The 72089-nt window shown below is 41.3% G+C and overlaps 2 long non-coding RNA genes across 2 annotated transcripts; both read left to right on the top strand.

The window, feature by feature from the left end:
• Window positions 1-41904: 41904 nt before the first annotated feature.
• Window positions 41905-42599, top strand: LOC115586388 (uncharacterized). The gene is made up of 3 exons (XR_003984873.1): window positions 41905-42027; window positions 42198-42205; window positions 42543-42599. It is a non-coding gene; the product is annotated as an uncharacterized LOC115586388 (long non-coding RNA).
• Window positions 42600-60918: 18319 nt separating this feature from the next.
• Window positions 60919-62873, top strand: LOC115587003 (uncharacterized). Its single transcript, XR_003984947.1, has 2 exons — window positions 60919-60953; window positions 61176-62873. It is a non-coding gene; the product is annotated as an uncharacterized LOC115587003 (long non-coding RNA).
• Window positions 62874-72089: the final 9216 nt, after the last annotated feature.

The following is a 72089-nucleotide window of genomic DNA, read 5'->3' as shown; positions in this document are numbered from 1 at the left end:
GACTCAACATTTTCCCCTCCCACATCCACATACATTACAAAGGTAGTCTTAATGTTGTCCGATTGAATTTTTGGAAATTACTGATGCGAACACGTTAAAAATGAATGAATAGGACTACTTCTTCAATTTGAGACTGCGCCGCTTAAGAAATGCCTCAGAGGATGGAACACATGCTGATCAGGGTGCCACGGACACTAGCGCTTCCTGTTGCACCTCCGTATGATGAAGATCCTCCTCCGTATTCGCCATCCCAACCTCAAGGTGAAGGTCGGACAAATGAGGGACTGCAAGTTGTTGTCGTAAACACTGGGTGCTGCCCTAACAAGTGTACCAACGAAGACCGTCTGATCCAGACAGGTATCGTTGTCTGTATCATGATCCTGATCGTGTCAGGGTTTATTCTTTACATGTTTTTCATGAAGGGGTAATTTTGTTCAAAATAAAAAATGTTAAAAAAGATCTCCATATCATGGTGCAAAAAGGCCCAATACAAACCCCCCGTTCTGTTCGCACCATACAAACCCCCCATACAAACAACCCCCCCGTTCTGTTTGTATAAATAAAATAAAAATAAAAACTGTGAAAAAATGAATGAATAGCTACTTCTCAGTTTCTTTTACAGTTGGCTGCGTTCAGTGGATGACAAGCCTGGCCTGAACAAGATGACACTGTGTCCCTGTCAGCTGTAGAGATGTCCTCTGCTTAAACTGCTGAAGAGCACTCATCTCCATTCGCCAACATTTCAGCTGTTGTGTGTGACCACAGTTATCTTTCCACTCAGTTTGGTGGTCTGGTGGAAAATGCCCTCGTCTACATAGCAGGATTTGTAGTCCGGCAGATTCTGTGAAAGCTCTCCTGTGATGTGTGCCATGCGAGCTCGGTCAGAGATGCTGTACCATCATTTGACGAGAGCTACCACCTTCTAGCCCTGAAAAACATTGGCGGCCTAGTGATTCCATCACAAGGCACAGTGAAGATTTGATTTTATTATCTTTCTTTAAAAAATCTTTTAATCTTTGTATATCAAAGTTGCTTTGTTCTTTGTTCTTATTTTCTCTGTTCTGTAAAGTGTCATTGAGGAGACACAGTTTGGCATCGACAACCATCTTTCCAACTTGTTGTCACTAGTTGTGTCTGTGTTTCTTCAGATAAGACTGCACCACATTGCCAAACTCACTTCCCTTGACCTGCAGAAAGGGAGCACGAGAAAGAAGCTCTGCAAAACAGTCCTCTTTCAGGGGTTTTAGCTCATGTAAAACTCTCATGAGCAACTTTGTACACGTGTAAATATGGTTTGGGGCGGGATATGTAATGTTCTTGAGTTAACTTGAGAATTTACATTTATATTACATTTGGTTCTCTCTCTGCTTTGTTATACAAGTCTGAAAAGCAAGATGAGAACGTGTAGAAACATTTCCAATTCCTTCCCCTCCCCATTTGTTATCCAGGCTTTGTTCTAGTCCCTCATGTTTGTCACTCTTTTGTATTCTGACAAACTTTTTGGTTTGCTAGCTATGTTATATTTGCTGTTAATGCTGGAATAGGTACATTTCCTGCTGTTTTGATGTGAATGTGCATCTGCCTGGTATAGAACAGCCTCGGAACAGTCTTTCTCTCTCTCTCTCTCTCTCTCACCTGACACACACATATATATATATATATCATACATCACATATATCATATATCAGAATATTCTATTACTGTTATTTCCACTATGAATATTAAAATACGCAGAACCATGTTTCCTATATCATAGCTACATGTATGACGTTTGCAGCAAAAAAAAAAAAAAAACGCGTGAAAATCAGTTTAGAATTCAGAGTTACAATTGATTAAATGCGCTGACACTTCATGCCAAACAGATTACACTGACCGGTCCAAGATGGCAGCCCCATGGCTCGTCAGGGCAAATAGGTAGTAGCGGGTGAGTGTTCTCTGCTCACAGAGTGGCCATTTTGTTAGCCAGAGGCTGTGTCCAAAATTCCATACTAACATGCTATTGAGTACACTGTAAGAAAAATCTGTGTATTAACAGTTGAATGATTGTACATTTTAACAGATATTGTCCATAAATGGGATTCACAGGTTTATTTCTGTAAATTCACATCCCGAATTGCATTATGGGATTTTGAACTCCCAACCAACCTCTCTCGGCGGTCATTGTTTGCAAGTGTCTGCATTTCATTTGTGGTAAGGAAAACATTTATTAATTAACAATACAGTATAAATAAATCAATAATAAAGCAACTGTTTTATTAACAGTAGGTCTAAAGGAGTTGGAAAAGTTATATTCTGGAATAGTCAAAATACGGCTCAGATATCACGTTAATGTTTGCTAGTACTAACGGTAGCTCGCATACTCTATTGTAAATTAAAACACTTGGTTTGATTATTTTAAATTTAGAAACTGAGAAATGAATTAATTGTTTGCAAGATTAGAAACAGCCGCTTTGTATATGAGCCTGTCTGTCGTGATAAAGATCGCTCGTCAGTTGGTCATCTGTGAGTTTACAGTATAATTTACGGTATTTTCTGTTAACCGCACGTGACGCATAACTCAACCCCCTCCTCACTCACTGTGCGTCTGTCAACGCAGGTCCGTCAAGGTCTCACTCGGCCCTCTTCACTTCACTTCAAGGTAAGCCAATAGATTGAACTTTCAAAGAGACTCTTTCTCGGTAAAATATTAAATACATAGGCTATTATATAAACATTAATGTTAGTAGATCAGAGTTCGCTTATGTATTTTACTATGGTCTCGCGACTAGCTAGCTACTCTAGCTTTAGCTAGGTTGGTCTGTTTGCTGCCTGTTGTCCCGTTGTTGACAGATTACGTTTTCTCTTTTTTTTTTTGACCTATTGACCGCGGAAATATGGCTTTATTTCACCGGAGCAGACGGGTAAGGAATGTGCAGCCTCAGCTAACGTTAAGTGAAATAACATAGCAGCCTTAAACAAGAAAAAAATACGTCAGTGTTGTAAAGGAACACTAACGTTGCCATATTTTCCGGACTATAAGTCGCGCTTTTTTTAGTAGTTTTGCTGGCCTAGCGACCTATATTTAGGAGCGACTTGTATATCAAAAATACGCTATGTCATCTATGACCACAAGAAGACGGCAGGGAGGCTTTTATTTCTAAATCCCTCCTCATTCAGTAGCTCATCTTCATCCTCGTCACACGCTGTTCTCTTGCTGCGCTGTCAGACCTGGGTCTCTGTCTCCATTGCGCCGTAGCGCTTCACTGCCATTCGAGTCAATTCAGAATATTTTCACAACGTGCGCTGGTCTGTCTCTGTCTCTGTCTCTGGACATGGAGCAGAGACCCAGGTCCGACAGTGCAAGGCTGTCCCTCTCTGAAGCAGAGGATGAGGTTAGCTTCACTCCCGTAAGTCTTAACAGACAGTCCACACAAGTTGAAGGAGTTTCTGATCAAATCCCCATCAGTTTGTTCCAGGACTGAGTTGTTTTTCTTTATCCTTTTTCCTTTTATTTAACCCAGTTTGTAGCGGGTTACTTAGTTCCGGCCTTTATTTGTTTGTGTACACAAAGCCCTGGCTATTATATGAGACCTGGCTATTAATTAAATGTCCCGTGTGCATGACCAGAGTCTTCACCTACATCCACAAACGGGAAAGGCATGAGTTCAGAGAGAAGTCTGAGGAAAGGGGCTGGGACTTTTGACTTGTATATTTTCAAAATGTAGCCTGCTAGTACCGTTTTTCCAGGATCGCCAACCCTACCTTTAAAAGAAGCTTGATGTGGTTCGACAGTATCTCTATAGAATCCAGTATGCACTGCACAAAGTATGGCCTATCAGTGTTTATTTACCCTATGACCATTCTGTCTTCACTTACAACAGGATGCCTTAGGAGAGCTGCCAAACACACCGTGTATCATCATAATGGGTAAGTATGTTTACAGTATAGGTGTTGTATAGGCTGTTTATTTCATTGCTCATCTTGAATACTTATATCAAAAAACTGAATGTGAATCACGTAATTTTAATTTTAATTGGTGAACTGCAATAACTGCATTTGGAAAAATTAATCTGAATAGCATAATTTTGAAACAGAATTCATTTGCTCTGAAACCTTATTCAGTTATGGCAATTCAAATTAGCTTCATGTCATTCAAATTAAGCAATATAAGTTTTTCAAATTCAGTTTATAGTGACATGCATTTCTGCACATAAAATGTGTGTTGTCTTTTTGTATTGTATTTTGCAGATGAACGACAGTACAAGCTGGCAGTGGATCAAGTTACTTTTAACAAGCACATTAGCTGTCGTCTGGTGGAGTTCAGCTGTATGTTCAGCCTCTTTTATGTACTTAACATAAAATATCTGAAGGAAGCAGCCCTGACACTAGAGTTCATCCAGAGGTATGTTTTGGCAATGCCCATTTTATCGTGTACTGTACTGTACTTAATGTTGCAATACCAAGTGACATGATACATTTTGTGTTTGCCACAGGAGCCTGCTGGGTATCAACCCCGAAAGAGGGTCGAAGGCTGAAAAAAAAGGTGCAAACAGTACAATGTCCCCCCCAAAACTGCTGCGATTCCTATCGGATCTGAATGACTTTAAGAATCCTTGAAAGATATGAAGGTCATTACACACTCTCCTTTGTTACTAACACACTCTCTCTCTCTTGTCTGTCTCACTCAAGTCTTTGGTCAAAAGTCCAAATCAAGTTTCAAGTCCCTTGAAAATTAAAGCCTCGTTGTGATGAGCCTTCCATCATCTGCTGCGATCTGGTCTGCTAAGAATACTGCACAGTTATATCTAAGAAATTCAAAGCATTTACTGTATACTGTAAATACTGTATGCTAAATAGATAAAGGAGTGATAATAGGCTAATACTATTATTATCACTCCTTTGTCTAAAGCATACAGTATTGATTAGTTGTTTACGATATGATCCCTTTAAACAGGCTATTGCAATGCCATATGAAGAAAACACACAATGCAAGCATTCCTGTAAACGGGATTTACCGTTTTTTACAATCTGGACCTTATTTCTAGCATAAAATACGATCATTTACCCACCCAGATAACTTTGGTGTCATTAAAAGTCGTTCCGACGAAATTAGATCCAGCCGAGAGCCGCGTATATCCTTATAATGGAGTCTACAGGGCAGCAGAATGCAGCCTCTAAATAACACATTATCTGCAGAGAAACTCGTTCATTTCACCAATATTTTGTTATGATACGCTAGTGCTATTCCCCTCTGAGTCCAGGGTTAGCTGTTATCAACATCCAGGGTCTGTAGGTTGACCTATTAACCTCTGACCTGTAGGGGTGTCACGATTCTCCAAATCCTCGATTCGATTACATTTTGATTCTAAGGTCACGGTTCGATTCGATTCTCGATTTTTACATTTATTTTTGCACAGGTTGCTATGCCATTTTTAGACTAGACTGTTATGCAATATAATATCTGACCTTTGTTCGCATTGTACCACACTATATTGTCAAATTTAAAACATTTATTAACAACATAATGTAACAATAACTTATATCTTCAGTCAATTGGAAACTTAAACAAAATAACCTGCCATCTAGTTTCTGCAGAGCTTACAAACTGTGGCTTTTTTGGCGACAACGCAAACGTTTTCAATATAACTCACTGGAAATCCAAAATACTTCCACACCTGAGACTTCAGTGAAAAAGGAGGGGGTTCAAGTTCTATCGATGGGTCTCCTGCGTCTGCAGTTGCCATTGTTGTAAGAGTGGCATAGCCCCTTTCAGGAATAGGGCGGTGCGTGAGGTGTGTGTGCGTAAGGTGTGAGTGGGCGAGCGAGAGTGAGAGAGCGTGCGTGCCTGACTGAATGGGAGAGGAAGGAGAAGCGAAAGGAGTAACAGTAGTAGCGACGGCAATAAAGTGTACAATATAGGCTGCAGTTTGGCTGTGAATAAAGGCGACGCCTCCTCCAGATACAGCAAAGCTCCCTGGTATTATTTCCCGACCAGCTTAACACCTGAAAGGGGTTCACCCCTAAGATAAACACAAACTTCGACTCTGGAGGAAATCATCTCCCTGTGCTTCCCGACCACGGTCTGGCAGCCGAACAGGAATGGTGTAACACCATGCTGTCGTTTGACTGGCTGTAGCTAATAGCTACTGGCTTAGCTAGTAGCTAGAGGTGCTTGACTCACAGCACTTCAACATGAGTGTTTTTTTTTCTGCTCGGCAAGCCGACCGGACGTGACGCGGGGGTGTGGCAGCATCGACAATCCCATTTTTTAATTAGAAGTTTGATATTGTGAATTAATTTTGGTCGATTTCGATTTATTCGAAATCGTGGCACCCTTACTGACCTGGATGATGTCATCTCTGAGCGCTGCACAGATCATTCTGATAATAATGATTCCACTTCGGCATTCGGGTCCATTTTTAGCGCAACTAGCCAGAGCTTTTGCAAGAGGAGCTCTGCTGTTCCTCTCTCTTTAGCCTGGTGTTTGGCTGCACTTTGTATAAATGATACAGCATATCAAGATCTAACCTCGAGTTTGCGACTCGAGTTCGAGTCGCAAACTCAAGTCCCCATCTCTGCATGCACACACACACACAAAGTGTCTGGAAGAGTCTGCCTCACAAGTAGTAGGGCTGCTTGATTATAGTAAAAATTATTTTCTTCTCTTCTCCTCCAGTTGGGTCCTGTGCTCCCAAGTATTTCCAGGTCTACCGAGCACACACATGATAGGAAACATCAACTGTGACGGTTTCAGGTCGGTTTCAGATAGAAGACTGTTGTTGTTAAAGACTCACTATCGCTTGTCGAGACCTAATGTCATCCAGCAAGTGCAGGAGTGCTTGCAGTTGACGGCATCTTTGCAGTTTACATTTTGTGTTTTTATGTACACTCTTCATGATTTTGCTCATTTGATGTTTAATGCAATTTAAATAACACAATTGTTTGTAGTATACCTTCATATATTTTGTATGACAGAGAATCAGGGCCAATCAGGTTGTTCTGCATTGAGCAAAGCCCAATGCAGAACACAATGGCAGCTTAACCACACCACAGAAAACTTCAGTATTAGAAATAGTTCAACTTAGTTGAACCTGTACAGATAAATTTAGGCCGTGATGACACCGGCAAGCAACAACACTTTCATTACGTTCCCAACCCAAGTGCTATGTCCTATACCTGCCAATGAGAAAATGCTACATGATATTGGAGATGGGCATGTCATCAAATCAATTATTTTATTTTTTTCCCTTAGTGTGGCCATAATACTGTTGTCTTAGTTTTGTGCTACAGTTGAAAGAAAGCAGTAATTTTAATGGGATCTGTAGTGTTCTCTTGACAGATGTACTGTTTAATAGTTATTTATCAGTGGGTACTTGTACCATAGATGTAGCATCTGGCAGGATGCAGACCTGTGTTTTTATGTGTTCGTATAGGCTGGCTTTTCAACCTCACTAATTTTCTACTCAGTAATGATGATTTAAGCCTCTGCTCATTTGTAAATGTTACAGTTTTACTGGTACATGTTTTCAAATTATCTTCAGTGTTAGTGTAGTACTGTTTTAAAATATTCAATCTATTGTAACTCTTTTACTGTTCAATTGCCATTCTTCAATTGACCTGTAAGTTTGTGGGCAGGCTTTTTTATGTGCACTGCTTCTGGATGATTTGGATGATGATTTATCTAAAAAATAAACCATTAAATAACTGATGGCTCCCAGTGTTTTTTTGTTGTTGTTTTTTATAGGGTAAAGACCATTTTATACTGGATAATGTCCTGTTTTTTTCACAGTAAATATTCAGTAAATTACTGAAATTAGATTTACAGAAAATGTTTTATTTCACTATAAAATGACCTGTTTTTCCACTATAAAAACACCATTAAATGACCACAAATATCTTGCTATTTCACAAGAGATAAACCATTAAATAACTGAAAATGTCCTATTATTTTGCCTGTAGTTTATTGTTAATTGACAGTAAAATTCTGTTTTTTAAGGCCGGTTAATTAATGGCAAAATTCCGTTTTTTAATTAATGGTCAAAGTCCTGTGTAATGAGCTGCCAGTTCTTTTACTGTTATTTTACGGAAACATTTCTGACAGTGTATGCTAAAACAGTATGTGAGATTTTTTAGTATGTCCGAAACCTTAGTATGAACCCAATAGTACGTGAGTTGCATACTATTTCTGGTAAATATTACAGTATGCAAGCACTGGACACTCCGCTGGCATAAAAATCCCACAATGCAATGCAGCGTTGACAACAACAACACAACAGACAAAGGCGGACAGCGACAAATAGGGATGTATACCGAGGACCGTTACTTTTTGATACCGGCACCTAATTGGGTCGGTACCAGGGTACCGTTAAGATTCTGGACAAACGGTACTGTTATCAGTACTTAAAAAAACAACAAAAAAAACCAAACTTTTTTTTAATGATTTTTTTGACATGGATGGTTTCTGAACGTCTACCCAACCGTAATGACTATGAACTTAACCGGGTGCCTCTGTCGCTGCTAACTGTACTCGCTTTGTTATAGCAATCAAACACACCGCACTCCTTTAGCTTCATACTATGCTCCAAGTGTTTGGTGATGTTGCTTACCACTAATTTCCCCTGCATACTGTCCGCTGCGTTACGGCTCCGATCTGGTTTTGCTCCGATCTATGAATTTGCTGGTAACCCCCACCCACCGGTTGTGGTTTGAGTCCCCTACGGCGCAGTACGATACACAGCTGGCATCACGAGGCAGAGGAGTTCTCGCGATAATCACTAGTGATGGCTCGTTCGTGAACGAATCAGTTCGAACGAACGACTCTTTAACGCGAACGAACTGACTTCATTCCCCGTTTCACTTCTCTCTCGTTCGTTCGTTCTCACAGACCAGTCGCTTGTTCACTGTTTAGTTATCAGAGTGGTGAGGAGGACTGAGAGCCAGCCAATCGTATGCTGGGTCTAGGACACTGTCATCGAATTTTAGCCAATGAGAAACAGGAATGCATGTTTCCATGAAAAAAACAAACAAACATTTAATTTCGTTCGTAGCTCTCGTTCTCTTTCGGTTACTGATTTCTCTTCTGTAATTCTCACTCAGTCACTCATTCTTGGCTAGCCAGCTTTAGCTGTTAGCTGCTAACTGTTGTGTTGTCTAAAAGTTCACATAATCATGAAGTTGCAGCTATGTATTTGCCATGAACTGCAGTGTTATGTTGACCGTTAGCATGATCGTTTGAGAACGAGGAGCTCTTGTTCTCTTCCGTTCACTGATTTCTCTCCTATCGTTCTCGTTCAGTCAGTCACTCGTTCTTGGCTAGCCAGCTTTAGCTGTTAGCTGCTAACTGTCATGTAGTCTAAAAGTACACATAATGATGAAGTTGCAGCTATGTATTGGTCATGAACTACAGTGTTATGTTGACCGTTAGCGCGATCGTTTGAGAACGAGGAGCTGAGAACTGTTTGTTACGTGAATCACCGCTGAACGACATTGTACCCGGAAGTGCGACTGAACGAACGAACGAACGAACTACATGAAAGAGTCATCCTGCCGAACTGACAGATGGGAACTGAATCTCGACAACGAACCTCTAATAATCACATGATCACTCACGACCGCAGTTACAGGTCTGTGTTATTAAAAACAACAACACGAAGTGTTCCCGACCGAAGGATCAGCAGAAGAGCTTGTGTTTGTCTCTTTTCTGAGATTTGTGTGCTGGTGTCAACACGGACTGTTTTATTTTTAAAAGTAACCAGATGTTGTTTGTTATTTCGGCACTTGACTTCCTGTCTGCTCCATGCAGAGCCGGCCCTCCCTATAAGCGAAATAAGCAGCTGCTTAGGGCCCCGCAGCCACTAGGGGGCCCCCAAAGTCTTTGCTCAATCATTTGTCTAACCGTCTCTGGCCTGGCAACGTGTAACCCTTGACCCAACTGGCAACAATGACCGTGACACGCATATGTAAACGTAAGCCCGTTGTCGGGTAACGAGCGCGCGCACCAGCCCCCCCCCCCACTGAGATTGCGATTAGCGAGGAGGTGAAAATTAGCCTTCGAGCGACAATGTCCAAAAGGATATATCCGTCAGGTGCAGAAAAGAGGAAAAAGAAGAAGGTCGAGGATGAAAAAAAACAAGGACAAGGTAAGGCTACCAGATGAACGTTAAGCCGGAAAAACATGTCGGTTTTTTAATGAGACACTTAAAATGTCGTTAACAGGTGCGTGTGTTAACTAGCTAGCTGCTACATGCAGGGTTCGTACACATTTTTCAAGGTCAAATTCAAGCACTTTTCAAGCAGTTTTAAGGGTCATTTTCAAATTTTTCCAGCACCTTATTGCTGGGGTAAAATACTGGGGTAATGCTGCGAACATCTAAAATCATGTTTCATAATAGCAAGAAGTTTAGAAGTTAAAGGAGAACACAAAGTTTTATCCAAAAAAAGGGAAGCCACTTGGCATTCTTCAGGAACACTCGCACCGAGACAATGAGAGACTGAGAGCACCCTGTAATTTTCTTTTTTGACATAGATTTTTATGTTTCAGAATGCAGTGTTGGGAGTAACGCGTTACAAAAGTAATGCAATTACTGTAATGCATTACTTTTTGCTGTAACACAGTAATTTAAGGCATTACAAAAACAAAAAAAGGTAATATTTTACTTTTTAGTACAAATCTCAGTAACGCGTGTTATAATGCATATAATGCTAGAGAACTATCGATCGAGGAGAAGATGACTGGAAGGATGTGAAGAACATTATAGTTAAGTGCATTTTGTGTGCAAAACCAAAAGATCTCTCTACCTCGCAAAATAGCACAAGTCATTTAACGAAGCATTTAGAGTGGTGTCACACTAACATTAAGCTAGTGACCAAAAGAAAGCAAACTGAGGATGAGAGCGGAAAAAAAAACATTCTCCTGTACTGCGATGCTTAAACCTCAAGAAGCGAGGAGACTGGTGGCAGAGTATGTTGTCAAAGACATGCTGCCACTTTCAACAGTGGATTCTCCGTCTTTTATAAAAATTGTGAGCAAGATCCCCGTCCAGGCTAGCAATGACAAGGTAAGCTATTATTGCCTCAACAGGTTAGTGCTGTTGGGCTACTGACTGTAATATAAATATAGCGACATAATGTCAGTCTGTGTTACATTAGTTTGTATCCAGATATAACATACAAAAACTTCTGTTAAACACAATAAACATTAGCTAAAGGGCCTTACAATGTATAGCCGGTCTTAACATAGAGGCATAGGTAGGCGGTTGCTTGGGGCCCCTCCACCAGCGGTCGTAGGGGGGGGGCCCCCCACCAACCTCCAGAAAAAAAAAAAAAGGAAAATAAGAAATGTATCATCTACACACTTCAAAAACGTGCTAATTTTTATTAATATGTAATTCATTCTTTAGAAAAACGTTTAAGTATTAGTTAAAATGTCAAATTCATGGGTATCTGTCCAACATACACCCCCTACTTTCACAATGAAATGGACTAGTCCGTGACGGACTGCAAAAGATGAACACAAACAAAAAACACTCCAGTCCAGTTGGTGGCGGCAGAGAGATAGAGTTAACAAGTTTCTCTCTATGGCGCTGGGTGGCGGTAATGCACCGTTTGCCAACCGCCAATAAACAACACAGAAGGAGAATAAGAAGAAGTAGAAGATGTAAACAAACAGACAAGGAGTAAAAGCTAAAATGAAACGAAACTACCCGAGCGGTTCGAATAAACGGAAAAAGGAAAAAGACGCGGAGAAATATATAGCAAAGCTGACAAACTATTTTACCACTGCTGTTACCGGGGATACAGTCAACAACGTCCAAACGGTTGGATATGCCGGCGCCGCAACAGCAGCAGCAGCAGCAGCTAACGTTAGCTGTGAAGTGTCTGGCGTTGACACAGACAAGGTGGAGGAGTTGTCCAGTGATGGCCATTTTGACAGCAATGATGGCGATGATGATGACAATGATGGGGTTCTGGTGAGTCAACCTAGTTCTGCCAGTTATAGCCCTAGCCCTAGCTGTGCTAATCCTGCTGCCACCAACCAAAGCACTCTAGACTTACTAACAGGTGACCCGGCTCTCTGGCCTAAGAAGCTCACGGCTGAGGAGCGATGTTCCAGTGTTCGCAAAGGTCCCATACAAATTAGTGTGGAATTCCCCAAAAATCAAGAGGGTCGGAGATTTACTACACTGCATGAAAAGTGGGATTTTCGTCAGTATGCGGCACTGTAGATTGACGTGGAATTTCCACCGAAAACTGCCGTGAATTGTCGGAAACTGACGTGGGCCTTGCTTGGCAGTTGTCCCTCCATGACCCCCCTCCCCCTGATTCTAGGGGAGGCTTTAACATGTAAATGAAAATGCTGTGAGCTATACAAATGCAAATCAGGGTAGCAGGGGGAGTTTTACCCCAGGTGACCCTTTTCTAAAAGATATTAACTTCATTTAAGAAAATCTCTAGTATAAATTGATGAGGTTCAGTATTGCCTAATTATAGACTCTTATATTTTAGCTTGAATTGATTAATTTAATGAAAGTATGCTAGATTAATTACTGTGTATGTCATTAGCAATGGCCAATGTTATGTAAAAAAGGTTATTTATTCTTGTTTTCTCTCTCTCTCTCTCCTGGGAACAAGTTAAAGATAAAACGCCAGTTGTTAAGAAGTTAAAATTTGCATAAAATATTTTGAGATAACTAAGATATTAAAATGTATTTCAGTAATATCATGGGTTCTGGATGTTTTAAAAGAAGTTGAAAAGTAATTCTTATTACGTGTGAGAGTTCATGACCTTTAAGAGTTTTACACTTCGGGGTCGACCGGAGCGTGAGTGACGAGGAAGAAGGAGCGGAAAGTTAATGGGGTGGAGCAGCTGACAGTGGACTGTGTGTGTCGTCAGTGTCGTGTTTTATCACTAACGGACTGTGAACTGTTGTCAGACGACGTGCTGTGAGTGTGTGAGTTGGACTCTCCATCGCAGTCAAAGTGTTTGTGTTTTATTGGACACGAAGCAAGTTCGGCTAAGCTAGCTAGCAGGAGCTAGGCTAGCAGTCCGGCCATTGTCGAGAGGAGGCCTGCGCTGACAGGAGGAGATTTGCCGCGTCGCCACGGAGAGTGTCACCGACGGACGGCACTTCGCTGCCGTAGAGGGACACGGAGGTTTATCGCTGCCAGCATTTTGTTTTGACAGACTAACCTCGCCTCACAACAAGGCCGTGACCTCCTGTTAGCTCGGAGCCACGTCTGCATGTCCAGATTTACATGATGCCGATAATGACGTCATTGTGTGTAAGTAACTGTTTTCTCCCTAGTTTAATTTTACTGTGACTTTAGTTTCTTTATTCATACCACTCTTTTTCATTGTTTTCCAGCTGCCTGTAAGACATTATTACATTAGATCCGTTTTTGGTCAATGTGACTATTATTCTATTAAATAATAGATGTGTTGTATCCGTACGCAGTGCATCACGCAGTACTGATCGTCTTTATTGATTGTTTTTACAGCTGCTGGAAGCGAGACAGAGTGCTAGCTAAGGATGAGGTGGACCTTTGGAAGTGCGCCGCCATGGACCTGATGTCTGAGGAGGAAGACGGCACAAGATGGCAGGGTGTCTGGATGGATTGTGCGACCTCCGTCCTTTCGCAGCCGGGAGCTCACCGAGCTCTGCGCCACACTGCAGTCACATGAGAGCGGATTCCGAAGTACAGGGCAGTGCACCACAGACGTCTGCAAAAACAGACACTTCGGTGCTGCAGGATTTTGGGCTTCTCGTGAGCTTCCCGTTTGTTGTGTGGGCAGATTATGCTTTGTACATAGTTGTGGTGTGATTGTGTTTGTGCTAACAAAGCTCTTTCTTTGAATAAACAACACCTTCCTGGCATATGTTCCTTTCCTCAATGAATTAATTCATTCATGTCCTTGATGATATCATAAATATAAATGAATATATATATATATATATATATATATATATATATATATATATATATATATATATATTTTTTTTTTTTAATTATTCTTACTAGGGTTTACATTTATAATGACCCAGGGTGGCCAATCACAAGTGATTTTGCTTGTTTATGAGTAGTGGTTTCATCCAATACTGAGTGAAGATATTCAAGCCAGCCCACACATTCTCTGGCCAGGCGTGGATTCGCTGCTATTCATGTGCAAATTGGAGCCGTTCGCACCTCCGGAGCTCAACATACGTCATGGTTCGTTTCCGTCAGTATGTGGCACAGATGAACGACTTTTGCAGGCTGTAAATTGACGTTAACTGCCGAAAATTAGGGAGATTTCTGGGCGTTTACTGGGACGAAAATCCCACTTTTCATGCAGTGTAGTAATAACTACTACATCCAAATGAAAAACAGGGAGAAGATTAATAGGACGTGGCTTATCTACAGTGAATCAGGGGACTGTGTTATGTGCTTTTGTTGCCGACTTTTAGAAATAAACAGTGCTGGTTAATCTGGAATTTTTGCAAGGACAGTTGTTTTCTTATTCTCCATCATGGGTGACTATTAGCTTGTGTACTATTAGCTTGTCTTCGTTCTCTGTCTTCATTTTGGAGTAAAGAAGTGTATGCAGGGTTTAGGGCCCTTTCAAAAACTGTTGTTTTCAGTGTTAGTGGTTGTATATGTTGGTAAAAGTAACTTAAAAGTAATGCAATAGTAGTGTAATGCCTTACAATTAAAATACAGTAATATCACAATGTAATAAAGTTACTGAAATTACAGTAACAAGTAATAAATAATGCATTACATGTTTGGAGTAACTTGCCCAACACTGTCAAAATGTGTCACCTATCTGTAAGAAGTCTTGGCTTGCCATCTAATTGACTTTATTAGAAGTAAGTAATGAGAAGTGGAGAAAAGTGAACATTTCCTTTTCACACTTCAAGCTCTGACTGACGTCAGTGATGTCACAGAGACAAACTGAACAGTCAGTTTCTGACTCTGGCACTTTAGCTCTGCTGTTCACCAGTGTGAGTGACTCGTCTGCTGACTGGCTGTCAGCAGAGGAGAGATGCTCTGTGCTGCACAGAGAGTTGTTCGCTTATTCATCAAAGTTTATTAATATTGAACGTGTCATAAGTCCAAATTGCATCAAATTCAACCTTCTCCTCAGCCATCCTTCTATCGCTACCAGGCTGCATGTGTGACGATACACACACGCAGGCAGACTGCATACACAGACAGTCAGGCGCTAACTTAACGAGGTCACGTAATGTGATTAATGGTCCGCTAATTATTCCTTAGCTTGTTATGGTTTAGCTAACGTTAGCGGTTAGCATAAACAAAGTGTTAACATGCAGCGTTGGCCTAAGTTACTCAAAAAGTCTTCACTTACATGTCATGTGACTTTAGAGCGCAGACTCTCCCATTGCACACATCTGCACATCTTTTTTGCAGAGTTTGCATGACGCCACTCTTTGATTCGGTCCTCGTCATAACCATTGTTTGTACTTATAATTTTCAAGCCAGTGGTCGTTAAAAAAGAAGCCTCCCGGCATATTGTCATCTCCTGCTGTCTCTCTTCTAAGAGGGGCGGGGCTACACACAGACTGGCAGGTTGCAGAGAGGAGCAGAGAGGCTCAGCGGAGCCCAGGAGGAAACATCTCCACATACGGTTTTCTTACCGATTTTATTTCTCCTTGTAATAAGTAAACTATCCAGTCCATCTCAATTTTGTGAAAGACATAGAGTTATAATGTCAAGCACTTTCAAGCACTTAAACTAAAATCCAAGCACTTTTTAGGCCTTGAAAATACAACATTGAAATTCAAGCACTTTCACGGATTTCAAGCACCCGTACGAACCCTGTACATGTCCTAGCCTGCTGCAGTTAACATGTCCTGGCTGATTTTAAGGTCTGTTTACGGTGAAAAGATAACAGCTGTTTGCCTGTGAGGGGATGAAGGATCAATCACCCATTTATTAATGGCTGATTAGATATCTTTGGATCATGCAAAATACATTTATGGTACGAATTTCAGTCTAGGCAGTAATATAAGGGTCAGTAATCACCTGCTCCATACTGTGCAGGCCAGGGTCAGAATATCAACTGTATCTAAGTGTTAAAAAAAAAACACTCGGCAGTAAAGAGTGTAATTTATATGTAAATAGTACTGCAATCTATCCCCCTGGACGTACATTAATTTATATATAGCACTATTTTCTGTAAACAATAATTGTAAAATAATTTTTACTGTCTCAGTTGGAGCAATACTGAAATACTTTGGTGGTGGTGGTGGAGCATCAACCAGAGATGATGGAGGCACTGGTAAGAGTCCCCCTGCCTTCTCTTTGAATACTTTTTTGACAGTGCAACCTTTATACTGATAGCTACTTGTGCTCCAGCCAATTTAAAAAATAACTTTTGAAATCATCATCATCATCATTCACTGTGTTGTCTTGTACTTGGAGATTACCTTGTATGATGTATCTTGTTTTATCTACTCTGCATGTAATGCATTTTCCATTTATAAATTATTATTGTCCCACACAGCAGCTGGAGATGACTCTACAGCAACACCTGGCTCAGGAGAAAATGTTTCTGGTAGGTACCCATAATGGTCAATCATAAATCTCTTCATTTACAACAACTTGATCTTATGTATGAATTAGTTATGATAACTACCGGCCCTGGCTACATGCTAAATTCAGCTGAATTGCTGCGTCGTGCTCCAGCATCCGCCAGTATTAGAAGTCCTGCGTATCTGTGCCGGAGGGCTCCGGACTGCGGTAGCTGGGACGGAACAGATACGCAGCGCAGCGGACCTGGTGGGGATTGACACGTTGACTAAAGTTAAACGTATCTGCTCCGCTGACGTGGCGGAGACGCAACGCAGCGGAGATGTATCCAGTGGAAATTGGGGGTAAGGAGGATGACAGTCGCGTCGTTATCAAAACGCACGTAATGTGTCGTCTGTGTTTTATGAAACTTGTTGTGGGAGGGTCCGGCAACACTTCAAACATGCGAGCGCATATGCGGAGACCCCTGGCACTGAACTCCCTCAGCCCAGCGGAGCAGCAAGTAAGAAACCACAACAACAGCAAACTCTTCACGAGGCCTTTAAAATGAAGCTTCCTCCGAATTTCCAAGCGAGCAAAAGCAATTACGAATACATTGGATATGCGCCCCTTTTCAGTTGTTGAGAACCATGGATTCAAACATTTGCTAAGTGTCTTGGAACCTCGATATGACGTACCAAGTCATTTGGTCGCATTTCAGCCAAAATGTGTTGCCAAAACATTATGAGGATGTGAAGGCTAAACTACGAGAGGACTTAAGCAGTGCAAAATTCATTGCAATAGCTACCGATGGTTGGACATTTCGCGCAACAGAAAGCTTCATCACAATAACGGCACACTAATTAAAGGATACTTTCGGTTGATTTCAACATGCAGCTTTATTGCTCAAGCTACCCTTGACTTGCCGGTACTGAAGAAGCGAAAATTTTTGGTCCAATCCGTACAGGGTTTGAAAACTTGAATTTTGCAGACAGAAACCGTATTACAGCATTTTCGTTTTTCTGTTCATAGTATGCATGCAGGTAGTCTAGGAAGTACTAAATCCAGCAGTATATGAATCTTGAACTACTTATGGAAACTTTTTTTTTTTTTCCCTCACGTCGTCCTTTACTTTGAAATACCGAAGCCTACCTTTGTGATACTTTAAGTTTATTACCAGGAATAATGACTGTAAAAGTATCGTATGTTTCATGGGTCTGACTGTGGGACTGCAGTCTGCCCAACAGTCACTACCAGCAGCTGTTCAGAGTGGCTTCATTACGATTACTGTAAATGTTAGTAGATTCGCGCACTAGAAAACAACGTGCGGCTGATTTGACCAAGCTAACGCGTACCAAGGCTGGCTTGACCACAGTTATGGCTCTGAATTAATAGTGTGAAAATAGCAGCTGCTGCTGCCCCTTCATCAAGCAGGCAACAAGTGGCAGCACGGGGTTTGGTCTTTTTCTTCTTCTTCTGTTTGGTATGACAGCGTCTATCAGTGTTGCATTAGCGCCATCTACTGGAAGACACACACGAGTTGTGAACTGTGTGACACAAAATGCCCAAAAAGACAGTCTCAAAAAGATCCACAGCAAAAGATGGAGATTCACAAATATATTTCCACTGAAAAATACTAAATTGATATGCAAATGATTATATACAAGTTAGATGGCACAGATTCAGATTTACAGATACAAATCCTTTTGGCTGAGACACGGATTCAAATTTACAGATACAAATCCGTTTGTCTGAGACACAGATTCAAATTTATAGATACAAATCCTTTTGGCTGAGACACGGATTCAGATTTACAGATATAACTCACTCTGCATTTATTTGTGAACTGTGTTTTACGAGACACGAGACAAGTGACATTTTAAGAGTCACCTGCGCCCTACTTTTGTGGATTTTGTGTGAAAACAGCACAGCAGAAGAGTCTCAAAAGTATCCACACAAATAGGTGGAAATTCACAAAAATATTTCCACTGAAAAATACAAAGATGATGCACAAATGATGATATACAAGTTGTAAATTAGAGGCACGGATATGGATCTAGCTTCATGGATACAAATTACTCTGGCACAGATACGGATCCAGCTTTGCAGATACAAATCACTCTGCATTTATTTGTGAATAATATTGAGACTGTTCTAGCTCCATACTGATCTCATACTCACACTGCTGCACTGAGAAAAAGCTGACATCGACAAAGTTGAGGGCCACATGTCACGCCAGCTCGATGTGAATACCTGCTGAGAGTGAATCGATGTTGGCAAGAAGGCCTCCAGTCTTCTTCTTTCTGGCCATATGAATTATCTTCTCAACCAACTCAGAGATCCATTTCTCAGAAATTCATTCAGAACACTCTGGCTATATCACTGCAAAATCCGGAGCAATCTACGGACAGGAAACCCCCCCCCCCCCCCCCCCAAAACAATGTTTTAAATTTTTAAATAAATATAGGGAAATTATATCAATTCTATGACTCTGGTCATATCAGCGTTCAGAGGTTTTGTGCCAAAATCACAAGTCTTTAAACGACTTAAGCTTGACTCACGCGATGACATGTTAGGCTACTATATGCATGGGAACTGCGCACACCGGTACTTTTGCGCATCTTCTTTGGCGCTACCTTCGTAACATCTTTGTTGCGACATCCCCGCTGTCTGTGCTGATACACACACACGCAGTGAGACTGTTGCAGGTCTGAGAGATGATCCTCACCGTCAGTCGGGGGGGGGGTTGTCGTTTATTTTTTATTTAACTTGCTCCTCCGGCGCTCCTCATGGGCTCCCGCAGTTCAGAGTGCTGTTTTCACAATATTAAAAACTCGCCAAATGTGGACAAAAGCAGCCCAAATTTTATTCACCCGCCCAATGTATTTTTTTCCCGCCTGGCGTCAACAAAAGTAGTCCAATTGGGCGGAAAACCGCCCAATCTGGCAACACTGTACACAGTGCAGGCTGTGTTCGCACAGTAGCGGCCTGTCACGGTTAAATGAATATAGCGGAAATGCTGGCCTTGTTTTAATCAAATAAGCAGAATATGAGTTACCTTTTTGTGTGATTACTGAAACATTACATATGAGTTAAGACACAGTGATGCACATGCACGTGCACACATAAGGCCCAAGGGGTGCTTGAGCACCTGCCCTTTTGCCTCCTATTAAAAAGTTTCCTTTTGTGTGTTTTTTCAATGAATAAATAAATTCCTGTTGTGCATACAGATGTGAAAAAACGGCCGTTTAAAAACGCCACGGTTATCTACTGTACGCGTTTCGTACGTAATATGGTGTTGTGAGTGTGTTGAGCCTCAAGCCACTTCTCTGACAGCTGCTCCGCTCTGTCTCTCACACAAGAGAGGGAGAGAGAGAGAGAGAGAACTCCACCATGCACGTAGATGAGACGTGACAGTGGAGCGACTTGAACCTTTGTGAGTTATAAATCCATGAACATAACTTTCTTTCTTGGTTAATGAGAGTTAAGAATAATCTTACAGCTGTCTGTGTCGGCTGTTTATCTTGCCACAAATCTTAAACTTCTTTCAGATTGAGTTTACTGCGACTTTTCCTACTAACAGTCACAGTAGTCATTTCTTGGTTTTGTCACATTTTTAGATGTGTAGCATGAATTGGTATTTTGCACTTGCCCTCCAATAAATAGCCTATTAATAAACCAGTGTTTTATTGCTTTTTAAGAATTGCAGCTGAATTGCATGTCTTCCAAACCTCAGTATTATGATAATGTGGATAAACTCATGTTGAGAAAAATGTGTTGACACAAAAGAAATGGCAATTGCATATCACTCACAGCTACACAGGATACACAGCTAAGTAGTTAGCTTTCTATAAGTACTTTGTTTATAAATTGTACATTCATTAATCTACATATTGTGTGATTAAGGCATGAAAAAAAATTTGGCGTGCGCACGTACTGCCCTTTTTCTGACCCTGTTCCTCTATAATCATGTGCACGTCCCTGCTGATGCAAGAACATTAGGTTACATCGCAAGAAATGTGCTGGCTTATGTGCACAGCTAAAAAACTATGTATTTTTTTTTGTATTTGTCCATTCTCTGCATTTAACCCTTCAAATACCCATTCCGTTGAAGCCCAAAATATGTGATTCTCACAAAACTGTCCTAACTTTTGCAAAAACAATTTTAGGTCAATTTTGCTAGTTTTTTCTCTCATTAGTAGCAAGCAGGGTCTCAATTAACTGGCTCAATTAAAATGAGTGATCAATACATGTTTTTTAATACATTTTCGGAATGTTTTATTGAGTCATTGACCAAATAAGTTAATTACTGTCACACATTTTAAATTGATGATAACTGAAAACGTATTAAAGGTAGACCTTTTATTTTTTTCATGCATGTTCTATTAATAGTTCAGAATAGCCGCATAGTGTAAACATTCAGAATTTTTTTACTGATACAATAATTTTAGTTATTATGTTCATTACCGTAATAAAATTACATGTTTTACACTAAATCTTTCCTGTAGTGTAAATTTCACAAATAATAAAAAATGTCAATTCAGTAATCAAAAAAGACTTGACAAATAGTTCCGGTACAAAAATAAAATTTGAAGTTATCACTCATTCCCATCCAAATATTTACATATACAGCAAGTGTTACGGTAATGAAAAGTTTTGTTACGATAATGACCTCACACGGCATTCATACGCAGAAGCCATGTTTTTAGTATTCACAAATTAGGCTATATGGTCCAATCTTTTTCACTCTTTATCATGTAAGGCTACATTAGAAGTACTGAATGATTAGATTGCCTTGGGTAATGAGAAATTAAGCTTGACTTTACAAAAAACAATGAATCAAGAGCAATTCATAACAGAATAACAGAAGGTTTAATGTAACCACAATCAATACAATGTATACAATAACATTTTCAATTCATTTTCAATTTATTTAGAGCATCATTAAGAGCATCTTCTAAATACATTATGTATTTATAACAGAACCACCATCAATACAATGTGATAAGAATCAATACAATACAATAATCAAATACAAAAATCAAACGATCAATAACTTTCCAACCCCCCTCCCCCTTTCAACCCTCCCTTATTTATGTTTTGCCCAAATCTCTTCAGCAACACTGAAGTGCCTGGCCGACGATGTAGTTGGCATAGGCTCAGGGATCAGGTCCAGGATGTTTTCTTTGAAGTACCACACTTTGTCCCCTGGGATCCTGGTAGAGGGGGTGTAGAACCGATTCCCACCTGCGGACTCCATGGTGTCTACTTCGTATTCATCACCTACGATCTAGAGAAGACGAAAAAGAAATCACACTCAGTGTGAAGTGAGCAGCCCTACAATAGCTCAAGCAATGAACAATCATGCTTCAATCATGCGAATGGATAAGCCACGTTAACATGCATCAAACCCTGGTCGAGCAGCTTAACTCATGGAGTGCTGCGATGTTTTCCAAAGTTTTAATCCTGGTACCAGCAATTTAGACCATTGTTGACAATTTTTGTAGAGCCCCAGCATATTTTATGTTATATCTATGGACACATACTATTGCTCGTTTGAAAGGTGAAACTTTCTGCTTCAAATGGGGACAAACCATTTATTTCTACCTCCCTCAGTTCCCGAGAAATCTCAAGCTAAACATGGCCAGTTATCATCAAAATCCCTGTTTTTTTTTTCTAGGAAAGGAGATATAGCGTCTTTTATGACATGTGCTCTGTTTGTGCCTGTCGCTCTTCTGACACTTACATTTCTGGGTCAAAGGGCTTGCATACGATAAAGCTCTCTCGGCCGAAGCAGGTCGTGAAAACCAGCCCCACTGCTGCGGCACGGGTCTATGGTGCCGGGGTTCTCGGCCTGCTTCGGCCAAGGGACCATCACACTCTGCCGCAGGAGGCTGTGGCACGACACGGTGTGAAGATAAATGAACTAACGTTAATTAAGGAACCCTTATTGTAAAGTGTTACCAAAGTAAGTCTGTAACCCATTCCTGTAATTTTTTATGAATTTTTAAAGAAAAAAAAATTTAATTAGCTAAAATGGCTTCAGCTAGCTAGGTAGTTAGTAGATAGGAGAATGAATGCTGCTACAGTACAGTATAACCCCTAGAAAACGAACCACACAATTTGTAGCCCTGATTATACGTATATAATAAATTACCGTAACACTTCATTTCATTACCGTAACAGCCTTGCATATGTTACGGAAATGAATGCAGAGCGTTACGGTAGTGAATGGCAGTTCCATGTTGCTAGCAATAATTAGCATAGCTAGCATGACTGGGCAGAAATATTTTCACTAACAGTTTGGCTCTATAAAAGTTACTTTTCCACAGAATATAAAATAATTATCTACAAAACTATTTTAAATATACCCTGTTATGGTAATGAACAGTAGTAGTGTGCCAAGGGGTGTATATAATTACAATTTTTAACATATCTACTGGAAGAACTTGAAAGATGATCTTACCTGGTAGCCATTTTGCAACTTCTCTTCCACACAAGGCATCATGGGACAAAAAAACTTTATTTATTGGAACACAGGGATTTTAATGGAGCCAAATATCTTTGTTAAGGAAATGAACCGTTCATGCTCCGGACACTGCTGTATTTGGCCCAGAAAATAATTATTCAAAAATAGTTGGCTCAAAATGGTAACACTGTTAGTTAAAGGGTATAACCCCAACCATTTTTTGTATTTATATGTATATTAAATTATGGGGATGTATTGTGATAATTTTGGGTTTAAGATACAAAATAAAAGCCCGGACACGTTACGGTAATGAACTTTAAGGTTGAAATGTTGTCATAAAATATAGAGCAATCCATCAAATGCAAAGACAACAGTAGTCCTACAATTTGTACATACCATAGTTTGATATATAATACAAAAGTATGATTGTTTTAGTAGTTTAGTACATCAAATCCTAACAGACATGTCAAAATGCAATTTTGTGAGAATCATGGTAGAATCAAATCATGAACTCTATTTTTACAATAATGTTTTCAATTCCATTCATTTTCAAACAGGGTTCTATGTGAATTTTGGGATGAAGGATTCCTTTTTTATATACCTTTATGTTTTTTAGCCAGAAGTCTAGATCAAATGTATGAATTTTAGACAGGGCAACACACAAACATTGTAGGACTTTAAAACAAAAGACATTTTAACAGCATTTGTTAATGCTAAAAAAAAAATCATAGCCGTTTCTCAATATGCGTTCTTCTCCGTACTTCTGTTCTTGTGGACTTGAGAAACGTCATCAGCTTCGGACCAAGTACCGTTCCAATTCAAAGTTCGCATCGGGCCAAGTACAGTCGAATACCCCGGATACGTTCTTGCCCTGCCCTTTTCATCGAGGATGCATCGGTGGAAACTTGTGTGGACCTTGGACAGTTACGTATCCCAGAAGGCACTTCGTCATAGCAATGGCAGAGGAGAGGACCCACAACTGTAAGTTACAAGTTTTACACGTTTACTGATTTAGGGTCACGACATGTAAGTTTTTTTTTTTTTTGTACGAGAATGTAATTGTTATAAGTGCAAATTAGTGCTGTGATCGATTCATTATTGCAGCACGTAGTTTTTGCTTCGACGTGGTAGCCCCGCTAACAGCTATCGTACTCCGCTAGCTGCTAGCAAATTGGCCCAAGTGCTTAGCATTACTGCTACTCCGCTAATTACAGCCGTGTCCCGGTGTGACCCTCTGAAATCAGCCGCCCGCTGGTTCTGTATCGTTGTAGTGGTACAACGTGACCGTTCACTTTGCATTTAATGGACAAGTGTCTGAAACTAAATACTTTAGGTTTTATGATACCGGATTAATTGGTTTGTCTGGGAGGCGAGGGTTTTATTTAAGTTTTTATATTTTATTTAACCTAAAGCACTTGTCACCGACCAAAACGTGTAACGTTATCTGCTCATACTCCCTGTTGTTCCCTATTAGTTTGACTACCTAAACACATCGGGGTGTAAAATAAACGGTATTGTGCATTAAATCTGTTGACTGTAATTTCATTCAAGGGACTGCTGAGGAGACCCGGGCCCTCATTAAGTGGCGCGGAGAGAATGAGGCCCTCTTCACGGGGCGCAAGAATTCAGCCAGGACGGGATGGGAGTGAGTATAATATTTTCGTCATTGCCTGTGTATCTGGGGAAGGGTTCGAATTTGCCGGTCTTAAACCATATTATGGAGGGAGTATGCCATTAAATATATTTATGTATTTTCCAAGGGACTTTGTCACAATCAGTGGCCTGGCAATAACCGCCAAACAGGCCAAGAAAAAGTGGAACAACTTGAAGGACAAGTACAAGGTACCAATTATATATTTGCGTTTAAAATGTGATGGATTCTGTTGGATTTTTCTGTTTTTTTTAAAAAAACTACTTGATTTCAATTTCTCAGGTCATAAATTAAACCAAACAAAGACTTTCAGTGTCACATTGTAATGATGAATGACTTACTTATAGGAGTTAAAAGACCCGCCAACAGGCAAAGGGGTAGAGGCCGGGAGTGTGACCGCTGCCACCTGGCCGTGGTACAGCCTAATGAATGCTGCACTCCAGGGGCAGCATGCTGTTAATCCGCCCCTGGTTGTAGCCAGTGCCACACCAGGTGGCGTGGTCAGCACCCCGGCCTCTACCTCTACTGCAGAGGAAGAGGCAGGAGAGGACGTGATAGAGGAGAGGAGGCCAGGAAGAAAGAGGAAGAGAGAGAGTCAGTTGATGGACTTTTTAAAAGAACGAGCAGAGAGAGAGGATGAGAGAGAGAGAGAGGCATTAGTGAGGGAGGAGTAGAGGGAGAGGGCAGCAGCGGACAGGGCAGAGAGATACCTCTCACTGTTTGAGAGACTCATTAATAAGTTTTAATTGTAATATTTGTTATTCTGTTCTTATTAAATTTTGAAGTGTTTAAAATGTGTTTAAGACAATTCATATTTAAGAGATACTGTACATATTCACAACAAAAACAAAATATAAGTGTGTAATTATTTACATTTATCCAAAAAAGAACATTGGATAGACAACATATATATTATTATTTACAGTTGTGTTTAAATTAGAATGAACCAAACCAATACAAAAAAAATGAAACAAAACCGATTACATTGAAAAGAATAAATACCAATAGTTATTTACAGTAATTTCATTGAATTTAAATTTGGGCTAACCAGAAAAAAAAAATATGTACATAATATTTACATAGTTTACATATTTACACCTATACAAATCTATATTCATCTGATTTACACAATATATACATTGATATCCGATCATATTTACATATTTACACACTCCCAGGTGAACATGACTACATCTAGAGAGAGAGAGAGTGAATATTTACTCTCTAGATGTAGTCATGTTCACCCAGACATGCAGGCAGATCCTGAGGAGCAGAGAGCTGGGCTTCCAGATGCCTTCGGACCTCCCTCCCTGACAGGCCCCTTTCGTCCCCCTCTGCATTGCCCGGGCCATCTCTGCCATCTGGGACCTCCGCCATCTCTCCCTCATCCTGCTCCTGCTCCTCCTCCAGGATATCATGGGCTGCCACACAGATGTTGTGGAGGACAGAGCAGGCACCAACCCCCTTTGGGGCGAACACAGGCCGGATCTCCAGGGCCCTCAGAAAGATTGAGCGCCATCTTGTCTTGAGGACCCCAAAGGTGCGCTCAATGACATTCCTTGCTCTTGCATGGTGACTGAGGCTCTGCAGGAGGAACAATCCTGATCATGTCATCCACAACGCGGTGCACAATCCTGCACACTGTGGCCAGTGGAATGGAGAAGACGTTGGAGGTGACCCGGTATGATGCTCCACAGGCAAGCCAGTACAGTGTCACCAGCAGCTCCATCCATGGCTCTTCTCCCGTGGCAACATCTGGAGCAGCATGGTGATGCTGTTCCTGGAGAGACGGAATGCCGGTTCCACCTCAGCCCCAGAAAAGAATGTGGCCAGGATAGACACCTGGTCATTCAGCTGTGCATACATACGCACAGGGCCTTGGTCCTGTTTCAGAGGAAATATACATTTTAGAATTCATGAAATTATCTATTTATTATTATGAAGTCTCTTTTTAATCATGTATTTATTATGAATTCCCTTTTTAATCTATTTATTATCATGGTTTTGTATTTCATATTTATTGAAAATGTATTTATTAAATTGTGTTCACAATGTCAAATGTCCCACCCTGTCAATCAAATGCCTTAAAGACATTTATATTAAGTTTGTTTCACTTCATATTCAGTTGCTTTATTTCCCGTTTGAAAACCATTACAAATGTTGTACAAGGTCTTTCAGATTGAATATCAACATCTTCTTGTTTGAGTGCTAAGACAGAGGGCAGGTAAGTGTGTAGGGTACAGGCTGAGGGTTATTATTGAACTAGTAAAAGTAGTTAATTATGGGTTAATTTATTAATTATTATTAATTATTAATTTTAATGACAGGGACCACATACAATAAACAGACTGATAGACTTGAAATATTATATAGTGAAGTGAATAAACCTATATGATGTTGTAGTTTAACATAATTAACACTAATTCTAAAAAAGCTTATGTCATTTTTTTGAAAATTAGGACTAAATAGAGTATGGTGACTACACAAACTCTCCGTCCTTTGCCGAATGGCGGCTCTCCTCTGGCGGATGCTCCTCCTCAAACGACCCGCTTCCTCTTTCGCTTCCTCGTACATCACCCCGGCGATAATAGCAGTGACCAACTGCGCCATGTCATAATTTGGGCAACGTATGTTAACAGTAACAACAACAGTAACAATAATAACAATTAAATCTCAATATTTGGCTCTCTTTTTTCTACTGCGTCACTGCTCTCTAATAAACCCCACAATATTTTCCCGCGTCTCGGCCTTTATATAGGCACTTTTCTGAATTCTGAATTCTATCGTATAAAAAGGAAACACTATATTATATCAACATATAATATGTAATAAAATATACAAATGAAATGGAGTTGTTTTTTATATTGTTTTTTTTTTTTATTTTAACCAGTGAAAATAACCGGAAGTTGAAATGCCGAAACCAGCGAAGATTACGTACGTACGTCAAGTACGTCCCTGTTCCAATTGCAGAAATACCGTCCTCCTGTTCTCCCGTCCTTCCGTCCCCCGGGAGTTCGTTCTTCCAACCGAACTCCACAAGTCCATACTCCCGGAGTTCACAAGTTCAAGTTCAAACTTGGCGTACTTGATATTGAGAAACGGCCCAGGTCTTTCTGAAAAGGTTAGTTTGAATTTTGTGAAGTGAAGTTTATGAGGTACGATAGTCAGTGTATACCATTGTGTGTTTCAACCTTCGTCCAAGAGGCCTCCTCAGTTCTAACTAACTGGAGGGGAGTTGGCATGCTTTTAAACTCTGTGTGGGAGTGTCCTTACAGAGTTGTTAAGGACACACACGCACACACACACAACACACACTTCGGGTAGTCTTTTGTGATGAATGGATGAGTGAGGACCTCACAGGGAGTGATCCTCTCCCTTGGATCAACTTTCAGCATGGCCTTCAGGAGCTCAATACACTGCTCTCACTCTACGGCTTCAGTCTCAATATTTTCCTCCAGCTGCATCTAGTTGAGGAAACATCTTTTAAATTCACTATTAGTCAACTTATCCTCATGATGATGAAAAGACAAACAATCATAGGGACAATGAACTTCACACTTCCTACTTAAGATCATCCAGAGACTGGAACTCGTGGCTCTTTATGGTTCTTGTCTTGTCTATAAAACATTCAGCATAAGTCTAAAAGAAGTAACTTATGTAAAGGTCAGAGTTTAATTTTGGTACCTTGAGCCTGCAGTTTCTCCTCCATTCGTCATAGTAAAGGTTTTTACTCGTACTGAGAACAAGAACATCGTCTGCTGGCTGACCCAGGAGTTCAACAATGCTCAGAAACTAGAGATTTAACAGAGAATTACATAAAAATATGCAAGAGGAATATTTTCTGAGGAAGGCAAAATAATGACCCGCCTGTATCTTAATGGCCTGTTTGGTTTAGTAAGAATATTAGGGTAAGCCAATCAGAGGAAAACAAGTGAAGTCACACAAGTACAAGTATTTTATAAATTGTCTGACTATAGTAGATGACTTACTATTCCAATGTCAGTTTCTCCTGAGAACGGTTTGTGGCCGCAGATCATCTGAAACATCGCACATCCTAGGGACACATATCAGTGGCCTCAGACAGAGTATAGCCCAAGAGAATTTCTGGAGACCTGAATGTGGAAAAGAAACATTACAGGGTGTTTACACTGATATATTATTGAAAGTGAGCACGTGGACAGAACATGTTACAGGGTGGAAGAACACAGCTGCTTCTTCATGGTAAAAACAGTAAACTACTGACTCACTCCAGTATAATAATACAAATAGTCGACCTTACATTAAAGCTACTGGTTGTATGAAACTGAACCACTTGGCCTTGATGTGGCCATGGCAAGACTGAAGTCTATCAGCTTGACTTCAAAGGGTCGTCGTCAGTGATTCACCATCATTATGTTGTCCAGTTTGACATCAGTGTGGATCACCTGGTTCTCCTTCAGCTCATCTAAATCTTTAAGATTAAGAATAAATAAGATGAGTTAAAATGTGATTGTTTAGTTATTATATTCAGAGAGGGAGAGTGGAGAGGTTATATACATGCCAGAAGAACTTGATGTGGCAGATGAGCTTGAGATAGAAGAGACACACAGTGTAGTGACAGAGGAGGACACGAGGAGATGAAAGTAACCAAGTGTGTTGTCTGTGCGACTCAGAGAGGACTACACCATCGGAGAAACCAGCCTCACAAAAGGTGGGTGTCAGCTTGAGGTGAAGCTAGTGCTGTTGTGGAAACACAACGTGCATATAGAGTACTTGGCAGTCGCCTGTTGGCCATTGGCTGGCACTAAGAGAACCACCTGTGTTGAGGTGACGATGGATGGAAGCTAGGACAGTGGATAGTGGGACAGTAGAGGAGATGGAAGATGAGGAGGAGGAGAAAGAAGATTCAGAAGTGCCAGGGATTTCACACCTCGGCTGGTAAGGTTGATATGGAGAAGGCTCAGTCGCCTCCCCCTAACCCATGGATTTGTACAACCATTTTAAAACAGAAGGACTGCATATTTTCTTTGTGAAACCAACTTTATTGTTGTCACTGATAGCACAAACACAAGGTCTAAGATGCCTCATGCCAATGGAAATGTGTTTGAACTAGGGGACGTGTCACGTGAGTCCAGCCGGAAATGGAGAGTAGTGTATAGTAGAATGTATATGTGGGAAGCAGGTGCCAGTTTCGTACACGCGTCGTAAAATCACATGAGACTGGCTTATTTGCTGTTGGAAGGGACGTTTTTTCGCTTACAGTCTTGTCTCTCTGCAGGATGGTTGCCATGTGGAACATAAGAGGCATTCAGCTATTGTAGATTGTGGAATACGCGCAGCTGTGTGCTACATGTCACCATTTTGGTCCTTCAAGAGCATTTACAGAAAAAATTTAACATTTGTCAAAGACCAGGATGTTGATTGTGAAGTATGTGGTTTTAAGTTTTCTTTTTAAATAGGGGAGTTACCCCTTGTTGAAAAGTTTATTGTCATATTCCTCATGTTTTCCCTCCCAATAAACCTCATGCTTTCCTACAGTCAAGGGAAAAAAAAAAAGCTTCAGGAGAGGGTACAGAGTCCCCTACCCTAACACAAACCCAAGCCGCGCAGCACTCAGATGACAGCTCAGTGATAACACAACAGCAGAGTGACTGGAATGTCAGCCGTCTCTTACATGTACATCTGCAGCAGCTGAATTATTTATTATTACAATTGTAACCCTAGCAAGGGGAGAGAACCCATTGGAGAAGGCAGAAAAACAGATGAGAAAAAGAGGCAAAGCTAAGGATTGATAAACAGCTGTAAACGTGGAAAACATTTACGCACAGAAATGGGAAGTTTGGATGGAGGGTGGACTGTGGTACGTAACGGAGGGGGATGCCGACACACGTACCAACCCCATTGGGATATTGCGGGCGTGTACGACGGGGGAAGGAGAGTGTACTTCCTGTCGCCTTTAGGGGGGAGACGACCCCGTGGATTTGAACAACTATTTTAAACCAGAAGGAAAGCTTATTTTCTTAAATTTCTGAAAACTACAGGATTCCTGAGAGTAAGTAATGTTTTGTAGTTTTTAAACAAGTCAAGCCAGTTAGCACAAAAGCTGTGTTTGAAATGTGTTCCTGCTAGCTAGCTAGCTAAGCCAAGTCAGCATATGGTTTTGGTTTTCCTCTAAAGTGTCAATTAATGAATTCATCTGTTCTAACTTTTTTTTTCTAAAGCACTTAAGGTGAGCCATGACACTGCAGACATTCTCCCTCCCTTTCCCTGAAACCCGCTTCATCAGAGCTGGTTGTTGATTACTTGATGAATCTGTCAATTCAAAATCAGAGGAGGCAGCAGCTACAGGCAAGACGGACATGGTTGTTCAGCCTTACAGCCTCATATTTGTACTTACGTCTTATGTTTCGCTGTTGCGCTGTTCGTCTCTTCTTCAGTTCTTCTCTGTAATTAGTCTTTGTTCTCCCTGTACTCCTTGGCATTTTTCCGGAAAGGAAATGTCAAACCAATCTGTGCAGATTCCTAAACTTTGTATAGTTTATATACATTTAAGGTGAAGCCTGTCACTTTTTTTCAAGTGTCAGCATGCGGATAGGAATTGGGATTCAAGGTGAAGTGCATCCTGGGAGAGTACAGGACATGGACGAAGAGGTGGGGGAAAATGAAGATTCAGCCTCCCTCCACACAAGCTCACTACTTACAGACTGTAAATAAGTTTGTTTTGTAATAAAGTTTTTTATTTAAAAAAAAATGTCTACACCATGAGTACAGTCCAATGACATGTCATTTTCCTGTTGTCACGGTCAGTGTTGCCACAGTAACCTTGAAAAAGTAATCTGAAAACCGATTACTGATTACTCCTTTAAAAAGTAACTTAATTACTTTATTGATTACTTGTTTTTAAAAGTAATTAAGTTAGAATACAAGTGACTTTATTAGTTACATTCAGTAGCTGCCGACAACACCCCTGCCACCTCAATATAAAAATGACCACCAGCAGAAGTGGAGGCCACAACTCTCCGCTTAACACTACCTGGTGGGACTTGCTCTGTAAACTTAACTGTGCTGTGCTACGATGTCAAATTTGATGTCGTGTTTTTGAAGCTTGATAGTAATTTGTCACCAGCACAGAGTTTACATAGAACCTTAACCTCTTGAGCCCGAGCGCCCCCGGTACCGGGCAGCTGCACATATTACAACATACACCATATAAGAGCATGCTAACCATGTAGCAACATATTCATGCAGCACACCTACGTAACATGAAGAAGCTCGGCTAAAAGCTCATGACAACCATTTTCACCTCATTGAAACACAAGTCCAACGCCAAGCAACTAAACGAGCATCTAGCAAAAACACGCTAACGGCGCATGTCCGCAAAATCGGCACTAGCGATTACCCTACTTCATGCTAACGATACATATAGCATATCATATGATAGCTGGGACTCTGCAAATTCCAACGGTATAAGTCTCATCACTCTCCGCCCAAAACTCTGAAAAAAGCAGCCGAAGAAGGGCAAAAATAAACATCACTTTATACAGACATAATCATAAATTACATGTCATATTGGCTGTTTTGTGATTATAAACTGTGTTCGAGTGCATAAATCGTCTCCACCGACTAGTCCAATGTGTCTGTGTCACTTGATGATTCCCGACAGTACAGATAAGTTTCGGTTCCAAGAGGACACGTATAATGTGGAGTTGGCACGGCCCTTGACTTTGCGCACAGCCTATTTGCCTCCTTGTGATTGGCGGATTAGTACCGTTGCAATGATGGTGTTGTCACTGTGGGAACGCACCTCGATTCAATTGGCTCTAATGGTTCGATAGAAGTGTCAATCATCCGGATTGACCAATGAATTGCCAAAATGTTGCTAAATCTAACTGTCATGGGTGATTGACAGCTCCGCTGTCATTACGCAGCAAAACACAGAGCGCACTTAGGAACATTTTCTACATTGTTTGTTGACTAGTTAGATATAGGTTTTTTCGTTTTTCTTGCCATTTTGTGTCACACAGCCAAAAGGAATAATGGCAGACATCAACAATAATAAAAAGGTACACAACTTTGGAAGTACTGGACATAATATATAATGACAGCGGTGCCCAACTTATTCCTGTCGACTCACCATCGGAGGAAGAGGATTTACTGCAGCAAGAACAGAATGCGGACCACAGCAGTGACTCGGATTATAAAATTCCATCACCGCAAAGGTATGTAATCTCTGTTTTGTTATTGATTATTTATTGATTTGGTGTCAAATTACCAATATATCTACCTTATTATCCTGCAATGATTTATACACACACTCAAACTCGCTCAAACTAACTTGTTGAAGTCCATAGTGCAGGGCTTGTTTACCTCAACATATTGTCTGTTTGGAGTTACATTTTAGGCTAGTGAATAAATATATTTGTTTTTCTTCCACAGTGACGATGATGATGATGATAAGCAATCAGGTGCTTCTGCACCAGCATCTGTCCCACCCCGCCAGCCACAGCCACAGCCAGGACCATCAGCTACTCCCATCTGTCAGTCACTGCAAGGCCGTTCCACTCGCCGTGCTTCAGCTCCTCTTCCTCAGCCATCGTCATCCTCATCCGACTCGGACTCACTTGAAAAAATGCAATCTAAAAGAAAATTGTCACACAAATTGGCAAATCCAAGGCGTGCTCGAGTTGGGTCTGCCACTTCAAGGGTGAGAGAGGAAGAAATAAGCTGGCACAACAGAGAGGAGAAAGACAAAAGACCGGACCCAATCAGATTCATGCCAGCCAGAATCCCTGGCCCCACATTTGACTCCAAGGCATCATGGTCCCCCCTTTCTCTGTTCCAGCTTTTTTTTAGCACCACTGTAGTCCGTACGATCATCGACAACACCAATGCCAATGCTGTCAAGAGACTACAGGCTGGAAAGAAGTTTCTTTGGAGAGCCCTGGCGGTGAGCGATTTTTATGTTTTCATGGCCATTATTATTTTCTTGGGCCTTGTGAATGTCCATCACAGAGCGGATTACTGGCGAAGGCAATGGCCATATAACTTTGCCTTCCCCAGTGAAAAGATGACACGGGACCGCTTTGAAGCCATCTTGTGGTCGCTGCACCTGAGCAACCCAAGAGAGGATGAAGAGAATGAGCGCAGGAGGAACACGGCTGAGTGACTCTTCAAAATCAAGCCCCTGTACATTGAAATCATGACTGCCTGCAAAGCACATTTCCAGCCGTGCCAGAACATCGCCATTGATGAAAGGATGGTGGCATCCAAGGCCCGCATCAGCCACCCTGCCTTTCTCCCCCCACTCTCTCTCTCATCAGAAAAACACTGGTATTTAACCTAAAATGTCAGACTAGAAACCTTGACCTCAGATCTCATTTTACTCAATTTAAGTTTTTTAGAGTGGTATAGACATTGAAATAAGTATTTGATTTGCCAGCTCCAGCATGTAGTGAAGGAGAAGATCCAAATAAAGAAAAGGATCCTGGATATGATGGAGACCTCCGAGTTGAGGTCAAATGAAAACATGAACATGAGTTCTCATTCATCACATAATCAGCAGAAACCCTTCTGGGGGATGGAAATGTGTAAAGAGGCAGGTTTTTTTCTTCTCTTTTTCTTTCTTTTTTTTCAGTTTGTTATGTTTGACTTATAGTGAATGCTGTAACTTCCAATTCGTCAACTGACTTAGAAATTGGATTCTTAGCCAAACCAATTGCAAGTAAATTAAATGTTAGCCAGGTACGTCTCAGCGAAACCGCAGATAAGTTAAAAACTGGATGTTGAAACTGGATTCTTTATGTTGCAACTTGTTATGTTTAGGTTGAAGTTTCTGTTTCTCTTTTGTCAAAACCATGTGCAGTTTAGGCACAAAAAAACACCTGATTAGGGTTTCATGGCTTCGCTTAAAACACCTGTTTTGGTCGCCACACTCACGGATGGAGATGGTCCGACTTCCTGTGGAAAAATAGCTGTTTTATCACCAGTAAAACAGATGGAAATGTATTTTAAAACGACCAGTGGTGGCAGCCTTGTTGGATGTAGTAACGTCACCATGTTGCCCTCCACCTCCTGCCGCGACAGGTGGATAGAAAGTAGGGATCGACCGACATGGATTTTTTAGGGCCGATGCCGATACCGATTTTCTTTCATCAGCCTTAGCCGATGACCGATACGGACTGCCGATTTTCTTGAGCCAATATTTGGAGCCAATACTACTTTTGCTCCCTCAATTTACATAGTAAAAATTACACAATGATGATAACAAATGTTAATCGTCTCAATTTTAAAAAAAGGAACATTTATTGAAATTAAAAAAGGTGAGGTAGAACAAGAACAAGTAAACAATATTTAACAAATATTAAAAACAGGTGAGGTAGAACAGTGCTCTGTGAAATGCTGCCACACTGGATTGGTTTTCTGCTATGCCATTTTTTGCAGCGTCTCCAGCAACACGGAGCTGCCTGTGGACGCCTGTCTGTAAATAATGCCGGATTGGCGAATGTAGCAGCCCGCATCGGCCGATGCCGATACACGTAAAAAACACAAAAATGGGCCGATAATATCGGCCGGCCGACGAATCGGTCTATCACTAATAGAAAACGTATAGTTTTTTTCTTCTCTCAGTTTGCTGAGACCTCCAGTGTTGCAGAAAATAATTTGTTCATGCATTGTACTTGAAGTTGAGGTATGTTTTATAGTTCCAATATTGTTGACCTTAACTGTCTTGTATACCTCCAACACTGTTTCTCACAGATTTGTTACTACGATGTGAACAAGAGTTTGCACTTTAAAATGTTTACTGTCTTGTAATTTACAAGTGCCTTTCTAACAAATAAAGCAGTCTATGTTGTCGCCATGTTGTCCAATTGACGACATGGCGCAGTTGGTCACTGCTATTATCGCTGGGACGATGTACAAGGAAGTGAAAGAGGAAGCGGGTCGTTTGAGGAGGAGCATCTGCCAGAGGAGAGCCGCCATTCGGCGAAGGACCGAGAGGAGGCGTGCCATCCTCTCTGGATTGGTTAGTTTGTGTAGTCACCATACTCTATTTAGTCCTAATAAAAAAAAAAAAGTATGACATAATAACCTTTTTGAGAATTACTGTAAATTATGTTAAACTACAACACCATATAGGTTTATTCACTTCACTATATAATGTATACAATTTCAAGTCTATCAGTTTGTTTATTGTATGTGGTCCCTGTCAAATTAACCCATAATTAACTACTTTTACTAGTTCATAATAACCCTCAGCCTATGCCCTACACACTTACCTGCCCTCTGAGAACCAAGGGAAAAAAGTGTCTTACAATTTTTGTTTTTGTGTGATTTCCTATCTATTTGGGCCTAAAAACCACCTTACAATTTAAATTTTTTTGAATATATTTTTTATTTTAATTTCACAGCATGTCTACTGTAGAGGACAACAGGACGATATCCAAAGAAAATCTTGATTTCTTGGGCAGTAGTATTCAGTGACACTCCTGTAGTTTGCAGCTGTCTTTGATTTGTAAAAGCTGCCAGATCCTCAAAGATTGTGTCATCTATGTACTGTGAAAAGTAGAGATGCACCGATCAGGATTTTTGGGGCCGATCACCGATCACCAAAAGCAGTTTTTGCCGATCCCGATATTGCCGATCACCGATCACAGCGTCAAATCCATACATTTTTCTATATTGTTGTCTTGTGTAACTTTCATATATTTAATTAATGATTCTTTTTACACAACATTGACATTGTATTATTAAGTATAAAAATTAGGAGATGAGAAAGTATCATGAATTGACCACCGTTTTATTGCAGGCTGAGGCAATGTGCAATATTTCACACTCTAGAGACTCTTAGAGACAACTTGGACTCAGCTTACATAGAGTAACTGTAGCTTACTAGTGGGAATGCATGCAGTCAGGGTGGGAATTTTGTCATTTTAGGGCAAGTCCATTTGGCCTTCACTTTTTTTTTAGGGGCACCAAGGCCACATGACAGGGCACAAAGGCCACTGGGTAAAATGTGTTGATTTACCTTTCAGACTGATACCATAACATCCTAATTTATAATAAGACATGGATTGTGTATTAAAACATTTTTTAATACCAAAATCAAGTTAAAGTTACATTAGAAAGTAGTTTTTGTTAAGTAGGGTTAGGGTGAGGTGATTTGTGTGACACCTCACTGAATATTAGTGTTATTGAATATTTCTCCCAATAGAAATTCCCCAAAATTATGGCAAAGCACATTTTTTCCAAACAAAAAATTGTAGAATAACCAGCAGGAGACCATTGATGTGTGGAGTGATTTTGGTGACACTACACTCTGAATAATACTGAAGTTATTGAATTTTTTGTAGTTTCTCTTTTCAGTGTTGCACTTTGTAGACGGTCCATGCGCCCTTGTCTCACAGCCGGCTGACCATACAGACCAGAGTTAATGTCCAGCCGCTCGTTTTGATTAACATACAGTTGTAGCTCGTTGTCTATCGTAGTACGGTAGAAAAGAGCCGTCAGTTGTGTTTTAACAACGTTGCACTTATGAGTTATTGATCCGGGAAGTTCGAATCTGTGAATATATTTCCAACTTTACCGGACTAAATCCTACCACATAAGTCAGTTACGTATCATCGTTACGCTGCGCTCGCTCGCTGTGCTGTAAGTTTCGTTCTTCTGTTTTGAGACGCTGCTGCTGTGTGAGAGGCTTTCACGTGAGATCATCGTGATGATGAGACTCCATCTGCGCGAACCGCGGATTCAATGAAGTTACTGTGAGTGACTACTGTGCACTCAGGTGGCTGTAATTAAAGGCAAGCTCGCTACGCTGACCAGGCCAGGGGCACAGAGGCCACAGAGGCCACTGTTGCACGGGGCAACGGCGGCCATGAAATTCCCTCCCTGCATGCAGTTAATGTCTTTATACTTAAACGTCATCTGATCGGCCTGATGTGATCTATTTTGAGAACTCCGATCAAAACCGATAGGGGCATTATCGGCCGATTGCCATCGGTTGCCGATCGATCGGTGCATCTCTAGTGAGAATTACTGGATTGCACTCCAGTATTCACGGATTTGGGGTCATCTTGATTGGCAGGAAGCCCAGGTAGCACAGGTGTGAATCTGTTATGATGGATGGAAAAAAAACACAAATAAATTCAAGTTAATAAAAGGAGTAGCAGTTAATTTGTTTCACATCCATTTGGATTAATGCAGTAATTTCAGTGTCATGGGTGTGATATGACTCCCTATTGACCATCTTTATAAGCATATTTTTAGGTAACTTGCATATTTTAACGGCATTTACACATAGCACAATAAAATAATCTAACATGATAATAAAATGCAATACATTAGCCTGAAACTAAATAAAACATATAAGTTATTCCTGGTCCACAGAGCACGACGACTTTCCTGCTCCCTCTCTGCCTCTGACTCTGTCTCAGATTCTCCTGCATCTTCTTCCTCTCCTTCTCCATCATCATCTTCTCCTATCACAGGCTGATACTCATCCTCCTCATCCTTTTCCTCATCTGAAAGCTCCAAATCTGAATCTCCCTCAACCATCCGGTATAGAATCCTCTCTGCTTCACTTCTTTCTCCTACAACAATGTGCAGTCATTAAATACATTAAAATGGTCCTGGTGTCCACTACAGTTGACATTCATTAAATGACTGTTATTTCAAAACAGAAATAATGAAACTGTTTTCAGATGTCAAAATCTTGTTATTCACATGTTTATGAACAAGAATATATATAATTATCATGATAAAAATAGCAATAAATAAAGAATATTTGACTTACCTCTCCTCTTTCCATAAAATGTGGTTGTTGGTATGGCGGCCATCTTGATAGAGGAAGAAAGTAAAGTTCCCAGCATGCAATCCCACAACATGATACATCACTGGAAAGCCCAGGATGTCCTCTACAGAACACTATAGGGGTTGGTAGGGTAACTTCAAATACTTAAGGAAGATGCAGGTGAACAGCATGTCCATTATAAAGGACATAAATGAATGGGCCGGGTCTCAGGAGGATATGTTGTCTATCCAATGTTCTTTTTTGGATAAATGTAAATAATTACACACTAGTATTTTGTTTTTTTGTGAATATGTACAGTATCGCTTATTATGAATTGTCTTAAACACATTTTAAACATTCCAAAATTTCGTAACACAAGAACAGAACACAAACAAAACATTATAATTAAAACTTATTTACAAGCCGCTCAAAAAGTGAGAGGTATCTCTCTGCCCTGTCTGCCGCTGCCCTCTCCCTCTCCTCCTCCCTCACCAAGGCCTCTCTCTTTCTCTCATCCTCTCTCTCTGCTTGTTTTTTTAAAAAGTCCATCAGTTCACTCTTTCTCTTCCTCTTTCTTCCTGTCCTCCTCTCCTCTCTCCCGTCCTCTCCTGCCTCTTCCTCTGCAGTAGAGGTAGAGGCCGGGGTGCTGACCACGCCACCTGGTGTGGCACTGGCTACAACCAGGGGCGGATTGATAGCATGCTGCCCCTGGAGTGCAGCGTCCATCAGGCTGTACCACTGCCAGGACTTTGGAACTGCCAGGAGCCCCCCCACCTGAGGATCTAAGGCTGTGAACTGGCTCATATGGGGTCAACATTTCTGTTATATAGCTTGGAGCCAGGCCAAGACGAGCTTTAAAAGTGATCAGTAAAATCTTAAAATCAATTCTAAAACGAACAGGGAGCCAATGAAGAGAAGCTAAAACTGGGGTGATGTGATGTCGTCTGTTAAAACCTGTGAGAAGCCTAGCTGCGGCGTTCTGGACCAGTTGGAGGTGGGAAAGAGACTTTTGATTTATGCCGGAGAGGAGGGAGTTACAGTAGTCTAGTCTGGAGAAAATGAATGCATGAATGACTTTTTCCAAATCAGAATGAGAAAGTATCGGTTTGATTTTGGAGATGGTTCTGAGTTGGAGGTAGCAGGACTGGACAACTGTTTTAATGTGTTTGTCGAAGGTGACTCCCAGGTTTCTAGCAGCGGGTTTAATGTTGCTGGAGAGTGGACCAAAGTTTTCTTTTTAAATAGGAGAGTTACCCCTTGTTGAAAAGTTTATTGTCATATTCCTCATGTTTTCCCTCCCAATAAACCTCATGCTTTCCTACAGTCAAGGGGAAAAAAAAAATGCTTCAGGACAGGGTACAGAGTCCCCTACCCTAACCGAAACCCAAGCCGCGCAGCACTCAGATGACAGCTCAGTGATAACACAACAGCAGAGTGACTGGAATGTCAGCCGTCTCTTACATGTACATCTGCAGCAGCTGAATTATTTATTATTACAATTGTAACCCTAGCAAGGGGAGAGAACCCGCTGGAGAAGGCAGAAAAACATGACAAAAAGAGGCAACGCTTAGGATTGATAAACAGCTGTAAACGTGGAAAACACTTGCGCACAGAAATGGGAAGTTTGGATGGAGGGTGGACGGTGGTACGTTACGGAGGGAGATGCCGACGCACCTACCAGCCCCATTGGGATATTGCGGGTAAGTACGACGGGGAAAGGAGAGTGTACTTCCTGTCGCCTTTAGGGGGGAGACTACCCCGTGGATTTTAACAACCATTTTAAACCAGAAGGAAAGCTTATCTCGCTATAAAAGCACGTAACCTCTGTCTGTCTGTCTGTCTGTGTGTGTTCCTCAAATATCTCTACGGATCAGGATCAGACTGACCTGAGAGTTTCAACATGGCTGCTGCGTGGTTCAAGGGTGTGCTATTTCGCATTTGTTTGGACTGCAATGACCCCGTAATGCAATGAATTATTTCATAAATGCTTTACAAATTCCATGAGCATTGTCCACCGGAGCCACCACAGTCACGTGCGCACCAGAGCCAATCACTGCAGAGCCCACCGCGACCCCCCATCTTATGAAACAAGCAGATTTATACCTGCAGCGGCGCGAGCTGGACCGGGATTTTGCCGGCGATTCGGTCCCGTTCAGTTCTGTGCATCTAAACTGACTGTTGTGGATTAATGAGACTAAACGAGTCCGGACCGAGTCTGTTCTCGGGGGAGATCCGGAAGAGATCCGGAGATGCGCGGACAACAAAGTGGAATCGGAATCTGTGGATGTTCGTGTGTAGCTAGCTGCTAGCTGCTAGCCACTAGTCAACCTACAGGGCTCACCTCCCGAGGCGACCGGACCCACCAGCACGTTCAAAACCGGACTTATGGTAAATAATGTACGCCACGCTTTTTCGCAAACATTGCCGTCACGTTTGCTTTGTGTCTGGTGCAGAAGAAACGGTAAAAACAGGCTTTTGTCACAAAAGTGTCCAAGCAGCAAGTTTGGTTGTTGAGGAACAGGAAGTTGTGGGAGGGATGTAGGCAGATGAATGACAGGACAGTCGGTGTATAGACAACGATATTGAGAGTTGAGAGATTTGTGACATTCAGCGTGTCTGGAGTGTATAGTTAGTGTGTTATGTAGTGTTTGGTGTAGTGTGTTAAGTGTGTAGTGGAGTCGGTTTTTTGTTTAATGAGTCAAAACAATGAGAAGATGCTGAATGTGGAGCAAGCAGTGCAGCTCTTCATTCAGCTGGAGGGAGCTAAGGCAGACCTGAGCATTGTCTGCATTTAAATGTAAATAGTTACATATAACTTCGTACATTTTTTTAATGTATGCACATATTTAGCAAACAACAATTTATATTTGCATTATAAGTAAAAAAAAAAAAAAAAAAGGTTTTTTAAACATATTTGTGGTTTTCACAGTAAAAAAATCTAACATTTTCTACTCGGATTTTATGTTTTTTTTTTTTTTTGTGATTTTAGGTCCATTGTGTACGGAAGAGGATTAGGGCCACATGTGAATTTTTTTTTAGTTCTGACTTTAAAGTCAAAATTCTGAGAAAAAAGTCAGAATTCTGAGATTAAAGTCAGAATTCTGACTTTTTTCTCAGAATTCTGAGATTAAAGTCAGAACTAAAAAAAAATTTACATGTGCAGACTTCTAACTTTAATCTCAGAATTCTGAGAAAAAAGTCAGAATTCTGACTTTAATCTCAGAATCTCAGAATTGACATCTTTAATCTCAGAATTCTGATTTTTTTCTCAGAATTCTGACTTTAAAGTCAGAACTAAAAAAAAAATTCACATGTGGCCCTAATCGTCTTCCGTAATTGTGTTAATACAGTAAAAAATAACTGTACAGTCACACATGTGAGGTTGTGCTGAAAATAATGACACCAAGTAAATAGTTTTTAGGGTGAAATATAATAGCAAAATCAAAAATAGTCCAAAACGGCCAATTATACCCTGGAATATCGGATTTCACAACAAACCTAAATATCCCTGATGTCCCACCTTCAAACACAGCCTCATTTGGCCAGCCATGAAAAAGCTTCTTAACCTCCCACTTTTCTATAGGAACACATATTTCCTACGGGCAATGCACTAGTTTTCTTAAATTTCTGAAAACTACAGGATTCCTGGGAGTAAGTAATGTTTTGTAGTTTTTATACAAGTCAAGCCAGTTAGCACAAAAGCTGTGTCTGAAATTTGTTCCTGCTAGCTAGCTAGCTAAGCCAAGTCAGCATATGGTTTTGGTTTTCCTCTGAAGTGTCAATTAATGAAATCATCTGTTCTGACTTTTTTTTTTCTAAAGCACTTCAGGTGAGCCATGACACTGCAGACATTCTCCCTCCCTTTCCCTGAAACCCGCTTCATCAGAGCTGGTTGTTGATTAATTGATGAATCTATCAATTCAAAATCAGAGGAGGCAGCAGCTACAGGCAAGACGGACATGGTTGTTCAGCCTTACAGCCTCTCATTTGTACTTACCCTGTTACGCTGTTCGTCTCTTCTTCAGTTCTTCTCTGTATTTAGTCTTTGTTCTCCCTGTACTCCTTGTCAGTTTTCCGGGAAGGAAATGTCAAGCCAATCTGTGCAGATTCCTAGTATTTGTATAGTTTATATACATTTAAGGTGAAGCCTGTCACTTTTTTTCAAGTGAGCATGCTGAGAGGAATTGGGATTCAAGGTGAAGTGCATCCTGGGAGAGTACAGGACATGGACAAAGAGGTGGGGGAAAATGAAGATTCAGCCTCCCTCCACACAAGCTCACTACTTAGACTGTAAATAAGTTTGTTTTGTAATAAAGTTTTTTATTTTAAAAAAATGTCTGCACCATGAGTACAGTCCAATGACATGTCATTTTCCTGTTGTCACGGTCAGTGTTGCCACAGTAACCTTGAAAAAGTAATCTGAAAACCGATTACTGATTTTGATGTCGTGTTTTGGAGCTTGATAGTAATTTGTCGCCAGCACAGAGTTTACAATGAGCCTTAATATTCTTATCTTTAGCTGTCACAAACTCAAAATAATGACTATATCTCCAGCTAGAAAACATGCATCTGTCTCCTCCCTCCTTTGTTGTTTGTGTCGCTGCGTGGTGTGACACGTGAATTGTCGTCATGCTGAAAACGTGACTTGTCGCGTACGTGACATCACTCCCCAAGACGCAAGAAGAAAGCAAAAATACCAATTTTTGCGAAGGAAAATGACAAAAATAATAGTAACGCGTAGTGACTTGAATACGTAACTTTAATATGATTACTGGTTTGGAAATATTAACGCGTCTATTAATATAGATTACTTGTTACTGGTTACTTACAGTAATGCGTTACTAAGAACACAATTACAGTACACACAACAACAAAAACACTAATCATAATTATAGAGAGGCAAAAATGTCTCTGCCTCTGCTTCTTCCTCCTTGGGCTTTGGGTAGGGGGCATGGCCTGGTGGGGGGTCTGGCTGACACCTGAGGTTGCAGAGGTTGCTGGGGTGGCCTGATGCAACAAGCCGTAGTTCCGGAGACGCATTACATTCTACAAGAAGCAAAGGGTTAGCAGTGGGACATATAACACTGAAGTCCAAAGAGTTGCTGACATGTTACTCTTTCGCTGAATTGTAGCTCTTCTTTATCATTAAACTTCAGTCTCTCCAGCTCGGCGCTGTGCCCCAGCTCAGTTCTGTGTCTCTAACTGTGCTTATGATGTGTTTCCTTATGTTCCATGATCTGTAGCTGCTGCTGCCGGCGGACTCATCGGGCAGCTGCTGCTCCTGCTGCTGCGCTGATACTTTTTGCAGCAGCATGCCTTTCCTGCAAAGTCCTTTTAGGTTACGTTGGGTTACGCCTCTCCCTAAGGTGAAGGAAAGTGCGTTCTCTCTCCATCCTGTCAGACCACCAGTAACCCTGTTCCCAGACATCCACATTATCATTTTGTGGGGTATTTATTTAATTATAGCCAGCAAATTTGTTTTGATAAACTATATAGTTATGTTTAGTTGTGCCTGGTTGCGCACATAATCTAAACTGGAGACGACATGAAGGAACAAGACACAATGGAGTGTCAGAGAAAACAAACAATGGCACAGTCTCTTTTTCACCCATGCACACAAATACACGCACAAGTCACCAAAAACACTGAAAAGCCATAAAAACGGTCTGTCTGAACGTCACACCTACATTGTTTGGCTGTTTAAAGGCTACATTTACATGGCGTATTTACATATTTACGTTTGCGTAGATTACGTAGTTCTGGTCCTAATAGGGTTGACTTTCTCTTTTTTCTCTCTTCAACAACCGACCTGCCTCACTACTGAAGCATCAATATTAACTATCTTAAAAACAGGAGCATTGATAGATCTTGTTTATATTCGTCTATTACTGTGTATTAGTGTTGTTTCTGTCAGTCCTACCAGTACAAGTGGGGACCTCTTAATAAAATGCTACTTGTGTTTACATGCTCTAGACCTGGGGTGGGGAACCTTTTTCCTGTGGGGTGCCATTTCAATTTTCATACCATCTCTCGGGATGGGTTTTTTTCAAGGTAAGCAGCTCACAACATATTTTCATGGCCTTTTTGACTTAGTTTTTTTTGTCAGTTTTTTAATAATCTGCTCCTGTTGATGTTATATTCACTGATGTTTAGTAGATTAAGCAGTAGATAACCTTAATGTACCTCAATTCATGAAATAAAAAAATGAAATGAAAAAAATTCAGCCTTCTAAAATGTCATATATCTGCTTTAAATCACCCAAAATGACAGCGCTGAGTTGTATAACCCCTGAATTCAGTCTGCTATTGAAAGAAAACACCCTGTTTCCACTGAACAATTTCACCTCAGATTGATACTAAACAACCTTATAATGTACCTCAAATTATTTCAGAGCATTCTGATGTGATATTAAAAAATAAAGCCATTTGAAAAGTCCAACATTAACTTTTTGTTAATTGTACTACTCTTAGTGAGTCTGCAATTGCCCCTCTGGGACAAATAAGTGATCTGAATCAAATAGAGGCTGCTGTATTGACTTAATTTATTTAAACAGGGTTCAATGTTTGCACACACAGGATCATGGCATACAAAGAAACATAAAAAAAACAACGTTTAGCATCGCATATTGAGGATGCACCTGATAAAAGGTTTCCCAACCACACTGAAGGACAGGAAGAAACTCATGACAACAATCCAGCATATCTAGTATAAATACTAGATTCTTTATCTAAATATTGTACATCTTTTAAACATATTTACATAAAATAGACCTGGATTGTTACACTGTAGACATGTAGGTGTATCTTTCGTACACACAAATATGAGGTCAGTCATACCATAAGGACTGCAAAAGCACCTTTGAGAACGGCTTTACAGGAGACAAAGACAGGCACACTTCATTTACATAAAAAAAAAAGAAAGAGCGATAGGACCAAGACTGGACAAGCTTGCAATGACAGGAAAGGCCTCTTGATTACAAGTTTAGCCATTTGTTAAAGGGATATTCTGGTGCAAGTTTAATCGATCGTCTAACACACCGTGACACTGTATAAGACCACCCCTCGAGAGATCAAGTTAGCAGACCGCTAATTTACGGAGTTTTAGCAACCACAGAAATGCCTGCACGATAACAATACACTGCAGTATACGCCTCCAACAAGAAACCGCCATCAAAAAGCCACAAATAATGCTCAGAACAGCACCAAACTTCAGCAACAGAACAAATAGGGTCTCAGCACATCCGGGGCATCAAAACTACTAGCTTAGCTGGATTTCTATTGTGAAGCTTAAACATCTCGCCACTGTCCTGCAACACCTTCCGGGTCGGGGGAGGTCCCGACGAGTCAATTACCGAGTGCAGTACAGTTCTGCGGCTCAAGGATGAAAATGTGTGATTACGATGGAAAAGCAATCAAAGTTCAGAAGTGTCATACGTACCAGTTTATAACAGTTATTATCAAGAGCGTACAGGGAAAACAACCGAATTGAACATTTATAACCGCACTCGGTAATTGTCGCGTCAGGACTTCCCCGACCCAGAAGCTGTTGCAGGACAGTGGAGAGCTGTGCTCACTTCACAATAGAAATCCAGCTAAGCTAGTGGAGTTTTGATGCCCTGGAGGTTGCTAAAACTCCACAAATTAGCGGTCTGCTAACTTGATCTCTCGAGAGGGGGTCTAACACAGCTTCACGCTGTGTTAGACCATGGTTTAAACTTGCACCGGAATATCCCTTTAAGGCTCAAACTGTGCTTATCCTCATACTATGAGTTCACAGCACCATTACCTATCTCACCACCCCGCCTCCTGCATCTTGCTGACAAATAAAGGGCTATGTTTGAAGTAAATACAAGTTCAGAACCTTAATACACCATAAACTGTTTATAAAGACAAGAGGGGACTACAACTATGTGAAATTAACTTTGTAAAATGGTGCTGATAGCTGAGACAGAAACCATGCAAGAAGAACAGTGCAGATAGTACGACAGATAGCATTTATACAATTGTCTACATTACGTGTATGAGGAAGAACCACACTGTTAACTTTACAGCAGGGCTTACGGAACTGTGCCCTAATCATGTGTTTATATATGGCTTTCCTTCTTTGGTTTCAGAAACCTGTCTTATACTTTGCAACCAATCACGTTTAACTTAAACCAAAAACATGAAAGAACTTTTCTGAAAAAACAACTATAAGCATAGAAAAGACATTTAAATGTTCCCCAGAACATCTCCACCCGCATGTATGGCCATCACACAAGATTCAGAGCACTGTTTCCACTCAACAATCTCACCTCAGAGGTGGAAAAAAAAGAAGCTTACTTTGTATCTGTGTGACCTAATGTGATGGCTGGAACTGCTTCTCTTTGGTGAGATGTCTGATGTCAGGTGGCAGTGATGACGATGCCACTCTCAGTTGGTTTTCCAGGTTTGGGTCAGTCAGTCTTGAGCGGAGCCGAGTCTTCGCAAGAGTTAACTTTACAGCAGGGCTCACAGAACTGTGCCCTAATCATGTGTTTATGTATGGCTTTCCTTCCTTGGTTTCAAAAACCTGTCTGATACTTTGCAACCAATCACATTTAACTTAAATCAAAAACATAAAAGAACTTTTATGAAAAAACAACTATAAGTATAGAGGAGACATTTAAATGTTCTCCTGAACATCTCCACCCGCAGGTATGGCCATCACACAAGATTCAGAGCACTGTTTCCACTCAACAATCTCACCTCAAAGGTGGGAAAAAAAAGAAGCTTACTTTGTATCTGTGTGACCTAATGTGATGGCTGGAACTGCTTCTCCTTGGTGAGACGTCTGATGTCAGGTGGCAGTGATGACGATGCCACTCTCAGTTGGTTTTTTCAGGTTTGGGTCAGTCAGTCTTGAGTGGAGCCGAGTCTTCGCAAGAGTCAGTTTTGAAAAGAACTGTTCACAGCGGTAGGTTGCCCCAGACAGTGAAGCAAACTTCAGCGCATGTCTCCTCAGAACAGGAAAATCCTCCACACACAGATGCAGTTTGTAGAACTCAAGCAGAGGGAGATTGTTGTACCTGCCTTTGAGCTCATCATTGCTTTGCAGCTCAATCATTTCAAGCTGCAGGTAGTCTGGCACACCAGCTGGTTCCAGAGTGAAGGTTGCTGCGAATATGTTCAGGTCTTTTTGTTTGGTTTTGAAGTCCTGGAACCTCTCTCCAAAGGCCTGAAGGAGTTTTTCACATTCGTCAGCATATTCAGATGTCACAGCTGGCTTTTGTTCATGCAGAGTGGGAAAGTGCACAGTGATTCCCTTTTCCAGTTGCAGTCGCCACAGCTTTAGCTTAGCTTCCAATGATTTCACATTTGAAAAGAGAGAGCTGAGAAGCTGGTTGGGACATGGAGCTTGACATTCAGCTCTGAGAGGTACTTGGTAATGTCCACCATGAAAGCCAAATCACACAGCCACTTGCTGTCACCGAGTTCCTTGACTGGTTTCCCCTTCATCTCCATGAACTGCTTTACCCCTTCCCTCAAGTTGTAGAACCGTGCAAGCATATTTGCACGACTTAGCCACCACACCTCACAATGGTAAACCAGATCTCTGTACTCCGACTCCAGGTCACCAAGTAGCTCCCGAAACTGACGACTATTCAGTTCAACTTTCATCACAGCATTGAGCTTCAAGGAATGTGCACACAAGCTCTCTTGGTGTATGATACAGTGGCAAACAAACAGCTCACTTGGATCCAGACTGAGACGACTCATTTCTTTTTTGACCAATGCAGTCAATCCTTTTTGGGCGCCAACCATAGCTGGGGCTCCGTCTGTCACCAGGCCGCTCAGCTTGTCAAATTGCACGTCAAATTTGTTAATGGCCAATACAACTTGCTGAAACAGATCTTCACCTTTAGTAGTCCCATGCATGGCTTGCAACGAGAGCAATTCCTCTCTAATTTCAAAGTCGGTTGTAATCCCTCGCACAAAAATGGCTAGTTGAGCTGTGTTTGTTATGTCTGTTGTCTCATCACAGGCCAAAGAGAAAAACTGGAAGTCTCTTGCAGCATCCTTCAGTGATCTCTCAATATCTCGTGCCATGTCAGTATTCCGATCTGAAACTGTTCTCCGGGACAAACTGCCATTTTGAAAGAGCTTCATTTTTTCTGGCGCAAGCAGCTCTGCAGCGGCAACGAGGCACTCCTTAACAAATTCACCCTCGGCATGAGGTTTTAGCTTCTTAGCGATTAGCTCACTCACCATGAAGCTAGCCTGTGTCACGTTGCTCTGGTCCACCCGCGGTTGGGATAAAACTGCTTGCTGGCCACTCAAACTCCGTTGGAGAGCAGCAACTTTATCCACCCGTGCTTGTCCATTCAAGGCGTCCATTTTAGCGTGTTTCGCGCTGAAATGACACTCCAGGTTTGCTTTTTTCATTACGGCCAGCACGTCCCCACACACCAGACACACGGGCTTGCCTCTCACTTCTACGAAGAAGAAGTCATTAGTCCATTTGTCCTGGAAAGACCGACACTCTGCATCCACTTTTCTTTTTTTATTAGCGTTAGCCATGTTCCGTTTTAGACACCGCTTGTCTCCTCTCGTAGTTGTCACCTGTCAATCACTGACGACACGACACGATGACGCACAATGACAGTTACGCTGATGTTGTGTTCGATGACCTTGATCATGGTGCGAAGAGACAGACACCAGCCCCAGGGGCATTTAATTGCACATTTGAAATTATTTTTCCTGAATTAATTTTCTATACTTATGGATTGCCTCGTGGGCCGGACCAAACGGTCTCGCTGGCCTTATACGGCCCGGAGGCCGGAGGTTCCCCATCCCTGCTCTAGACTATACACTAAATGCGGACGAAATCTTGAATTGCAGGAATCTCTGGAAGAGAAATAACTATCCTATTAAGATGAGGCACAGATCACATAGTCAGGGCTTGAAGACCTCCAGCACAGTGCCGGAAATCCAGCATAGCAATATTTTGGTGAAGTGTTTAACCAGTCATTTAAAGTGATAGTTCCAACTACCATTGGTACTCAAGGTAACCAAGGAGTTCTAGCCAATCAGAGCAGAGTAGAGTGGGCCTTAAGTTTTCAGGTACCTCGGACAACGTAGCCAGAGCGATTGATGTAATATAAGCCCAGAGGCAGCTCTTCACACTTTTCATTAAGACAAACTAATGCGACTGCCACAGTTGTTCGATTTCATCAATGAGACCAAGATTAATCTCCTAAAAAGAATTTAACCAGCCAACGGTAAACCTCTAAAAGCATGCAGATAAGTTACTTGGCTCGTTTTCTCCCCCGGGATGACAACGGAGGTTGGCCCTGGGTGATCAGATCAGTAGACCGGCGCTGCTGCCGCTGTGACAGCCATTGCCCTGGTCCCCGGTCGCGGCTCCCACAGACTCTGCACTGGATTAAACTGTTACTTTCTCGCATGAAAAAATATTAAAACTGTGACGTGTTAACAGCGCTAATGCCAGAATTAAAACAGCTTTTATGAGGTTTTACATGATACATTAGCATTAAGCTAGCGGACTTGATGCTTAGTGATACTGGCTGTGTGTGTTTTGAACGTTGTTTCAAACTATAATGTGGGTTTAATTAAACATCTTTGATGCTTAAATATATATTGCCGCTTAATATAAGCCTATTGCTTTACTCTTTTTATTTTATGTATGCCATTTTTGCTGTAGGGCAGGCTAATCTTCCATTTGGAATGACAAATAAAACCTTGAAGCAAAGAAATGTCCTTTTGTTGAAGAGCTGACATTGATGTGCATACAGTAATTCAGTAACAGTTGTAAATATACCTTTGTACGGTTTATGTTTAATATTTTACCGTTCAAAAGCAAGCTCACTACTGTCCGTCCCATAGAAGAACATGACAGCGGCAGCCTAGTTTGGAACTATCGGGAGCTACATGAACCACGTGACCGCGCTGGCGGTGACATCAAAAGCTGTCGTAACTCTTAAGGGCCGTTCAGACCAAACGCGATAGACGCGAATACAATCGCTTCAGACGCTTCATTCGCGCCGCGCCAGACGCTTCATTCAAAGCTTGCAGTTTCCAATAAATGAATAATAAAGTGTAAATGTTAAATCTTTGGAGAATTTTTAAGTGATATCCATGGGCTGTTTTTAAGGTTTTCAAGAAAATTAAAGCCTAACCCATTATCTATTCTATGTTGCAGGTTCCTGGCCACAGGAGACTCCTACAGGAGCATTGCCAACAGTTTCCGTTTGGGAATTTCAACGGTTTCTGGCATTGTTCCTGCCGTGGTCAGTGCCATCTGGGACTGCCTGGTCGAAGACTTCATGGCTGTGCCAACCACAGAAACCTGGAGGTCGATTGCAGAGCAGTTTGAAGAGAGGTGGAACTTTCCTCTCTGCTGTGGAGCTCTGGATGGCAAGCATGTGGTGTTGAAGGCCCCTCCCAACTCTGGATCCCAGTTTTTTAATTACAAGGGGACATTCTCGATTGTCCTCTTGGCCGTGGTCGATGCCAATTACCGGTTCAGGGTGATTGATGTCGGGGGCTTCGGGAGAACCAGTGACGGAGGTATCCTGGCTAACTCTGCCTTTGGCCGGGCACTACGTGCTGGAACCCTCCACTTGCCAGCGGACCAGCCTCTAAAAGCCGCAGAACACAGAGGACCCCAGCCTCATTGTTTTGTGGCTGATGAAGCGTTCCCACTCCTGAGGAACCTCATGAGGCCATTCCCTGGGCGCATCCTCCCCAGAGACAAGAGGATCTTCAATTACCGTCTGTCCCGGGCCCGGTTGGTGGTGGAGAATGCCTTCGGCATCCTGGCGGCTCAGTGGAGGATGTACCACCGTGTCCTCGACGTCCAGCCGGAAGTGGCAGAGAAGTGCGTGAAGGCGACTTGTGTTCTTCACAACTTCCTGCGCATGACAGCCCAGACACCGGGAGCTGGAGGAAGCATCACAGGGAGTGAGGTGGAGCCACTGCCAGGTCTGGGAAGAGTTGGGGCGAACAACTCGGCGAGAGAGGCCATCAGGGTTCGGGAAACCTTCTCAGCCTTCTTCTCCACGGTGGGAGTGCTCCCGTGGCAGCATAATGTTTAGTGCGCAAGCACCCCAAAAACGGCTCTTTTAAGAGCCATCCAAATAAGAGTATTGAGCAATAATCCTGCACTATAACTACCACAATTCATGTCTACCAGTCACTGTGCATGTAACATCAATTCATACCATACTGACCCCCTCTGATATCACGCCATTACACTTTTTCTATATTTTAATTATCATTTTGAAACTGGCCAGTCTACAATCTCATTGTACTTGAAAGAATGTGTGAAAGAATGACATAAGAAATAGTAGTCATTAAGAAATATATACAAAATATTTTTAATTTGAAAACAAAATATTTACAAAGATTAAATTCAATAAAAAAATAAAAAGTGATTAATAGACATAGAACAGAACAACTATAACAAAACATTTACAAAAATTTATCAGCCTGGCTTGTTCCCAGCACAGGCTGCCACCCCAGCTACTCCAATAGGTCCAAATTTAGAGAAACAAAAGAGTTCTCATAGATTAATTTATGTATTTGGAATTTTACAAATTCCTTTTGCTGGGGTGGCAGCCTGTGGAGGGAAGGAGCCAGGCTGGATAAAAATCTCTCCTCCTCTATCCACGCAGGTGGAGGTGGTGGAGGTGGCAGGGGGGCAGGTGGCCTCTGGAGGCTCTGTATGAGGAGGTCCTCTATCATTTCCTCCCTCCTTCCAGCCTCATCACTGCCCCCCCTCGCTTTCTCTTCCCTGTCTGTGCACCTGTATGAAATCAAAAGCACACATTCTGTTGATAACATAGTCTGTAAACATTCATTTTCAATTTAGACTGAAGCCCTACAAATAAACACAATAATCACAATCCCGCTTCTGTAAAGTACATACCACTGGTCGAAGCAGCAGCAGCAGGACCAGCAGCAGCAGGACCGGCAGCAGCAGCAGCAGCAGGACCGGCAGCAGGACCAGCAGCAGCAGCAGCAGGACCGGCAGCAGGACCAGCAGCAGGGGCAGCAGGGGCAGCAGGAGCTGTGACCTCAGATTGCTCTATAGAGAAATTATTATTATTATTATTATATGATCCAAACTTTTTCTACAATAGGGGAACACATCATTTGAGATTTAATGGAAACAAATGTGAGAGAAACAATACACATATAAACTGCTCTTTCGCCAACTGAATTTGAAAGTGTTTTTACATGTACTTTACTATGTGTATGTCTTCACTTAACCAACCATCACAAACTAATGGTCCTGCTGACGGCCCTGCCTCTCCTGACCACAGTTCTGACGGTCCTGCTGCTGCCTCATCTCCCAAACTCTCTTCATATGAGGTCTCTGCGGTCCAGTCTTCCTCGACCCCCTGACCCATGTTGCCACTGGTTTCCCTGGGCGTGGTGAAGGGGTCGAGGAAAGACAGGACCGCAGAGAACCGCCACTTTTTGAATGAACCCCCCGCTGACCCGCTCTTTCTCTCTCCTTCTCTTTTTCTTTTGAGGTAGGTGTCCCTCAGCCCCTTCCACCTCTTACGACACACCTCAACTGCAAACACACACGCACACACACAAAGACATTCACATTGCATAAATTAGCTTCTAACCAAATAAAATACTACAATAAACATTCACACAAACTGGAAGTGGTATCCTGCAAAGGGGGATAATGCTATACAAGTGCTAACTGATGCTAATATTTCATAGAGAAACACAGTCAGTAACGTAATAAAACAAGCCACAGATAGCTTCAAAACTTACCGGAGAGTCCCACCTCCTCGGCTACTTTCACCCACGCCTCCTCTTTTTTGTACCTATTGCGGTAAAACACCGCAGTGGTGTCATACAGCACCGGGTGCCCACAGACAGCTATGATTAGCTTCTCCTCCATTGTTGCTCTGAGCGACCGTAAACAACCGTACGAGGGAAGTGACGTCGTCGGCTTGAACTCGTCGCTGATTGGATGTCGCGGCGCGATGCCGCCGAAAAGTTGAATATTTTCAACTTTACTCGCGCCGCTTCAGACGCGCCGCTCCAGACGCTTCAGATGCTTCATTCGCGCCGCGCCAGACGCTCCAGACGCGCCGCCGTCGCCTGATTCGCGTCTCATCGCGCCATTTACATTGATTTTCAATGTAGAGTTGCCGCTCCATTCGCGTCTATCGCGTTTGGTCTGAACGCCCCTTTATATCTCTATAGCTCTGACGTTAGCGAGCGGTGAGGAGCTGGTTTACAACATGGATGCCAGGTATATCGAAAAAGGTGGAGAAACTTCGAGATGGGAAGTGGGAGTTAAAAATAAGTGGCGCTGGGGCTGGATTGAGGAGACCGGAGCAGATGGGAAGCCTCAAGGTAGTTGGTGCCAAAAGCTGAAGGAGACAGGAGCTTGTTTTTGTGTACCCTGCTCCAGAAAACTAATGTATGGCAGCAGCGGGAAAAAAATATTGAATCGTCATGCTTCAGACCCGGGTCACATAGCTTCCATGCGTGCTCTCTCCCATACATCCAACTTACCGGGAGCGACGGCTACAGTTACCACAGCTACATCAATGACCGACCGTGTGTGTGAACAGAAGATCCGTGTGACAGCGTTTATAGCTGAACACGATCTCTCCTTCACAATGGCCCGGCCACTTGTGGAGCTGTGTAAGAAGTTAGCAGAAGACAAAAATGCGTTGGCTAAATTGTCGATTTCAAACAACCACGCTAGCTACTTGAACACACACGGCCTTGCCCCCGAGTTTAAGAGACAGCTGGCTGAAAAGCTAAAAAAGGCCACCTTTTCTATCAATGTGGACAAAGCAACACATCTCAAAACAGACAAAGTTCTCAACGTGCTTGTTCGTTTTATTGAAGATGATTTGGGAAAAGTAGCAACCCAACACCTAGCCAGCAGGAAGGTCAACATCAGCAACTCTTCAGCTGTCATGCAACAACTTAAAGATATCATGGACAGCAATGGTCTGGACTGGTCACTTGTAATTAGCATGCTCTTCGACAACTGCAATGTGATGAGAGGAAAGAAGACAGGAGTGGAGCCACGAGCCAGGAAGGAGAACCCTAACCTTCTGGACATAGCATGTAAGCATGCAAGTGAAACAAAACAGTCAAACTGCCACATAGATTAATCTTTAATGCACATTTGTATGGTTTACACAAGGAACGATTACTTTGTTTTTGTTATTGTTTTAATGCTTATGAAAGCAATAGTGCATCATGCTGCTAATTTTTAATTTCAAAGTAAAGTCTCCAATTTCTATTTATTTATTTAAATAGGGAAAGTGCACATTAATGAACATTTACACGTAAATATGCCAGGTTATAGCCCTAGGCTAGTTTCCATCTGTAGTCCCTTGGCAGGTTGATGTTACATTTCAAGTGTGAATACAGTAAAGAAGACATACACCAATACAAGTACACAGATCATTCAGTGGTAGGTGACCATCAGAGCTAGTGTGCAAAAGAGAAAAGTTCCTACTGTAAAGTGCTAGTGCATAGATAATAAAATATTGCACAAATTAAAAAAATGCTAATCTAAATTGCACAATGCCCTTGTAAAGTGGTAGTGCTGGTGTAAAGTGCTACGTTGAATGAGTGTGCATCAGTACTTTTTGCATTTTCAGCTAATTTTAAGTATACTGTCATGAGTACTGACTGATAACTGTGATAATTTTGGTCACTATAACTGTGATGTAAAATTTTGGCACCGTATCATCCCTAATATCAGGAGATAGCGTTCATATGGTGAACAATACTGCCAAGGCCCTGATGAGCCCGTTTTCCTCAGAGGTGGAAGGATTCTGCAGTGACATCTATTGCGATGTAGAGAAGTCCCCAAAACAGAAAGAGATATTTGCAGAGTTCTTGTCTCTTCTCCATCTGCCAGTGAAGAGCTTGATCAGGCCCATCAGCAACTGCTTTCTTTGGATGGAAAAGAATTGCCCCAAAGCCAGGCTCGACAAAATTGAGGCAAACATGGACAACTGTGTTTTACAACAGTTTCCAGAAAAAAAATCCATGCTGTACTCTTTCCTTTAAGAGTCACCATGTAAAAGCATATAATAGCTGTAAAATAAATAGGCCTATCTATCTGCAGATTCCCATCCTGCAGCGCACAATACCACAATAAAGGAAAAGGAGCCAATGGGAGAAAAAACGGTAAAAATATTTGTTCAACAAAAAGGCAAAATAACTCACAAAACCGGGGAAACTAAATTCCGCCCAGCAACAAAAACCAAAAGAGGGAAAATCGCAGAGCACTACATAAAGGTGTGAGCAAAGTCTATTACAGTAAACTAAAAAAAACACCACAGGCAGAAATAATGTCAGGGAATATGAGTTTGAACAAAAATGTTCTCAAAGTCATCTGTTGAGGGTTTAAAAAGAGTAAACGACTCCACGATGATGTGTTTATGGAGATGTACTTAACCCGGAACACAAAAAAAGAATGTCATTCAAAATGTGCTCAGATGCCTGGCTACATACAACATTTTCAAGTTGATCCGTTCAGTTTGCATATGTACAGGGAAAAGACCCCAGTAACATTATACCTGGATGCTACTGGTAATGTAGTCTCAAAAGTACTTGGCCAGACCAAAAGAGTGCTGTATTATTCACTTACACTTCCTGGAGGTGGTCAGAATCTACCTCCCCTCCCTGTCTCCGAAATGCTGACCAATGAGCACTCTGTTCCACCGATCACATTCTGGCTCATGCAGTTCTTAAGGAAACTTAATAAAAGAATGTAAGATGCCAGACATCGAACAAACAGACAAACTTGAGGACTGCCCCTTAGCTCATGAAGAGGATGAGGAGGACGGGAAAAATGCCCGCACAGTTGTGTTGGGAGTTCGCCTTTTACATGTGCATTCAAGAAGGTCCTGGAGGAGGTTCAGAATGATCTTGCAAAAAATGAGGCAGAGTCCATACCTGAGGAAGTAAATCCATACTGCCCTCTGGAGTGGCCTGCTTTGAGAGAACTTGCAAAGATTTGCTTCAGACAAAGAAGATCTTACATTTGGACCCTTCAAAACGCGAGACACAAACTGCCATGTGGAGAGGTGGTTTGGGATTGTGAAAAATTAAATCCTAAGAAATCAGAGGCGACTTAGGCCGGGGACCTTTGTGAGACTAATATACAGCTCTTTGCAGGGGAGATACTCCGGCAGTCCTGAGTTTGAGGCCTGATGAACTCATCATAGGCGAGGCAGGTTTCACAAAATATTGTTCAACCAGAATTATCTAAAAATCATTAAATTATCGGATGATGTATCCATCTATGCATGCATACTCCTATTGGTCTTCTATGGTTCTAATATGTATTTCTCATGTGTCTTTTTTACTACTACAACAACCTGCCTGGGGACTGATGGAAACTAGCTATGGCTATAATCTGGCATATTTACATGTGTATAATGTTCATTAATATGCGTTGTCCCTAAATTAATTAAAAAATATATTTTTATATTTTTGACTTTTTTCAGAAAGTCTGTAGATTGACCTCTGACAAACTAAGCTCAAGTGAAGCAAAGCTATTTCAACATGCTGACAGTGTTCCCAACATTAACTGACATTTTTGTAAGATTACTTTCCCTTCAATTTCCCCCATACATAGGCAATAGAATGTTTCATTAGAACCATCCTAAACTCAAAGGATACTGCTGGCTGTCTGTTCCTGTTGAACCAGTACACCACTGGTGTAATGTTAATGGAACAAGAGAGCAGATGGCCAAGCAAGGATTGAAAAATGTAAGCACAGCTGTAATGATTTGTTTGTTTTTGTATGAGCCGTTTCTACGTGAATGTATGAAAGATACCGATTGGGCCAGCATAATCATCGTGTTAGGGGTTACATGAGTCACGTGTGTCCAACCTGGTTCCAGTCACAGAGCCAGCTCTTTTGATTAGTTTGTCCAGCTGCCTTAGATCTATATGGCTGATGCTTTCTCCTCAGCAGACTGCAGCATAAAACAACACACTTAAGACGAAAGACTGATAAAACGTGCATATATGTCAGGAGATCTAAGCTTCCTTTAGAAAAAGTTGAATGTGCGTGAAAGATGCTGCAAGTTGTCTGTTTAACAGTCATGCAGTAGCATTTTCTGCCCATATGAAGCCCCACAGTGGTTTTACGTGTTAGGCCAGTGATGGCCTGTACGGACTTTGGTTAGGCTTAGCAGCAACATAAATATTGTATTCAGTAAATTTGCCAGTACGCTGCAGATATGAGACTGAATATAATTTGTTTTTTAACACCTAGTGTTACTACAGTCTTGTGATGTGATAAAGGAAAAGTTTTGGATTTTAGAATACATTTTTCTGCTCGGCCCTGAGGAGAAGATGACATGTATACCACTTACATTGCTTTCATATGTGAACATGACAGGATAATTGAATCTTTGTCCATTAAAAAAACATTTCAGGTCAAATCTGATGACTATGACGGAGCCATTGGCTTTGTAAATGTCAGAAACGTTTATTGGAAGTTTGTGGTGAGTATAAAGCTAGTCATGTAAATCTATGTGCCTTTACAGTACATATTTGTGGCTTATAATCCTTGGTATAACATTTCTATAACCATAGTATTAATTCTGTTGTGATTGTTGACATTCAGAAAGATGCTTTGGCTTAATTATAGGTTTATTTTTCAAACAGTATCCAGATATTTGTGGTGGATTTGGAGGACTCCAGAAAAGCGGCATACAGATTTGGGTAATATTAAATAGAATGTGGGAAAATAAAAGGTGCCCAGATTTAGTAGAGCCAAAGACTAAGTGCAAATGTAAAACAAACAAACTTGATATTCTTTTCATCTTGTAGACAGTATTTCAAGATGCGATGAAACAGGCTTAGGAAGGAGGACTGGGTCAACATCAAGTGGCAGCCTGCCATGACAACCCACACCTGCCAGAAAGACGACAGCAGTTGTGGAGTTTTTGTCATGCAGGTGATTTTCTGCAAGCAGCTGTAGCTATCATAAAAATATATAGGATGAAAGGTAAAGTTTTTTCAGATCATGTACACAGTTCTGGGCTTCCCAGACATTCCAAAGCATTTTCGCATCAAGACTTCCAAAAAATGTCTTCATAATATAAGAAGACAAATAGCTGAGGAAATACTCAAAGGATCAGGTATCTTTCAAAATATTATATGAATCTGTAGCACTTCATTTAATGATGTACCCATGTATACATATATATACATATACATATACATATATATACATATATATATATATATATATATATATATATATATATATATATATATATATATATATATATATATATATATATATATATATATATATGTGCGTGTGTGTGTGTGTGCGTGTTGACTGTGTCCTCACTTTCAAAGGATGACTTCTGCTCCTTCTGTTGAAGTGAGAACCAGACCAATACTGCTGGTAATCCTATTTGGGTAAGAATGATGTCTATTTGTTATGAAACATTAATAAACAAAAGCCCTATATTATATATGCAATTCATTACAACGTAAATACACGCTTGGTTAATATGTGTAACATATTTCTTTCTATGTAGATCCAGTGTCGAACTTGTAAACGACAGTTCCATACAGATTGTCTGGGGATAATAGCAGATGCAATACCCAATGAAGATACTGCATGGTATTGACTTATGTAACACCTCGAACTGAAGAAAGGGGGGGGGACAAAACATGACAGAACATGTCAGGTCATAAACAAATTTACCTTGTGTGTGTGTGTTTTCCCCTGACAACAGTAACAACACCCCTGCACCCCTGTGCAAAGAAGCTGTGTGGACCCGAGTGCTGTTTCTTCTGAGGTCTGTGTGTGCAGGAGTGAGCCACTGTGAGTGTCTTATTGCATCAAGGCCTTGATGAGTGGCTGTTTGAAGAAATCACTTGAAAAATTGTGTATTCCTAACTTTCAGACCTAGTTGAGAGGCTTAACTATAGTTTCTGTTGTTTTTGTGTTAGTCTACATCTAATTTATTCTAATTGTTCTACAGTTATACTTTTTTACTTCCACTGACAGTTGTGCTTGTTGCTTGATCTGACCAAGCTCTTCTGATCTTTAAGTAAAGAATTTAAGTTTCTTGTCTGACACTAATCTTATATGTCTCACTCTTTCTGTTAAATTAAATAGTTTCCTGCAACATCTACTAGCCTGTCTCTGGTGTCATTCTTTTGGTTTGTTCAGTCTGCATTGCACAAAACATCTGTTGTAGTATGACCATGAGGAGACCCTTGGTGTTTGTAGTGACTTTGGAGTCTCTGTACTGTATAACAGTGGAGTTATTGATTTTTGTTTGCAGCGTCTTGCTCTTGTCTTGAAATTTGCAGACGGTCCCTGCACACACGCCCGGCTGCCGGCTGCGCGTAGATATGAATGTTGTCCGTCCAGCCCGGAGGACACCTTATTTTTGTAAAAAATCTGGGTTTTGGTCCTTGTAGCTCGTAGTCTATGCTATTACCGTGGGACAGAGGCATCACTTATGTTTGAAAAACATTTCACCTCAGATTTATTGATCCCGGAAGTTTGAATCTGTGAATATCTTTCCAACTTTACCGAACTCTGTGGACAGCCTCCAATGCGTGTCACTGTGTTTATGAGGTAGTCCGCGATTACTTTTGGGTCACTGTTAGTGTAATATGCTTCCATCCACATTATGTGATGACTAAATCCGTCAATGCAGCCATTAATTGCAATGCTATACGGCTTCAGTTTATCATAGGAATCTATATTCCACAGTGCGTTGGCCACCTGCTGTTGTACTGCCAACGTCGGAGACACCGTGCTCGCCGGAGTTCCACTCCCTCTGGATCAAAAATCTTGATGATCATCCTCAGTGTTTTTCTTGAGAACTTCTCTGAATGGCACGTAGATGTAACCACTGATAGCCTTGCAGTTGACAACTACCAAACAGCTCCTCTTTCACAAAAGAAGCAATTTCTTCCAAGTCCGTGTGATTCTTTCTTTGAAACGGACACAGTCGTTTGCACAATCGTTTCACAGTCCTGATACTGATAATAATTTGATGCAGATGTGCCAAAAGATTAAGTATTGCCTTATTTGTGAAACCGATACCAAAGTATAACTTCACAAGATGCTCAACAGTCGGTAATATTGTGACTTTATTCTCACAATATTATGACTTTATTCTCGTAATATTGACAGGCTGACATCTGGACTTCAGCTCTCCCTACTGGTGCAGGGGAGCGGTGAAGCATGGATTCATCTAATAATGCACAACTAATGCGATTAGTAGACCGAAGTCAGTCACAACACAAGCTGCTTCCAAATAAAGCACATTTCATTCATAATAATATTGTGAACATTAGTTTAATAAAATGTTATTTTGTGCATGAGTTTTAATTTCTGTGTGTGCGTGCGTGCGTGTGAAGGGCGGGGCTGGAATGTGTGTGTGTTGGGGATGAAAGCAACAGGGGACTTTGAATCAAAGCAACAGTTGTGACGCAGTTCTAAATGACTGACTACTGAAGCTTGATGATTACTGCTTATAAATATATATCTTAGAAGTGATCCAGAGAAGTTACCAGACTTCAACCATTGTGATACAGGTGAGTAACTCCTTCTTTTCTGTTTCAGATAGTTGACATGAATTTATAATATTAAGAATGGTTTAGTTATTTGCAGACAATCAGACCTCAGAGAGTAAATCTGTATGCTTATTTAAAGTAGACTGATCTCAAATTTAACAACTTTTTACTCAACATTAACATTTAGTGGAATTTCCCTTAATTTGTGGTTTAACATGTTTTGTCTAATCTAATTGGTGGCAGGGTAGGAACCACACTGATGAAAATACGGGGTTATGATCTACTTAAAGTAAGGCAACTTTTTGCATCATTTTATCCTGTAGATCAAACAAGAGTAGTCTTTGTTCGTACAACATTAATTTTGCAAGTAAAGTCAACTTACTTTTGCAAACAAAGTCAACTAAATTGTGTTAAGTTGACTTCACTTGCAAAAGTAAGTTAACATGACTTGCAAAATTGATGTTGTACATACAAAAAGTTGCCTTACTTTTTCTCAGTAGATAAAACACGATACATTTTCGTCACGGTGAGCTACTTAATTCAGGTATGTGATCTATGTGTTAGTCAGTCTGTTCAATGTAAAAACTGACATTTCTGCCTCATGGTGCAAGAAGAAAATGACATGACAACAAAATTAAGAAATCATAAGCACACTAAGGTCATAGGGTCAACACAATCAAGAGGTCATAAGTCACCAAAATTGACATTTTATTGCAAATTCTCACAAAATTTCAAACTCATACATGTACTGCCATTGTACTGGGCAATAACTGAGTGTACTGTATAGAGCTGCAACTATTAGTTGTTTAATTGCTAAGTTGCCAATTGCCCAATTCATCACAGATTTTTTTAAAGGATTTTTAATTATCAATTAATCTTTAAAACAAGACATTTTAATTTGCATCTTGGGCTTCGGGAAACAGTGATAAAACATTTTTCACCATTTTCTCACAACAAAAAACAATTAATTGGAAAAAAGACAGATTGTACAATAATGAAAATTATTATTAGTTGCAGCCCTAATACTGTATATTCTGCAACAACGCCCACATTATTCAAACATCTGGTATTAATTATTCAACTTAACAAAACAAAAGGGCTTGTTACCTTGTTTAACAATAGCTCCAGATGTGTTATAATACATTAGTGTATTTATGGCATGGAACATACGATATACCAAAAGCACTTTGAAAAGAAAATAAGACCATAAACTCCATTATATTGACATCATCAGAAACACCTGAGATGCCAGCGCCAGACACGCCATAAGACAATGCCAATGACCCAACACATAACTCATGGGATTTGCATCCTATTACTATATGGTTCTTCTAATGAAAAGTGAACTTCCGCAAACATGTTCTACAAATTAAACATCCATTCTGTCTACCCTGAGGAAGAACTTGCAGGGATGAGACCCCATTGAAAGTCTGACCTTAAAGGTTTGAACATCCTAATCTGACCACGTGGTCACGTGGTGGAAAACCTGAAAAGGTGCAATGTAAAATTTACAACTGTAAACCTTGACAAGAGGAAGCTCACTCAAAACCTTTCGCAATGTCTGTATGGCTTTATGCATGTAAAAAGACATTGTGATCATGGACTTTGGAGGACACCTTTTGGTTGACATCCTCCAGCTCTAGGAAGATCTTCAGAAAAACCTCAAAGGTGTATTTCAGTTTGTTAGGGTACCTTAGATCCAAGGCATAGATAAGGCCTGTCAGGTAGATAGAAGCATGTGCCAGATCAGGGATACCAAAAAGGACCTCTGCTCCCTCAATGGCTATTCCAGCTTGCTTGGGGAGATCTTCATCTCTAGCTTTGCTGACCATGCACATGTTGAGGACATGTGTAGTATGGGCCTCTTTGACAGTCGCAGCATCGTCATCATCAAAAACCTGTAAAATATACAAAAAAGAATAAAACCCTCTTGTATACCAATGTGAATGATGCATACAGTATAGCTCTCTTGTCACATTGTTTCTCCCCACATGGGAGATCAGATTGATATGATTTGGTTGCTTTGGTAGTTTTGAGCAGTTTTATAGCTTCATAAGACTGTCTACAGGTATCACAGATTTAAATTTAATGCAAATGAAGGCCATTTTAAGTACATTTAAGTCCTATTGGCTTAATTTGGTAATTAATTAAATGTGATGGTTTAATTTCCAATAGATGCCAATCTTCAAAATTCCATAACATAATCTAATTAAAATGTTAGCAGCAGTTCTCAGCAAACTGCAGCACATTAATGTACAAGTCTCTAGGTATCTTTTTGATGATTTTCCAACTTTGAGCAGTAGCTAGCTAACTAAGCTAGCTAACATTACTGTAGCTAGCTAACTGTATATGGTTGTGTTGTTGACAATCGTTTAGCTTGATGTGCGTAACATGGAGAGACAGACTCAGACATGATATTTCTAGCTTAGCTAACACTAGCTAACATTCATGTGTTGTCGATGTGTTGCTGACATAACTGCTGCTTAACATGGAGAGACAGATGCTAACTATAATATTTCTAGCTTGCTTGTAATGACATCTAACCTGTTATGTGGCCTAATATCCTAGTAATGTTTAAAAAAAAACATTTAAAACATGAAATCATTCATGTGTGGACCAAAATATCATACAATTCCATTGGGATTTCATGTGGTCAGACAAAGTGATCGCCTATGGGCTGGCCTGTCCGTAGATCTCATCATCAAGCAGGTGCTGATGAGATGTATGAAAAACAGTGGTGGCCTCACAAGACGAAGAGGGATGATGGAGCTGCAACAATTGACATGGCTGCTTCCATACCAGTCAACAATGTCATGTAAGAGCTGACAGGGAACCACAACACTGGCAAGCAGAACAAGGACATGACAGATGCAAGACAAGCACGTGACAAGAAGGACACATTCAGTTTTGAACGATCTTCAAGAAAGACACCCCTTCTGCTCAGATCCAAGCTTGCACAGTGTCTCCACTGGGGTCCATGTGCACCTTCTGTGAATATTGATAAGGCAAAGGCCATCGGACTACTGCTGAGTACACTTTCAAGAAGAAGGATCTGGCAATTGCCATGAATACGAAATCCTCAGTGAATATTGATGGTGAAGCAGTGCAGGTGGATCCTCAACTAATTTTCCAGCAACTCACAATTGCTGCAAAAGCTTCACAAGACCTAGCATCAATTTCAAGTATGAGCTGTGTAGTCGTTCTCCAGCGCTGTTTGAAACCTTCCTGCTGCTTCGACAGCCACAGAACCAGTGCTAGCAGATGCCATCTGGGTGCTCCACACATCTGACCTTCTAGGAGTCAATGGCCCTGTACAGTATGTGCTGGATGGTGTAGCGCTTGTTCAGCGCATCCTGTGGACACGTGGATCCACATACAAGGAGAGGTTGTTGAGGTTCGACTGTTATAAAGGCACATCCACCAAAGACATGAAACACAGCAGGCAGGTGGGAGGACTGGAGCAACCGTAAGCATGGATGAGGACATGCCTGTTACAATGAATAAAGATGAGTTCCTTCCAAACCAAACAAACAAGCAGCAGTTCATCAACATAATCAGTGGTCGCCTACAGAAGAAGAACTGGCAGACATACCATGCCCTAGCAGATGCTGATCTCCTCATAGTGCAAAAAGCAGTGTCTGCCACCACAACAAACACTGTTCTCATTGGTGATGATACAGATCTGCTTATTCTCCTCATCTACCACACCAACCTCAAGTCACATGACCTCTTCTTCAAAACATCAAGGAACATCAAGGCTGACAAGCAGTAGCTGGGTCCCAGTGTGTGCACTCACAAGCCCTTCTTCATGCAATAGCCGGATGTGACACTACCTCCTGCCTTTATGGCATTGGGAAAGGAGTGCAGTGGAATTGGGACATTGAGGCAGTGCAGTGCAGTGAGGCAGTGCAGTGGAGGCAGTGCAGTGAGGCAGTGCAGTGGAGTGGAATTGGGACATTGGGGCAGTGCAGTGCAGTGGAATGGGGACATTGAGGCAGTGCAGAGGAGTGCAGCGGATTGGGATTGAGGCAGTGCAGTGCATTTGTTAAGGCAGTGCAATGCAGTGCAGTTCAGTGGTGCAGTGCAGTGAAGCAGTGCAGTGCAATGGTGCAGTGCAGTGCGGCAGTGCAGTGGAAGGGGGACATTGAGCAGTGCAGTAAGGCAGTGCAGTGGAGGGGCATTGGGACATTGAGGCAGTGCAGTGCAGTGGAATTGGGACATTGAGGCAGTGCAGTACAGTGAGGCAGTGCAGTGCTGCAGTGCAGTGGAAGGGGGACATTGAGCAGTGCAGTAAGGCAGTGCAGTGGAGGGGCATTGGGACATTGAGGCAGTGCAGTGCAGTGAAATTGAGGCAGTGCAGTGAAATCGGGACATTGAGGCAGTGCAGTGCAGTGGTGCAGTGCAGTGAGGCAGTGCAGTGCAGTGAGGCAAAATAAAACGTAAGGTCACAGCCAGTCGCTCAGCATCGCTCACAGGTCCTCTGTAGGATGCGGCGTGGTTGATTATTGGAGCTACCCGGTGTAGCAAGAAGTCAAATGAAGCAGCGGACATGCGAAAGTATTGGAAGTGCCTTTCGTCGTCAAGTTCTCTCATCGGCAAAACTAAAGCAATAAACTCGCCATTTAAGTGCCTATTCTCATTTAGTGGCTGCACATGCCACCACCGTGTCCGTTTTTTTTTCCCTTTTTTGCCTGTTTCTCAATAAAGAAAGTAAAATAACCTCCTACTGAAGCCATGTTATTATTTTTATGATGTTGGTGCCGGTGATGACAGCGTCATTGACATGACAACCCTGTGACATAGCAACGGTTGCCATGTCAACGGCCCTGTCATTTATGACACGACACTGCCCTCTAGAGGATAAGTTGCGTTACGTCCATAAAAACGCTGAAACTGTACGGAGGTATGAAGCCAGTAGCGGAGAGAACGTTTGGTACGGATGGACAGAATCGTCCGGATCCGGAGGTATAAAGCCAGCTTAACACATCTGTCAACAAGTTAATTGACATCATTAGCCACTTGATCAAAGAAAACATTTCGAGGGAAGTAAGGGAGGCAGGAATGTTTTCTGTACCTCCATAGAACAGTGTGCTGTTGTCCTCAGGTATGTGACTGACACGGTCCGTGAGAAGCTCATCGGTGTCGTTCCATGTGAGTCATCCACAGGAGAGTTTTTTGTTCAACTACTTAAGGAAACTCTGGCAAAGGTTAATATTGATATCCAGAACTGTGTTGGTAACTCAACAGATGGAGCAGCAAATATGCAAGGCCAGTACAAGGGGTTCTCCACTTTACTGTCATCAGAGTCCCTTAATCAAGTGCACATCTGGTGCGATGCACATGTGGAGGACACCGCAGGTGTTGTGATAGAAAGTGCATCCCTTTTCTCCATTGTGAATGACATGGTGTATTTATGACATGGTGTATTTATCAAAATCTCATACAAGCGTATGAATATGAGGGAGAAAGTGAGTGATGACAGGTGTCATAGACGGCTGTCCCCCATCGGGGAGACCAGGTGTTGGGCCAAGGAACAAGCCCTGAGCAAGATACTTGGCTGTTTTGGTAACCCAGACAATGCCTTGTTTGTTGATTTGATCATAACATTGAAAAGAATAGTGGAAGATATATCAATGAAAGCAAATGTCAGAGCAAGAGCCCAGGGCTACACTGAGTCCCTACTTCTAATGGAGGCCTTAGCCACAGCCTAAAACATGCACCAGGGACATGGATAGTGTCACAAAAGCAGCATATATATTTTCTGAGTGGGCAAACAAGAAGCTGGAGGAGAGCAGATCCAAAGAGGTGGTTCAGGTGGATCTACCTGAAATAAAGATCAGAAAGAGGAAGACCAGAAGAGGTGAGGTAGCAGAGGAACAGCATGGGTTGAATGCAGAGGATCAGTTCAGGGTCAAGGTGCACAATATTATTTTGGACACGGTCACTGAGAGCATTCAGACTTGCTTTTCAGCAACTGGAGCTGTTTATGATGATTCTGCATGCCTTGACCCAAGAAACTTTGGTACACTAAGAGATAGGGGGGTTCCATCTGAATCACTCCAACAGCTCAGTAAGTGCCTCCTTAGGTTTGGTGACAGAGCCACACCTGGAAGGCTGAGCTCTGTAGTCTTGCCAGCCACTGGGAGAGACTTAAGATGCCCCATTTGGAGTCATACACTGTCTGTGTGAGCATATGTACTTTAATACACTCCACTGACTGACTAACCAGTGTGTGTTGTGTTTAATATCATTAGATTGTTTTCATACTGCAAATAAAGTATTGTTGTTAAAATTACGGTTCCACTTGCATCCGTCATGCAATCAGATAAAAGGCCTCTCCAAGCCAAGTTCGCGGGCTGAATTTCAACCCCAGCCCACCCCTGGCAATGGCCCTGATAACAAACACTGGTATCTACTTCTCCACCAGATATACTGACACATTTGTGTCTGTATTGACATTACATACACAAATACCTGTATTTTATTTTTTATTTTTTTGTCTGCTTTCACAGATCTGTCTGTCAAACTGTGTCAGGCTTGTGGGGAGGAGAGCTCAGGGTCTGATGTGGATGAATGGGGAAGACGGTGGATTGTAATGTTGACTGACATTAAAATGAAAGATTGGGATCCACCCTGGATAGGTTACCTCAACAACACTGGGTGAACTCTCAGTATCTATCACAAGGCTTCTGAAAGTGCATAGTTTCATTCTACTCACTTGAATGTCTTTGCACTTCCCGAAGACACTAATGCCACTGAAGGAACACTGACTCCACACTGACAGGACTCACCTGGGCTAGGATTTGATCCCAGAATCTAGCACACACTGTCACAATAATAATTAATTACACAGTAATTTGGAGTCCTCTTATAAAAATGTGCAGCATACACACATAATTGTATGTGTTCTATCAAGTTGTGATTAATTGAATGATGCTGAGTTAATATTGTGATTTACGCTGTACGTGATGGCTTGGGACTAAAATCCTCCAAGGATGCACAGGAAAACTTTTTTTTTTGGTCAGGTTGAAAACCTTCAACGAGCAAACAACCAATTATACAAGGCGCCACCTTGCACACATTCACACTTCATAGGATCTATCTATCTATCTATCTATCTATCTATCTATCTAGTAAATAGAATATTCTTTAATGTGTTTATGCAATGCCTTATTTAGATGGTATACTTAATCTATCACTTGTTTCTTTTTTCAGTCTTAATTTGGTGTGATATTTTCGACTTAAAAGAAATAAGATCTTGAATACATACATGCAGTTTCTGTGTGAGTGTATGAACATGAGTGAGTGTATGAAATCCTGCCTATAGGGCACCAGATTGGTCAGGGCCGAAAGTGCATTACGGTGCAATTACTATGTGTTACTTCTTTCAAACAACAATATTAATGAATCAATCAAACAAACTTTGTTGATAAAACACATTTCAAACAAATCACAATATATTCAAAGTGCTCAACAAGTGATGAAGTGAATAAAAAATATGACAAGTACATTTGTCATTTTATTGCTTTACTCAACATGTACATGAGCAAAACATAAACCGGATGGAATGAATGTAACTAACTTAAAGCAGCCAGTACGGGTCGGAACCGGAGCAGATCCGCCGAGATGAGTTAAAACCAGAGGTGAATGCTACAGAGCCGGTTACTGTGGACGGCTGTCCTCTCTCTGTCTGTTTGATTTATTTATTTTGACTACACATAATTTACATTACATTTAGGGCATTTAGTCCTGCTAAATGCCCTAAATAATGTTAATTATCTGTAGTCAGAGTAATACAAGATGCAGGGGTGGTTCTTAATATGGGCAATGTGGCATTTGTAGAGGGCCGCAAAAAAATAAATAAATAAATCAAACAGACAGAGAGAGGCAGTGCAGTGTAAGTCAGTTACATTCATTTCATCCAGTTTATGTTTTGCTCATGTACACGTTGAGTCAGTTATGTCATGTTACTGCCCTCTGTTTAGTAAAGGCGCGTCTGCCTCCTGCTGAGAAAGTCGCACATACAGAGGCTTTGGAAGAAGGTGGAGGGTGGAGGTGGAGGGGCCGGGGGACAGGCTCACCTCTGGACCTCAGCTCTCCCTACTGGTGCAGGGGAGCAGTGAAGCAGTGATTCATCTAATAACGCACAACTAATGTGATTAGTAGACCGAAGTCAGTCACAACACAAGCTGCTTCCAAATAAAGCTCATTTCATTCATAATAATATTGTGAACATTAGTTTAATAAAATGTTATTTTGTGCATGAGTTTTAATTTCTGTGTGTGCGTGCGTGCGTGTGAAGGGCGGTGCTGGAATGTGTGTGTTGAGGATGAAAGCAACGAGGGACTTTGAATCAAAGCAACAGTTGTGACGCAGTTCTAAATGACTGACTACTGAAGCTTGATGATTACTGCTTATAAATATATATCTTAGAAGTGATCCAGAGAAGTTACCAGTCTTCAACCATTGTGATACAGGTGAGTAACTCCTTCTTTTCTGTTTCAGGAGTCAGAAAGTTGACATGAATTGATAATATTAAGAATGGTTTAGTTATTTGCAGGCAATCAGACCTCAGAGAGAGAATCTGTATGCTTATTTAAAGTTGACTGATCTCAAATTTAACAACTTTGTACTCAACATTAACATTCAGTGGAATTTCCCTTATTTTTTTGGTCAACATGTTTTGTCTAATCTAATTGGTGACAGGGTAGAAACCACTGGATGGTAGCAAAATAAATATACACTATCTGTAGCACAATATCTGAATAATGGTTATGGTCCTTCACAGGGAATGAAAGTAACCTTTCCTTTTTCTTCTTTTCTCCTGTTTTGTTTCAGCAGTCTCAGGGAGTACAAAAAACATCTGTCAAAGACAAACAAAATCGTTCAAGTAAAAAAAGAATCCTTCAAGTACAAAAAACTGTCACGTGACTTCTGGCACTAATTTTCCGCCTTGCAGATTCACACACAAATGCCAGTAAACTTTCGAGCTAATGTCCTGTAATTTGCACTCCACAACAGCAGGTGGCGTTGTTGAGTCAATTTAAAGCTGCCAAGACGATGTTGTTTTTCCCCCCATCAAATCTTTATTCAAGGTCGCCAACAGGAGCTACCATTGTGGGGATTCAACTTGCCACCTTTGACTCGGAATCGCACGGATACCTGCTCAGAATGAGAAACGCAAGTTTTGGGATAAAATTTAACACAATAAGGTAAGTTTGTGGTTGTTAGCTTATGGTACCACAGGAGCTAACCTAGCTTACACCGATTAGGCTAACTTAACTTTTTATTCTGTTTCTAACTTAAATTAAACTATGGCCACATATACTTGATACACTTGATATTTATGATAAACACACACCCTGCTTTCGCTGCTTCAGATTGAAAGGTTTGATGTAACAAAGTAACAGGAGGCTTTTATTGTGGAGAGTTTATAGGAACTGAAATGCAGTCATTAGCGCAAACTTTGTAGCGTCGCTGCTCGTGCTAATTCACATGAAATGAGGTAAAGATTTTATCTCGCGTGCGCAACTTACTTTCTTGCACGCACCTCATACTATATGTCGTGCATGTGAGATAGTAATTCATGTGCCTTTTAAAGTAATTAAACAGCGCAGTCAGTTAAATGCAGGCTTATTATCATGGGTCGAGACTGTCTCATAATTTTATTGAATAATGAATTAATAAAAGTTAACAAAGTGTCTTAGAGAACTATGTTACAATATAAGTTGTTGAAGTAAACGGCACTTGTTTATGATTGCAATGTCCCATCATTGTTGAGTTAAAGGTCCCATATTATGGTAATTTCTGCCTCTTAACATGGTTCCTTGAAGTCTAAATGGAATGTTAGTAACATGCTTTGGTCGAAATAAGCTGAAGGATTGAGCACAGCAGGGTTCTTGAAACACCAGTTTCACAGCCCTGCTCCAGGTGGCCTGTTTCAGTGCCTTTCCCTTTAAATGCTAATGAGCTACTGCGCGCCGCCCACGGTACCGCCCACCTCTTCCTGCCTGCGGAAGACGTGAGGACGGCATCATGTGACCATGGCAACGGCGGAGTTTCAGGAAGTAATGGCCGCTGGACAACAGACTGCGGTCGGACCCAGAACAAAAGGCTCCAGAAGAAAGTAAGCAGCCAAGAATGAACATTGATGTTTCTCAGTGGTTAGTAGTTAAGTTTTTTTTACCTCGACATTACTTTTATGTAACTGCAGACTAACGAAAGTCTTACGAGCTTACTGGCCGTCTGCCCCGCATAGTTACAGATAACAGCCCCCTTCTCCTGCCTCCAGTGTTTACATCATAAAGCTAGCCAAACCTCGGCTGGTGTTTACTGCTGTCCAGTTGTTGTAACGCGGATGCAATTTAGCAATAGCCGTTACAAGACAAAGCGTAACCCCATATTATTATTTACCTTTATGTAGCCAGGTAAGTTGATTGAGAACCTGTTCTTATTTGCAGTGACGACCTGTAATTAGCTTCTGCCAGCAATTTTCAACAACTGTAGTTTTCAGTAAGCCACAGTTGCCTCCCATCACCTCTCTAACAGTAGAATTGTTTTTTAACCAGTTACAATGGTTTATAAACTTTAGTTATGTTACCAAAGAAACAATGCGACGAGATTATCGATTATAGTTTACAATGAATAATAAAAATTCTGCATAAAAGCAGGTGTTCCTGTGGCAACTGTGTACAAATGTCTACACAACCTGAGAATATCTGCTGCATGGAAATACCACAATTAAGTGTGAACACTGGGCAAACATGGTTGTCATTTTGCAGTCTATCTTTTCTCTAATCTATTGTCACTCACTTACCTTTCCTTAATTCTAGGTTACACGAAGACTACAGCAGCATCCTGAGCCACCATCATGCATGGTGGACCCTCCTGGCCTGTAACCTGTCTGCCTGAATGTATCTGCACTGCAGAATGCACTTTACATTTATCGGACAGACTATGGACCTTTACGTTTGAGGGGAATAGTGCAGTAAGCTTTTGGTCCCATAAATACTATTCATTTATCGCAAAAGTGTTATGATGAAAAGTACATAACTGATTCCTCTATCTTACATTGCTTATAGTTTATCTTTTACTTATTACCATGAAAATTACTTATCAAACAATGAAAACACAGAACAGTTAGGAAAGATGTTTTAT

This window comes from Sparus aurata, chromosome 8 (assembly GCF_900880675.1).
Source record: "Sparus aurata chromosome 8, fSpaAur1.1, whole genome shotgun sequence".
NCBI classification, from domain to species: Eukaryota; Metazoa; Chordata; class Actinopteri; order Spariformes; family Sparidae; genus Sparus; species Sparus aurata.
The sequence above is the reverse complement of the archived record's forward strand: the minus strand, read 5'-3'. Positions and strand labels throughout refer to the sequence as shown.